General features: G+C 49.3%; 2 protein-coding genes, 1 long non-coding RNA gene and 1 pseudogene across 4 annotated transcripts; 2 read left to right on the top strand and 2 right to left on the bottom strand.

The window, feature by feature from the left end:
• Window positions 1-18,426: 18,426 nt before the first annotated feature.
• Window positions 18,427-20,700, top strand: LOC136521794 (uncharacterized). Of its 2 annotated transcripts, XR_010775678.1 has the most exons (5): window positions 18,427-18,817; window positions 18,930-19,021; window positions 19,548-19,642; window positions 19,945-20,070; window positions 20,200-20,700. It is a non-coding gene; the product is annotated as an uncharacterized lncRNA (long non-coding RNA). The 2 variants fall into 2 exon arrangements; XR_010775677.1 differs by lacking the exon at window positions 20,200-20,700 and having other exon boundaries at window positions 19,945-20,193.
• Window positions 20,701-35,328: 14,628 nt separating this feature from the next.
• Window positions 35,329-36,771, bottom strand: LOC136524340 (uncharacterized). The gene is made up of 4 exons (XM_066517747.1): window positions 36,701-36,771; window positions 35,985-36,618; window positions 35,751-35,897; window positions 35,329-35,595 (listed from the first exon to the last, which is right to left on the bottom strand). Exons 1-4 carry the CDS (start codon window positions 36,769-36,771, stop codon window positions 35,329-35,331), a joined length of 1,119 nt encoding a protein of 372 aa, XP_066373844.1.
• Window positions 36,772-47,466: 10,695 nt separating this feature from the next.
• LOC136522577 (uncharacterized) lies at window positions 47,467-49,424 on the bottom strand. The gene is made up of 2 exons (XM_066516385.1): window positions 49,050-49,424; window positions 47,467-47,832 (listed from the first exon to the last, which is right to left on the bottom strand). Exons 1-2 carry the CDS (start codon window positions 49,237-49,239, stop codon window positions 47,711-47,713), a joined length of 312 nt encoding a protein of 103 aa, XP_066372482.1. The 5' UTR covers window positions 49,240-49,424; the 3' UTR covers window positions 47,467-47,710.
• Window positions 49,425-53,256: 3,832 nt separating this feature from the next.
• On the top strand, window positions 53,257-60,767 carry LOC136519729 (protein STRICTOSIDINE SYNTHASE-LIKE 10-like; annotated as a pseudogene).
• Window positions 60,768-71,425: the final 10,658 nt, after the last annotated feature.

Raw genomic sequence — 71,425 nt, 5'->3', positions numbered from 1 at the left:
GTCGACACTGTAGCTTGCCTGAAACTTCGATTCAGTGATCAAGGAGCCGACTGATAGGCACTTTTCAACGCTACACAGTTCCTAAACCGTGAAGAATTAGTGGAAGCAATGTACATGAAAGTTGTAGAGCTATGCTAGGGCTACAACAATGCTTCAGAAACCACCAGCTAAATCTCAATGGATCACGAGTTATATCAAGCCAAAGTCATCTCGATCAAACAGACATTGCATTTAGGACTTAGAAATTTTTCTAAGTGTTGAATCAGCCCTCAACACTGACTTGTGGGCCCTTTTTGAGCATGTTGTGCACATTTTCATGACTTGGCTTCTAAACAAAGTTTGTTCCTTATAAAATTTACTACAACTTTGCTTTAGGTTGCTCAGACATGGAAACACTCTAAGCTACACTTTTTAAACAGTCAAACAAAAGAGTTCAGGGGTCAAAACAAGTCAAACCACTATTTGAAATCATAATTAGGCAACATGATCAATATGAACAATGTTCCAAATGACATTCTAGGTGTCACTAAGTTGTTCAAGAGAATTATTAGCCACACCACACCTTGGTCACACAAGAATCAAGCATTGTATGTACTGAAACAATGAAAAACACATGAAATGTTACATTTGTTTCATAGTCATGTTTCACATGTTTCATGATCTTGTTGCATGGTACTAACTAACCATGTTTCACTAAAGTGAGTTGCACATGTTGCACTTAAGTGTTGCACACTATTCATTTCATAAAAGAAACAACACACATGAAATATGCAACATGTTGCAATGTTTTGAAATCATGTTTCATGTGATATAAGCTTATGAATGGATGAATGATGCTCATGTTCATGAAATGCAAGTACAAATGTGGAAGCCAAACACCTAGGGTGTTACATTGGTGACCTCCTCGCATATGGCCCTACGCCTCTTGTCGTCAAAGCGATGCAGGTGTTGCTTGGTGGGCTTTGAGCCTGGGACGATGCGTAATGCATGCTCGACGACTTCCTGTGGTATGCTTGGCATGTTAGAAGGTTTCCATGCAAAGACATCATGATTGGCGCAAAGAAAGTCGGCGAGCTCGCATTCCTATTTGGCTGGGAGCTCAGCCTCGATCCACACCATCTTGGTTGGGTCGGTGGGGTCGATCCCCACCGCCTTAGTTTCCTTGAGTAGGCAGAAGGCAGTCGAGGAGGTTGGCTTGTTGTAGTCCGAGACTTCTGGAGTTGACAAATTTCTGAGCTGAGGGAGCTCAGATGAGTTGATGATGGCAGTGGTGAGCTCGTAATGCTTGCGGTCGCACGTGTAGGCGTGCAAAAAGGTGCTACCCATAGTGATGATGTCGTTCGGTCCCAGCATCTTCAACATGAGGTAGGTGTAGTTGGGGACCGTCATGAACTTGGTGTAGCATGGCCACCCCAAGATGGCGTGGTAGGATCCTGGGAAGTCCACCACCTTGAAGGTGAGGACGTCCGAGTGAAAGTTGGCCCAATCACCAAACATGATGGGCAGGTCGATCTGCCCAAGCGGGTATGTCTAGGTTCTTGGGATCACGCCATGGAAGGGAGAGCTCACTGGGTGGTGCTCCGACTAGGGGATGCACATGGCGTCGAGGGTGTCGACATAGAGAATGTTGAGGCCATTGCCTCCATCCATCAGCACCTTGGTGATGTGCTTCTTGTGGACAATAGGGTCGATGACAAGCGGGTAGCGACCTAGTCTGGTGACATGGGAAGGATGGTCCCTCTGATCAAAAGTGATCAGAGATTCTAACTAGCTAAGGAAAGAGGGGATGGCCGTTTTGGCGATGCATGCCTCTCTATAGCGCACTTTATGCTGGCGCTTAGAGTAGATGGCATCAGATCCCCTGAAGATCATGAGGCATTCCTCGAGATTGGGAAAGCCATCCCCATCCTTGCCCGCCATGCCTCCTTTCTTGGCCACTGCCTCCTTTCCCCTTCCTTCTTTCGGTCTGCCGGCCTATCATAGAAAGTGCTTGAGGAGCTCATAGTCCTTGTAGAGGTGCTTGATGGGGTAGGCATGGTTGGTGCATGGGCTCTCCATGAGCTTGTTGAAGTGGTCGGGCTAGCCCTGCTAGGGCTGCTTGCCCGCACAATCGGCCATGGTGACCAAAGCAGAGTTGGCCGGTCGGCGCATATCCTTCTTGTTCTTTTTGCCCCTTTGCGTGGAGGGGACCTCGTCTTGGTCCTCATGCTTGGCCTTGCCCTTGTCCCAGCCTCCACTAAAGACCACTCTAACTACCTCCTCACCGGAGGCATGGTTCATGCCGACGTCGAGCAGGTCACAGGTGGTACAGGGCTTCAAACAGCCAAGCTTGTGGATTAAAAACTCATAGGTTGTCCTAGAGAGGAACACGATAATGACGTCCACGTCAACGACATTAGGAAGGGAGTTGCATCATTTTGAGAACCTATGGATGTAATCCCATAGGGACTCTGAAAGTGCATCTAGCCCTTTAGTGGGTTTTGGATGATTGAATGACAACATGATTAAAGGACTAACCCGTTTGCTAAGTGTGGATAGGTAATAGGTTATCTCATAGGTACTTAATGAAAGCCAAAATGATGTGTTGTTGTATAAACAATCCAGTTCAAGCACAAGACAACAATGCAAATGGAATTCATGTAAAGGCTTATTTATTGTGGGATTTTCATGTTTTATGTGAAAGCAAGCTTGTAATAATTAATTAATGAGACATAAGGGATTGCATATTGAATGGTCTCATATTTAAAGCTTGCTAAATTCAAATGAAAAGGATAACAATACATGAATGGATGATTCAACACAAGATGTGACTTGATGGCTTGAGATGGTGAAGATAGCAAGGAAAGGCTTCAAGGTACTAAGCAAGGGTGAAGGGCAAGCGATGGCTTGGCGGCCGAAGAACCTAGCTAGGGTAAACAAGAAAGTACTTGCATTTAGTTGAGGTACTAATTAAGCTATGATGGCCACGTTTCCTATGGAGGATCAAATCACTATTGGAGTGTTTGATGGAAGTGACTTGATACATTTGGGATTATTCAAATTTGATGATGGGAATCAAGTCACATGCTCAAGATGGCTATGCTCAAGTGAAAAGATCAATATCAACATGTTTGCACCCTTACTTGGTGAAGATTGAAAGAGACGGCATCAATTCAAAATAGATCAACTCAAGTGGTATAAATTAATTTATCCTTTTATCTTGAGTTTAATAGGTATGCCATACTATTAAGAGGAATGCATCATGTTGATAGATAATGTTTCATAAGTGCTCAAGCCAACCCATGTGAGTTTTGAGTATTTGAGCGACAAATGAGCTAACTGATTTCTTGCTGGTCTGGCAATACCGGACGTGTCCGGTATTTGCCCAGCAGCTGTAAAATTGTTGTTCTCAGGTTGGTTCATTGGGACTTCCAACGTAGGTCGGGAGTTTCAACGGTCGGGAGTCCCGGTATGGGTCAGGAGTTCTGACGTCTCACACTTCAACTGACTTGGAGGGTTCACTGTCCTGGTCATACCGGACGTGTCCGGTATGGATGACCAGAAGCCAATGGCTAGTTTTCAACTACCTTGAGGGTCGAGAGTTCCGACGGTCGGGAGTTCCGACACCTCACTAACTTTAACTCAGTTACATGTTTTTCAAATTTGCTGAGGGTCGGGAGTTCCGACGTGAGTCGGGAGTTCCAACGGTCGGGAGTCCCGGCATTCATCAGGAGTTCCGACGCCTCACAACTTCACTGTAACTTAGTTACCGTTGGCACAGTGTAAGTCATACCGGACGTGTCTGGTATGCATACGGCTATAAAACGGCTAGTTTTTCAAGGGGGCTATAAATACCCCCAAGCCTCCACCTTTGGAGGCTACTGATTCTGCTGATACACACACACGTTTTTGAGCCTTGCCAACTCTCCCAACCCTCTCTTAGTGAGTGATTGATCAAATTTGCCAAATCAAATTGTGGGTTGAGTGAAATTCAAAAAGAGAGCAATCCAACCACTTGAGCACTTGTGCATATTATCAATCTCGTGATTCGCATTTATTACTCTTGGACTCTTCGGTCCTAGATGGTTAGGCATCGCCGGAGAGCACCCAAGAGATTGTGGTGTGCCTCGGAAAGTTTGTAACGGTCGATTTCGTCGCCTCGGAATCATCCAGTGGAAGGAGGAAAAGGAGTTGGAAAAGACTCCGACTAGAGTGACCTTCGTGGTACCCTCTAGGGCTGACCTTCGCTAGGTCGCCCGCAGCCCCCTCAACGGAGAGTAGGACTCGAACGCGTCCGAACTTCGGTAAAACAAATATCGTGTCTCAATTTGCATTTCATCCGATATTTGTGTTGCTCTAGCTCTTGCACAGGTTCTCTGTGTTTATTGATATCTCTAGTAGGTATATATAGTTTGGTTTGAAGATAGAAATTGAAAGGAGCAAGTCCGGGGCTGTTCTGCTGAAACCGTGCATACCGGACACGTCCGGTATTAGAGCTCTGTGCTAAAAATATTTATTCGCGGTTCTAACTTTGTGTTGTAGGGTTGTAGCTTCTAGATATATTCTTCATACCTTGTATACTCTATGGCTAACTTGTGAGGGGTGGTACTACTCTTTATTTGGAGTTTTTGTTTTGGAAACTCCCTTTACTAATCATTTCCTCATTCAAAGGTGTTAATTTTCAGAAACGCCTATTCATCCCCCCCCCCTCTAGGTGGCATCCTAGGTCCTTTCAATTGGTATCAGAGAAAGGTTCTCACCTAAAGCTTCACTGCCATGAGAAAAGGATGTCGACGTCTATCGAGTTGGAGCCGGTGCTTCTCCAAAATGATGGTTCAAACTTTCTAACTTGGTCAATACATATACTCAATGCTTTTAGAGATATTAGTCCTCTTGTTGAGCATATTGTGGATGCAAGCATCTCTTCCTATAGTTGATTGGAGCAACTACAAAAATTTGTCAAAAGAGGAAGAGATATGCGTGCAACTCAATGCTCAAGCTATTAATATTATTTTGAGAACATTGAGTATAGAGGTTCAAGATGAGGCAATCTTCAATGGACAACCACCTCCGGAGAGTGCTCATCTCATTTGGACTAGACTTTTTGATTTATATGGAAAATCCAAATGTGATGATGCATTTGAGATCGAGTCAATGGAAAGTATGTCCATTGTGTCTTCATGCAGCGAAGAAGCCTCACAAGACCTCAAGAGTGCTGAGCCGGAGCAAGAAGTGCAAGCAGCGCATGACTTGCTGTCTGCTTGCACATGCTGGACGTGTCCGGTATGCCTACCGGACATGTCAGGTATGGTCGAGGCAGCAGACCAGCGAGCCGCTGTTTGCAACGATGCTCAAGCCCGGTGGCGACCAAGTGATGAGTCAACCTCAGTATCTCATGATACTCATCACTTGTGTCTCATGGCCAAGAAAAGCAAGAAAAAGAGTAACAAGAAAGATCAAGAAAAGGAGAAAGCACAAGTGGATGATCAAGATGAGAGTGATGTTGAAGTTGAAGACAACTACAACCTTGATCATCTCAACCTCAAAGACAAGTTCATCATCATGAAGATAGTTGAAAAGAATGATGAGCTTGAAGAAGAGATTGAGAAGCAAGAGCAATCACTTCAAAAGCAAGAATTGTTTCTCATCTCCAAGATGGAAGAACTAAAGGCTCTAAGTGAAAGGTATGAAAAAATATCAATTGAGCATGCTTTAGTTACTAACTCCTCTTCTAGTGTTTCACAACTAGAGAAGGAAAACTTTGAGCTCAAGGCAAGGCTAGATGAACTATCAAGCAAGTATAATGTGCTACAAGCAAATTATGTTCATCTAAAGTGCTCTCATGAGGAAGTAGTAGAATCAAGCTTCATGCTTGAGGTAGCTCATGAGGTTATGATAACCTCGGTAAAATTTTCTCAACCTCTTACACATTCACTCACTAGTACACCATCTCAATTAAATATTTATTGTACTAATGAGTGTGCTCCTCAAGCAAGCCAATCTTCGATTGAGCTAAATCTTATAGAAAACATAGAGCTCAAAGAAGAAGTGCAAAGATTAAAGAAAGATGTGATTCGGTTGAAGGGTAAGGAGAAAGCACAACCTTCTCAAGATAACCATGATAACATGGTGAAGAAGCTTGAGAAGGGTTCAAACCTTGCTTCCTCCAAAGCCCAATAAAAGAATCACATCTCAAGCAAGGCCAACCCAACCAAGAGCAAGAAACATGGAAAAAGGATGTGCTATGGTTGTGGATTGTATGGACATGAGTGGGCTATGTGTCCACACAAGAGTTGGGCCGACAAGGTTGAAGCCGCCAATCAAAAGGCTTCTACCAAGGAGGCCAAGCAAATGAAGAGTGATGGACAAAGTGCTTGTCCCATGAGCAAGAAATTGAGGCATCCTACCAAGAAATGCCCAATGTACAAAGAGGCAAGAAAGGAAGCCCAAGTTACAACAAGAAGATGCTATGGATGCAATGAGATGGGCCATAAGGTTGATAGATGTCCATACAAGCAAAACAAGCATAGAGCAAACAAAGGCCGCATATGCTATGCTTGTAAAAGAAAGGGGCATCTAAGCTATGAATGCCCAAATGGTAACTCACCTAAGCCGAACACATTTGTTTATAATGATATGCTTAGGAAGACCACAAATGGAGTTAGCATTAGCAAAGTGATGTGTTCACCACAAACTAGTGCTAAAGCCATTTGGGTGCCTAAGCACTTGTTGACTAACTCAAAAGGACCCAACAAGAGTTGGGTACCAAAGTGTGCTTAGGTTAATGATGTAGGTACTTGGTGATGAGATGAAGGCTTCAGGGTGGTTGAGCAAGCAATTTGATAATATTCACTCAATCTATCAACCAATTCTTATCATAATCCCTTATATGGTTGACCCGAAGATAATTCAATGAACATATCATATATTTCATCCTCACCATTGGTAACAAGTATCTAAACCTTTTAGGATAGCCACTTTGTTCATTTCGTGTTCTATAGCTCACAAATAGGTACATTTGTGAAATAATGAAAGTGGCTAATTAGATTCAATTAAAAAGAATTTTACTTTGCCATATGATGCTTTTAACGGCTCTCTAGTAAACCAATTCATTTGTTAAGGTGCAAGTTTACAATAAATAATAGAGCTAAACGAAGAATCACAAGCAGCAAATTAATTGGTCCTGTCCTGCACCTATCGGACGTGTCCGGTATTACTATCGGACGTGTCCGGTATGGCCAGGGACAGAAATTGAGTGTTTCTGTTCTTTGTATTCCGGACGTGTCCGGTATACATACCGAACATGTCTGGTATTGTAGAAACCAGAACACCAATTGGATAAGCAACTAAGTTTCTGATCCATATATTTTCATATATCCTCAATTTACTTAGAAGCTTGTGGTTTACCAAATCTAAGTGGATTGTGAGCATCTCTTATACTCAAATTTACTCATGGCAAATTATTTGGTTGTGGTTCAAAATAGAAAATTGACTACCAAATTCTTAATAGAATAAAAGTGCTTGTGGAAAGTCATTTAAATTACTTGAAGCACTTACTTAGGGGGAGCTAAGTTTCTATTTTTCACCCTTGTGGACTAACAAATTTATATAGCATTCTTTGTAAGTTCTTTGGATGAAAATGTATCTAGCATGATTATTTGGCAATTAAGGTCAACATAAAGATCATCATGCTATTTATCTTCTTAGTGGTATTATTGTGGGCTCAAGGCAAAGGTATGTGTTTACATACATACATTGTAAGTGCATCTAAGGCCCTTTATATGTTAGAATGTGCATTTGTGTGACATAGGAGAGATGTTTTTCAAAACCCATAACTAGCATGTGTAGGTGGTGTGAATTTGAAAAACTATTTAAATCTTGGTCTTGGAGACCTAGCCTTGTCATGTGATGATTATAACTCTCCTTGATTGTTTGATTGACTAATCACACATGACATGGCTTTCTTAAGTCCACAATCTACTATGTCTCACTCTTTCTCTCTCAAGTAAGCGAAATCTTGTTTATGCCAAATATTTGGATAAGAGAAAATCATTTCATGGGATTGGATAAAGAAAGTGATGATACTCGGTTTGGATCAAGATTATATACCTTTTTGGACTGAGAAATAACAGAAAAGGGGATTGGAAGAAAGAAAACACATTTTGGAATAATTTGGGCCAGCTCGCGTATACCTGACGTGTCCGGTATGAGGAAGACTATAAAACCGAGCATACCTCTTCGGCCTAGTCTTTCTTTTCATCCCTTTGCCTAGCAGCGCCGCCGCTCTCCCCGCACTTGCCCTCACCATCAGCCGTGCCTCCTCCCCCTCGCTCTTCCTTGCCTCCTCGCCGCGAGCCCTCTGTCCTTCGGCTCCCTCATCCACTTCTGCAGCAACGGGGTGTTGGCTCTCTGCTGGACCCATTGCCGCTCCATTGTCATCTTTGTTCGCGCCAAGTAAGGAGAAGGAAGAAGGATTGGAGCACACCTGCAGCAAGGATCAAGGATCTTCACCGCGGATTTGAAATCAATTTCATGTTCTTCTTTCTAGGTATTTCAAATCCTAGAACCCGTTCGATCTACTCTTTAGTGCCTCAATTATAAATTCATTTGGTCAAGATGATGCATTGGATGTCCAGAAGGCATGGTTAAAATTTGGATTGAACTAAAGATGAGATTGAAGAGGAGCCCCTGTCAGGGTTGCTAGGCAATCAAACCGGATGTGTCCGGTATTCATACCGAACGTGTCCAGTATGTGACAGCAGTGCAGGTTCAGCTGCAGCCTCAACTCAATACTCATTGATTATTGGTTATATATATATATGATTGTTTGTCTATATTAATTTTGCAAACCTTGACCACGGATGGGATAGGTGATTGCGAGATTTTGGATAAATAATTATATAAATATAGACAATGATTTAAGAAGTGTTGCTTGGACATGTATCTAAGATTCTTTGCAAATCTTGTTGGATACAGGGCAGCTGACATGAGTGGAAGACAAGAGCCCAGATCCAAGCACAGGCATAATCCAGCACTAGAGAAGTATAAGAAGGCAAGACAGGAAATGCATCTAGGATTCAAGCCGACCAGTAGGAGGTCTACCAGGGCTGCCTCTAGTGCAGCACCTCAGTATGCAGAGGGGTCGGGGAGCTCTTCTTCTAACACTGACACTGATGAGTTTAGAGTGGAGTCTAGAGAAGAAAGAAAGAGGAAGAGCACCGACAGAGGATCAGATGGTGATAGCTCAGATGAGGAGCAGGAGATTGAGGAGGAGGAGCTAGTTCCTCCAGTTCAGCACCAGCCTAGTCAGGGTATGCATTATGGTCTCCTTGAGACACGTTTGCCCAATGTGCCCTCTTATGTTCCCAGAGTTGACTACAGGGGAAAGGGTATGACCAGGAGAGCTAGAGATGAGCGAAGGGTTGATCCAAGGGGCTTACCTAAGGTTCAGTATGATCACCGCTTCCAGACAGCCTTTCACCTAGACTTCTACTCCAGTGTGATTCTCACTAGGAACCCAGTGATTGCCAGCTCTCAGTGGATTGACTGGCAATATATTAGAGAGTTGCAGAAGGCCTCAGTTGATCATGCCATTGCCATCTGCCAGAGCATAGGAGTTTATGAGATCATGGAGTTCCAGCATGACTGGAACATAGAGGTAGTAGCTCAGTTTTATGCTACTCTGTTCATTGAGGAGGATGAGAGGCGGATGCACTCGATGCTTGAGGGCCAGTGGTATAGTGTTGACTATGATGTATTTGCCACCCAGCTTGGCTTCTCAGAGGATGATCTCTAGAGGGACAGGATCCACACCGAGCAGGTGTTACCTCCTGAGCAGCTCGCCTACATGTACCCTCTAGGTGGTGAGAGAGGAGCAGTTGGGAAGGTTCTAGGTCTTCACCCTACCTACAGATACCTGGATAGGATGTTCAGGAAGACTATTGACTGCAAGGGTGGAGATAAGGGCAACATTGCTGATTATTCTAGGAACCTACTCCACAGGATGGCACCTGATGCTCGGCCCTTCAACGTGTTTGATTTTATTTGGTCCGAGATTAGGAGTGTGGGAGAGAGGCCCCTCAAGGGCTATGGTTTTGCTCCTTATATCATGCATATGATTGAGCAGGTGACAGGGCACACATTCGAGTATGACAAGATTCACAAGGCCCTAAAGATTGTTGCAGATCTGCCTGAGATAGGGTTACCTCCAGCAGGACCAGGAGGAGCAGCAGCACCACCAGAGGCAGATGCACCTAAGAGTGGTGCACCAGCAGGAGCTTCACCTTCACCATGTGCTCCTTCATGTTCTACTTCACACCGTGGCAGTCCTCCCTCGCCTATCCGTAGGCTTTTTAGCTCCATTTTTTGGGATGTGCCAGGACATCCAGACCCGGTAGCAGAAGGAGAGGGAGGCTAGGAGGAAGGATACTCAGACTTTGAAGCAAATTGCTTCTAGGCTTGAGCTTGAGCCTCCTAGGTCTCTAGTATCAGATGAGGCAGCTAGTGAGCTTGAGACTAAGGAGCAGCAGCAGGCTAGATATGATAGAGAGTATGTTGAGTTCATTCAGCGACAGCAGCAGCAGGTACCTGAGCACCCTGACACTCTACCACTTTAGGCTTGTATGCCTACTCACTCTCAGCCACGTCCCAGCACTGTAGACGACCTTGCTTCAGATTGGTGGAGTGACCTAACAGGTGGTGGCAGCTACTATGGGTCTGGTGGCTATGACCCATCTGGTGCGGGTGGTTCTCGTCCAGCTGGTGTTGCACGCTCAGATGACGAGGATGCTGGTGGTGATGATGATGATGATGAGTGATCTTAGCTTTCAGTGACAGCTTGTAGCCCCTTTGTCCTTAGTATGTCATTGTTGGATCTTTGTGGTGATAGATGACAAAGGGGGAGAGAGACTGATTAAAGCTTCAGGATAGTTTCATTTGCTTATCTTTGTACCTGAAGATATGTACTGCAGGCTATAGTTTCTTATTTTTGAGCTTCATTGATGTATCTTGGATTTGAGATAGATTGTATCATGTGAGAGATGAGACTTACGTATGCTTTATCTATGTATCTCTTGAGACATGATCTTTATTTAAATATCAGTGGTTTCTGGACTTGAGAAAATGCGTAATGAGTGCTATGTGTGAATTACATGTGTTATATTTATTTTCATATGGACTATGCATGCTAGAATGAAAATATTTGATGCGATGCATTTATATTTATTCTTGTGTGATATATCTTGTCATATGCATCACGGTTTCACTTTGTCACACACACATGCACCCCACGGATGCAATGATTTAGGGGGAGTCTCCTATATGTTTTAGTATGTGCAATTGACATTTGAGGTCATTTTGTGAATTCTAATCATAAGCACATATTAAGGGGGAGCCTCTCATAAATCATTGAACCCAAAAGTATAAATGTTTATATCATTTTGTAAGCTTTAATCAAGTTATCATCAATCACCAAAAAGGGGGAGATTGAAAGTGCATCTAGACCTTTAGTGGGTTTTGGATGATTGAATGACAACGTGATTAAAGGACTAACCCGTTTGCTAAGTGTGGACAGGTAATAGGTTATCTCATAGGTACTTAATGAAAGCCAAAATGATATGTTGTTGTATAAACAATCCAGTTCAAGCACAAGACAACAATGCAAATGGAATTCATGTAAAGGCTTATTTATTGTGGGATTTCCGTGTTCTATGTGAAAGCAAGCTTGTAATAATTAATTAATGAGACATAAGGGATTGCATATGGAATGGTCTCATATTTAAAGCTTGCTAAATTCAAATGAAAAGGATAACAATACATGAATGGATGATTCAACACAAGATGTGACTTGATGGCTTGAGATGGTGAAGATAGCAAGGAAAGGCTTCGAGGTACTAAGCAAGGGTGAAGGGCAAGCGATGACTTGGCGGCCGAAGAACCTAGCTAGGGTAAAGAAGGAAGTACTTGCATTTAGTTGAGGTACTAATCAAGCTATGATGGCCACGTTTCCTGTGGAGGATCAAATCACTATTGGAGTGTTTGATGGAAGTGACTTGATACATTTGGGATTATTCAAATTTGATGAATGGAATCACATCACATGCTCAAGATGGCTATGCTCAAGTGAAAAGATCAATATCAACATTTTTGCACCCTTACTTGGTGAAGATTGAAAGAGACGGCATCAATTCAAAATAGATCAACTCAAGTGGTATAAATTCATTTATCCTTTTATCTTGAGTTTAATAGGTATGCTGTACTATTAAGAGGGATGCATCATGTTGATAGATAATGTTTCATAAGTGCTCAAGCCAACCCATGTGAGTTTTGAGTATTTGAGCGACAAATGAGCTAACTGATTTCTTGCTGGTCTGGCAATACCGGACGTGTCCGGTATTTGCCCAGCAGCTGTAAAATTGTTGTTCTCGGGTTGGTTCATCGGAGTTCCGATGTAAGTCGGGAGTTCCGACGGTCGGGAGTCTTGGCATGGGTTGGGAGTTCTGACGTCTTGCACTTCAACTGACTTGGGGGTTCACTGTCCTGGTCATACCAGACGTGTCCGGTATGGATGACCAGAAGCCAACGGCTAGTTTTCAACTACCTTGAGGGTCGGGAGTTCCGACGTAAGTCGGGAGTTTCGATGATCGGGAGTTCTAGCATTCGTTGGGAGTTCCGACACCTCACTAACTTTAACTCAGTTACATGTTTTTCAAATTTGCTGAGGGTCAGGAGTTCCGACGTGAGTCGGGAGTTCCGACGGTCGGGAGTCCTGACATTCATCGGGAGTTCCGACGCCTCACAATTTCACTATAACTTAGTTACCGTTGGCGCAGTATAAGTCATACCGGACGTGTCCGGTATGCATACCGGACATGTCCGGCATGGCAACGGCTATAAAACGGCTAGTTTTTCAAGGGGGCTATAAATACCCCCAAGCCTCCACCTTTGGAGGCTGCTAATTCTGCTGATACACACACACGTTTTTGAGCCTTGCCAACTCTCCCAACCCTCTCTTAGTCAGTGATTGATCAAATTTGCCAAATCAAATTGTGGGTTGAGTGAAATTCAAAAAGAGAGCAATCCAACCACTTGAGCACTTGTGCATATAGTCAATCTCATGATTCGCATTTGTTACTCCTGGACTCTTCGGTCCTAGACGGTTAGGCGTCGCCGGAGAGCACCCGAGAGATTGTGGTGTGCCTCGAAAAGTTTGTAATGGTCGATTCCGTCACCTCGGAATCATCTAGTGAAAGGAGGAAAAGGAGTTGGAAAAGACTCCAGCTAGAGTGACCTTCATGGTACCCTCTAGGGCTAACCTTCGCTGGGTCGCCCGCAGCCCCCTCAACGGAGAGTAGGACTCGAACGACTCCGAACTTCGGTAAAACAAATATCATGTCTCAATTTGCATTTCATCCGATATTTGTGTTGCTCTAGCTCTTGTACAAGTTCTCTGTGTTTATTGATATCTCTAGTAGGTACCTGTAGTTTGGTTTGAAGATAGAAATCGAAAGGAGCAAGTCCGGGGCTGTTCTGCTGAAACCGTGCATACCGGACACGTCCGGTATTAGAGCTCTGTGCTGAAAATATTTATTCGTAGTTCTAACTTTGTGTTGCAGGGTTGTAGCTTCTAGATATATTCTTCATACCTTGTATACTCTGTGGCTAACTTGTGAGGGGTGGTACTACTCTTTATTTGGAGTTTCCATTTTGGAAACTCCCTTTACTAATCATTTCTGCATTCAAAGGTGTTAATTTTCAGAAACGCCTATTCACCCCCCTTCTAGGCGGCATCCTCGGTCCTTTCAGACTCGTTGGACTCTGGCTGGCAGCTCTTGAGCTCCCAGGAATTCCCAGGACAGACATACATGCCCTAGAAATTCCCGATGAAGAACCTCTTGTGATCCACCCAGTCGCCAATGCTGTCAGGCGGGAGGAATTTGAGCCATGCTTGAACATGCTCCCCCACACAGATGGGGAGGTATTGAATGATGAAGTGGTCATCATCCACTCCTCCGGCTCTACAGGTGAGCCGAAAGTCTTTGAGCCATATACCGGGATTTGTTTCTCCAGTGTATTTGGCGATGTTGGTAGGTGGTCAAAAGCGTTGTGGGAATGGCGCTTTCTGGATGTGATGGCCAAAGGCCCGTGGTCCCGGACCATCTAGGCTGGGACTCTAGTTGTCTAGTCAGCGACCATGCTTGGGGCACGTTTCCCCGCTCCCCTCGATGGTCCGGCTAGGCCCGTGCCACCTACTCTCACCGCCCCTTGATGGACGTCATCATCACGCCGGGCTTGACGTCGATTGTTGATGACACTGCGAGCTTCTCGGTTCGGCCTGAGCCATTCGTGCACAGGTGGTCGGTGTGGAGCGGGCGCTGGGTTCGGCCGTGGTGCGGCTACGGGCTCCTGTTCCGCGTGTGGCGACTATAGTGGTGAGTGGATGGAGCGATTCGACTGGTGCTCCCCCATTCCCCTGATAGGGAAAGAGGCCGTAAGCCGGTGTCGCAACACGAAGCCTCTGCCTATTGGATGGGGGGCGGTTTCCACCAGCGCCCGAAGGTTCCGGTGTTGTTAGGCTCGAGAAGGCCACGCTGAAGCATTGCCGCAGCGGTGATGCTCTCGCCAGCCCGAGCAAACTATGGGGGATCGTTTCCTCCATCCATGATGTTGCGCTGGACCTGGCAGGTGCGACCCCTGGGCGCCGCTCGCTGGGTTACACGTGCGTGGCGCAATGTGCTACGCCGAGTACGCCGGCGTAGGTGGTGGCTGGCTCTGCCGCATTTGTTGTAACTCCTCGCCGTGTTCTTGCGCACGCGTGAGGGCCTTCGCATGAGGGTCCAGAGGGGTGTGACTCTATAGGGACTCCGCTACCATCGGCAGCTGTCCTAGAGCATCCACCATAGCGCACTCCTAAGACAGAGGGTGCCTAGGTGCCACGATGTCACCGATGCTGGAGCTGTTGCTTTCAACCTCGTCATCTACAAGGTCGTGGAAAGAGGCGGGAGCATAGCCAGGCATCCCCATGAATTCGGATGTGAGAGGGAACGGTGTCAGCATCTTTCGGAGCCCCCGCGCGTATGCGTCCACGGGGGACGCGAGGCCGTAGGGGAACCGGTCACATGGCGGTTGCGGTGGGGACAACGGGGTCCCTTAGGAGAGTCGGCGGAAGATATAAAATAGCGAGTAAAGAACAATATGTATGTTACTCACGGTGGGATTTGAGCCCAGTGTGGGCTCAGAGCGAAGCGTAGGCGTCTCGTCATTGAGGTCACCGGGTGGCCTAGAGCCGACGGAGGGTGCTCTGCCTCCGATGGGCACCAGGATAAGTGCCTCCTCGTGAAGGCGAAGCATGCCGAGCTGGTCGGCGATGAAGTCTAGGCTTCCAAAGAGGAAGGTCTGGGAGGGCTCGAAGACTGGAGGAACCCACATCCCAACAGGTGGGAGCGTGGGAAACTTCAGCGAGCCGAAGTGAATCATATCGCTTGAGCCTGTCATGACGAAGATGGTAGAAAGGTGGGCCATCTGATGACCAAAAACGTGAATGTACGGCGTCCTCCCCACGGACGGCGTCAACTGTCGGTGCGAAAAGTGACCAACAAGTAAATATTTATAGTTTTGCCATAAGTTGTGATTGGATGTGGCCTAGCACTCAATGACATAGGGTTTAAACTGGTTTAGGCAACGTGCCCTACGTCCAGTTTCAGTCGGTCGGTGACTTTATTCCTAAGTCTAGGTGCTCAAAGTTTGCTGTGGGGTTACAAACGAGTGGGAATATGAAGGAGGGTGTTGAAGGTCCAGTCGAACTCTGAACCGAAGGGCCAAGAGTGACAGGAGATCCAACGTGCGCTAAGTATTGGAACGTATGCTCTGTGTAGCTTTAGAGTTCTAGAGCTGTGGAGCTGTTCGAGTGCTCAGAATGACTAAAGCTAAGCAGAGAGAGAGTCGGAATGACCGTCCTCTATTGGGAGAGAGCGCAACCCCTTTTATAGGTGAAGGGGATGGCCTTACAAGAGAGAGAGAAAGAGAGTGTGTGTGCTACCTAGTCCTGTTGCCCACGCCGTCGGGTACAAGATGGTTTGTCGGCACCCACAATACTATTGACGCCCAGATGCATGTAGTAGGCTCCATTGTGTTCTTCTGGTATGGAAAATGTCGGTGCCTACCATATTGTAGGACAAATGTCGGCGCCTACAACATTGTTCGTGTTCTGATATGTCTGAAAGGTTGCAAAGCACCCTTCTGCCAGGACTTGTCAGTATTGTCCTGTAGGTGTGCAGGGTACGGTCCTCGGTATTGCGGTTTGACTTGAGCACCTTGCCTTATCTGCCCTGCCTGATTCTTGGGTCCTTACTGAGCTGGCGTCCCCGATCGGTTGTTCCCAGTTAGCTCCGACCGCGCCGGTTAGAGAAGAGTTGTAAGCAAAGGTTCGATGTATTCCCGGTCGGAAAAGCGGGTCGGAATCGGAAGCGAGCGTTGTCCCCTCTTTGGCGAGGCCTTCTGGTCGAAAAAGCGGGTTGGAGTCGGAAGCGAGCGCCGTCCCCTCCTTGGCCAGGCCTTCTGGTCGGAGACTGGATCGCTCTTTCGGCCTGTCGTTAGGTATCTGGGCCGGCCCAGGAGTAGCGCGTCGTTGTAATGTCGTCTGTTGGGCCGAGTTTTTGCTGGAAAGCAGGCCCATTAGGGACCCTAGGTTTATGAACCCGACACTAATCTTAGTCAAATTCGGTAACTAGTGACCTTGCAATTAATATAAGATCGATAACTTTGATCAATATCAGTATCTACAAGAGATCAATCGGATGATGCAGCCTCGCAAACAATGATACGAATCGATAACTAACTTATATTATAATTCGTAAAAGATCAAATGGTTGATGCAGCCTTACAAACGATAATACAAGTCATGATGGTACTCACAGACAAGCCGAAGGTCGATCAGCCGATGCAGCCCTGTTTGTTGAAGAACTCGTCGAGATCTATATTACTCCTACTCCTAAGGGTTGGCGTGAATCCGAAAAAGTAAAGACTGATTTTGATTGATGTGTGGATGTCTATTACAATGACCGGGGGTTATATTTATACCCTGGGCTAAAGACTGTACAAACTTGCCTAACAATAAATATCTAAACAAATATTGAGATACATAGACTCTAATCTCCTTCACGTGGAGTCCTTGCTGATGTGCGTGTCCTTGGTTGTTAAGCAAATAGAATATAATATTCCTAATCTTCCACAACTATGTCCACGAAATCCTTGTACTTGCCTTCCGTCTGCTTCTATATTCCTTTAATATTTGATCCTGTATGCACGTGATTTATTTTACCGTATACATATACGAACATGCCATCTAGTCGGCCTCGTAAATGCACATACATGATACGTGTCCTTTTTCCTTCACCGTTGATGTGCATCTGTGCTTATCCCAAATAAAATAATATTCCTTTTCCTTCGTGTACGGACTCCATCGCTAGCAGCATATATCCATATATCAAATGAACCAAATAAAACATGACTAAATATGTTAATTGGTCGTACGTGAATGAGCACTTCCAATAGTTGATCATGCAAGCCTAGTGTTACGTGTGCATGCATGTCTCGTAAAATATATCATGCTCCTCTAGCTTCTTTGCCTTTTTACTTATCTTCAAGTGAGCAAATTTTGAATACCATGCTTCTCCTAAAATATATTAAATAATATTTCCTGGCCGATCCGCAAATATCTCCTAATTAGGATATTTTTCTGTCTTTGACACTATCGGCCGATTTCTTCCTTTCCAAGCAAGGCTTACCAAATTTTAGTGTCAACACCTTCTTTCAACTTCTGTCTAATCTACCTCCTTATAAATTGCTTCACGGGCATAGAAGCCACGCCAACGGCATTAACACCAGTACCACAACCACTTGCTATCATTTTACAGTGGTCATCTAGCTCGCCAGCCTGCTTGCATCTTCATCTCTGCTGGTGCTGCTGGCCTCCACTCTGGTAGCTAGCTGCTCCTAATTTTAAGCTTCCTCTTTTCTCTGATCACCAAGCTTATTGTTTTGAATTTTGTCAAGCTGTGGTTCAGCTCGAAAAGTGCTGGACGTTTTACCAGCCATATATATTACTATATGTCAGGTCTCTTAGTCTGCTGCTCGATATACACAAGCTCTCATCTCTTAATATTCTTATTTACATTTGATAAGCGCATGCATCTTCTTTTTTTTTACTCTTGCTACTCGCATGTGCGTCTCTCTGAATTTAATTACTACATTGGATGAGCATACGCACCTTCTTCCATCTGTCTGATTGGAAAGAATGGATAATAATGTTGTTTTTTCCACTACAAGAAATATGGTGATACACGACGAACTCAAGGTGACATTATATGAAATTGTCACAGTCCAACCCAAAGCCCACTAAAAGCCCGCTATGGGTGGAACGCTACTTTGTCCTTCCAGCACGGTGCATAACCAGCAGCCGCCTCCATCTTTACTTTTCCACGATACTCCTCACCTCTCGCTCGGTTAGGAGCATCGCCGCCCCAGCCCTGCCCTCTTTGGCCGCCACCCTCTCTCTGTCTCCCCATGCCTTCGTCGACCTGATCCGCGATGGGGTGGCCGCCCTTCTTCCCCCTTGCTGGATTCACGCCATAGGGGCCAGATCGACGACATCGTGGTGGTGGCGGCATCGAGCCGGCACGCCGCACGGGTAGGTTCGCGCGCGGCACTCGTCGGATCGGGCGCTCCAACTCTAGGCAACCGGTCCTCCCTCAATCCCTCTCCTCCACCCCTGAGCCCCGGCGCCTGGCCTCAGATCTGGCAGCAGCGATGATGGGGGAGGCCTGTGCTGGGTCTGAATAAGGTTCGTTGTTTCCCCTCTCCCTTCAGTTAGATTGGTGCATGATTTCTGGTATATTAAGTTTGGTGCCACTATTCTGTGTGATCTATCATGTTTGGTTTCTCCAACGATGCAGATTTCCCTCAAATTACAGAGTATAAGATTCTCAAACTGTTGGGCATGGTGATGTCGCTTCCCCTCATCTAAAGTAGAACACTGAATCAGGAGGTAATAAAAGGCCAATAACCTAATTTGATTCCATTCTGTGCTTGACTCTCTGATTTGCCCTTTATTTAATTTAATTCTATTTCATATTTGACACATCCAAATATTTGGTTTGTAATTACTACAACATCTGTGAATTGACCATATGTATTTCAGTAGTAGTTTATCGTAATATTTGTAAAAGAGGGCAGTGAAGGATGGTGCATCTGATCTTGTGTTGTAGCTGATGTGTAATTATTAAGTTGAACAAAAAGCAAGGTTACAGAAGAAGAGGGGTTAACCTTGTCCATGACAAATTGGCAGCGTGAGGATACCCCTTCAACTAGTATTTTTTTATGTTGACCATCTGTCTATCTAGTTTTGTTTAGCACTAGGCTGAGTTCTATTCAGTTGTATGTTGAATATGTCTGAAATATTTGTTATCATTGAACTTAAAACTAGGATATGTCCATGGCATACGGAACTATATAGGTCATTCTTTTCTCTTGTATATTATATAATTGCAGCTCACTAGCTTTTTATTATGCAGGTATTGCCAAGGACAGCTTGTTCAAGCTTGAACCTAAAGGTGTTTCAAACTTCAGTTTGTGGTAGCTTGCTTGTACAGACTGATCTAAATAGAAGGTACATCATTAGATGTTTAATTTTCAGCATTGGCATGCATTGCTGAAATTGCTGATTCAACCCAGTTGCTTTTATGTCAGCATTGCCTTCTAACTTGTCAGTTTGTGGTATCTTGCTTGTACGGTGTTTTAGTTTGTGGTATCTTGCTTGTACGGTGTTTCAGTTTGTGGAATCTTGCTTGTACGGTTGAACATAGAGTTGTTCCTTCTCTATCCTTATTGTACATGACTTGACGCCTTGTTCCTTGCCTATGGTTTACTTTGGCTACATTTGAGTTAATACTGCACATGTGTCATTTCCAGAGAGACAAGTACAAAGACTAGGAACCTGATGCAATGGATGTTTTTGAAGGAGTGCCACTATACAGTAAAAGAAAATTTCAAGCTTGTGCACTGTCTGTCCAGAATGCTATTGTAATATATGTGAAGGTTGACAATGACCTATTTTTGTGTTTCCTTAAGTTTTAGATGATCATAACATGTTATGTTAATGTACTGGAAATTGAGTTAACCAAATGATTGGGCTTTATATGATTTTCATTATATAATCTATGACAGTCAATTTTGGTGAACACATGGTGCTTACATGGCAACTCAAATCAATGACGGAGAAACATCCTACATGGCATCCTATGTGGCAGATGTCTATGACAGTCAATTTTGTCACACACTATCGGGCCTAGCCTGGGCTGAACAGGCTTCCAGGGATTCCATGACGAACACAAATGTCAATCTGTGATGGCTTATCTCGGTCCAGCAAATGTATGACGCGGGATACATGATCTTTTTCTCAATCGTCATGGTAAGTTAACTATGACACGTTTTTGACTGTCCATGACGAAAGTAAAACGTCATGTACCAGCAGAATTCTTGTAGTGTTCTACCGTATGCAGAATATTGTCATGCACGCATACAAGCTTCTCACTACACTGTCTGCCTATTGCCTAAAGGTTGTGATCAATAGATTGACCATGTTCGATTGTAATTGAGAAGAACTATCATTAGTAATCCTTCATGATGATCATATGCGTGTATCATCTCTTCTGGGCATATCTATTTGCTTTTGTATCATGCATTATCAGTAAAGGCAGACCACTTATCTTATAAGGACACTTTAATCTGCATTCATTACACTAATACAAATCGTTACACTCCTGACCATATTTTCTTTCATTTCTCTATATATTGTGCACATACCTATATAGTGGTTATCTATGCAAATCCCGTGGCAACGCGCGGGGTATTCATGACCAATCCCAAATAATATAGGTGTTAATGAAGGAGAGTAAACAAGAAAGCACTGATTATATTTAACTAGCTAATCCGGAACAAAAGAGATGAGGAAAAATAATAGAAAGACTACTTTTTTATTATATAAGATGCTATATGAGATTAATATGGAAGAAGACAAGAAACCAAAGTACAAATAACATCATTAAATAGTTAATTACAGTATCACATAGCTAATAAATACAAATGGTACGAATTTTTATTATAAATATTGAGTAAAAAATATGTTGTGTTTATAGGGGGTGTCGGGTACCATAAAATGGGGTACCCCGAGCGCATACCAAAAGAATCACTTAAATGTCATAAAAAACAAAGCCAAAGGACAAGCCATTTGTTAAACCCCGGCCTCGTCCGAACCCACCGGCTCTCCGCCTCGCTCCTGGCCTCGTACGCGAGGCCTCGGTGGCCTGCCAAATCTCCGCCTCGCGCAAGGCCTCGCGCTTGGGGCCTCGACAGGGAACCGAGTCTCCGTCTCGCCCGAGGCCCCGCGCGTAAAGCCTCGAACGAGATGTCGATTCTCCGTCTCGCTCGAAGCCGGCTCGGCAACGACCCGTCGCTTCCGCCTCGGCCAGTATCCCCGACAGCGCGTCGTGTTCCATTAATGCGCCAACCACTCCCGCAATATCAGCCGGACGACGGCTCGACACTGCGGAGCGGTCGACAAGACGGGAAGTCACGTCTACGCCATACCGTCCTAGACCAGGCACGGCGGGGATTACTGGCCACTGTGCTCTGGTGCTGTGCCCACGATCAGCACCTGCACTACACTGTGCCACCTAACCCCCGCCCCAGAGACAACGCGGCATGGGGGGTCAAGTCCGGGACACCATAGCCTCGGAATCAGCGTATGTCACCAACTACTCCCTCCAAGCCTCGGCAATCCACTTCAGGGTCTCGGCAACTCCGGGATTCACGTCTGCCGAGCCTCCCACGATGGCCCGGTCTCGGCACCAACTGAGCCTCGGCTTCCCGCGCAGTCAACACACGATGACCAACACGCCGACTTCCGTGCCCGCTTCGAGATAGCACTGGAGCTTCCATGACGCACAGGATCGGATGTGACCGGCGCGTCGCCCCAGTACTTCAAGGACGGACCACACCATCGGCCACGCCGCCATAGGAACAGGCTACAGGGCTCGAACACGCCGCCTCCGTCCGCACGACGCCGTGTAACTAGCGAATGTATTACCCTTGTCCCCCCTCCAACTATAAAAGGGAGGGACCAGGGCCGTTTTGGGGGGGGACACGGGCGATTAGACCTAGACTCGCGCAAACACACTCACTCAATTCACGCACACTCTCCCGCGACCTGAGAGAAACGTCTCAAGCAGCCTACACCGCTCCACGCCGAGACCTGGGACTAGCTCACTCTCTCACCCAGCTTGTAACCCCCTACTACAAGCACTTCGGTGCAAGGAATACAAGATCGATCTCTCAGACTAGACGTAGGGCACTGATTGCCCGAACCAGTATAAACCTTGTGTCTCTTTGCATCACCATCCGGGATTGGGTACACGCAGTACAAATTTACTAGTTGGTTGAGGACCCCCTGGCCCGAAACACCAACAGTTGGCGCGCCAGGTAGGGGCCTCTACGTGTCAGCTTTGTCATCCCAACAAGTTCCGGATGGTAGACCCCGTACGACCACTACGTCTCGGCACGGTGGTCTGGTTTGGGAGCCTAGAGTTCATGTCTCTAGGGCACGAGTACGACATAGTACTCCTCACACCCCGAGCCCCGCCTACCGACGACGACGTCACACACCCACAACCTAGGCGCAGGCGGTGCCCGAGCGGCCGCTCTCGTCGCGCTCGCCAGGCGCGACGCGAGTGGGTCCATGTCGACACCACGTGAACCCAGGACGACACGCCGCGCTCCGCCGGTATCCCGTGCCCAGCTGTTGGCACAAGGTCCCTGGTTGGGGACCTGTCTGGCCTGAGCCTGGACAAGGGAGAGACGCCGGTGGCGTACGGCAACACCCCGTCATCGAGCTCTACTCCGCCACCTCCTGAGGCGCCGGCTCCGGCAAAGCGGAATCCGACGATGGCACCATCTTCGTGCCCCTTCGGGTTGAGAAATGCCACCACCTCCTATGCTTATGCCTACGCTTCCATTCACGCGGAGCCCTCAGGACACCACCAACGCTTCGCCCTTGACTTCGGTACCGTGACTTCGACTCACTCCCACGCCGACTCCTCAGAGGAGGACGAGGCGTGGGCCAGAGCAGATTTCTCTGGACTTCGCGACCCTAAAGCCATGCGCCGCTTCCTGGCCGCGAGTGACTATTGCTTTGGCTACTCCGACTCTGATGACGAAGGTACTTACGATCCCACTTGTGAGTGCTTCCACGTCGGACTTGGGATGCCAAGCACGGGCGATGAGGACGAGGGGGCAGGCAACCGTACTCCGCTTCATCAGGGAATGGGCGATGCCACGCCCTCACGCATTGTCCCACCGGCAGCACGGAACAAGAACCTTGCCCTTGGACAACTTCAACACCTGGACCTGGAGCAGCTCCGTGAGCTTCAGGCCAAGGTCGAGCAAGATTGACTCCTTCTGCAATAGCTCCGAAACACTCTTGAGCAGGAGCAGCAGGGCCACGGTGACGGCGGAGGAGCCCGACGGCGGGCTCACGACGTGCACCACCGCATCAACGACGATGAAGGGGACGATCGTCCCCCAATCTTCAATCGCGCTAGCCAGAATGTCGCGGCTGCGGCAATGCTAGTGCGCACGATGCCCGAGCCCTCTACCACGAAAGGGCGACGGGTTTGCGGCGAGCTCCGGGATCTCCTCAAGACCGCCGTGGTGCAGCAGGCCAAGAGTTCCGCCTTCTAGCGGTGTAGAGCCGCCTTGGACCTCCCCTCAGCACCGCATCGGTAGGATAGGGAGGCCTTGGTTCGTCCTGAGCCCGCTCAGGCATCGACAATCAACAGGGTCCCCTCGGTCCACAACCGCCTCGACAACCGACGTGAGGCACAGGGCGACCACGAGGTGGTCGGCCGACGACGGCACCACGATAGTGAGGGGCCCGCCCGAGGCTACCATCCGCATTGGGGCGGCCACTACGACAGTGAGGAGGACCGCAGTCCCTCTCCCGAACCACCCGGCCCCCGAGTCTTTAGCAGGGCCATCCACAGCGCTCAGTTTCTAGCCCAGTTTCGCCAACCGGCCAACCTCACAAAGTATAGCGGCGAGACCAACCCCGAGCTCTGGCTTGCCGATTACCACCTGGCTTGTCAGCTAGGTGGCGCGGACAATGACCTACTCATCATCCACAACCTCCCCTTGCTCTTGTCAGACTCAGGCGAGCCTGGCTCGAACACCTTCCTCCCTCATAGATCCACGACTGGCGCGACTTGGTTAGGGTCTTCGTCGGGAACTTCCAGGGTACATACGTGTGCCCTGGAAACTCCTGGGACCTTAAGAGCTATCACCAGAAACTAAACGAGTCTCTCCGAGACTTCATCCGGCGCTTCTCCAAACAGTGCACCGAGTTGCCCAGCGTCGGTGACTCGGAAATCATCCAGGCTTTCCTCTCCGGCACCACCTGCCGAGACTTGGTCCGAGAGTTAGGCCAGAACGTGTCGCGATCAGCTACCGTGCTCCTTGATATCGCCACCAACTTTGCCTCGGGCGAAGAGGCTGTTGGAGCCATCTTCCTCGACAACGATGCCAAGGGGAAGCGGAGGGATGAGGCCACCGAGGCCTTGGCTCCCCGCCTCCCTAGGAAAAAGAAAAAGGGTCGCTAGGGGAAGCAGGAGATGCTCGAGGCTGATCTAGTCGTGGCCGCGGAGCGCAAGAATCCCCAAGGCCCCAGGGGCCCCGGGCTCTTTGACGACATGCTAAAGAAGCCCTGCCCTTATCACCAGGGCCCAGTGAGGCACGCCCTCGAGGATTGCACCATGCTCCGATGTTATTATGCCAAGCTCGGGCTCCCCGACGATGATACCAAGAAGAAGGGCGCCGGCGACTGGGACGACGACAAGGACGAAGGGTTCCCCAAGGTGCACAACGCCTTCATGATCTTTGGTGGACCCTCGGCGTGCCTTATGGTACGCCAGCGAAAGAGGGAATGCCGAGAGGCCTTCTCGGTTAAGGTAGCCACTCCTCGATACCTCGACTGGTCTCAGAAAGCAATCACCTTTGATCGAGATGACCACCCCGACCATGTCCCGAATCCCAGGTAGTACCCACTTGTTGTCGACCCGATCATCGACAACACCCGACTCACCAAGGTGTTGATGGATGGAGGCAGCGGCCTCAACATCCTCTACGCCAACACCCTGGAGCTCTTGGAGATCGACCAGTCATGACTCCAAGGTGACACCGCACCTTTCCACGGCATCATGCCGGGGAAGCGCATGTGACCCCTCAGGCACATCGACCTTCCTGTTTGCTTCGGCACCCCTCCAACTACCGCAAGGAGGTCCTTACCTTCAAGGTGGTTGGGTTCAAAGGAACCTACCATGCCGTCCTAGGGCGACCATGCTACGCCAAGTTCATGGCGGTCCCCAACTACACCTACCTCAAGCTCAAGATGCTGGGTCCCAACGGCATCATCACGATTGAGTCGACGTACGAACATGCATACGACTGCAACATCGAGTGCATCGAGTACGCCGAGGCTCTCGTGGAGGCTGAGACCCTCATCATCAACCTTGACTGACTCGGTAGCCACCTGCCTGAGCCCAAGCGTCGAGCTAGGACTTTCGAGCCCACGGAGGCCGTCAAACTCATCCCAGTCAACCCTGCGTGCCCCGATGACCGGGCGCTGAGGATCAGCGCCACTCTCGACATCAAATAGGAAGCCGTGCTCGTTGACTTTCTCCGCGCTAATGCTGATATGTTCGCGTGGAGTCCCTCAGACATGCCGGGCATACCGAGGGAGGTCGCCAAGCATGCCTTGGACATTCGGGTCAGCTCCAGGCCGGTGAAGCAGCGCCTATGCTGATTCGATGAGGAAAAATGCAGGACCATTGGCGAGGAGTTGCAGAAGCTCTTGGTGGCCGGATTCATCAAGGAGGTATCCCATCTAGAGTGGTTAGCTAACCCTGTGTTGGTCAAGAAGAAAAATGGGAAGTGGAGGATGTGTGTAGATTACACCAGTTTGAATAAAGCCTGTCCAAAAGTCCCCTTCCCATTACCCCAAATCAATCAAATCGTTGACTCCACTGTGGGATGCGAGACTCTGTCTTTCCTTGATGCGTACTCCGGTTACCATCAAATCAAGATGAAAGAGTCCGACCAGCTCGCGACTTCTTTTATCACACCGTTCGGCATGTACTGCTACGTGACTATGCCTTTCGGCCTCAGAAACGCAGGAGCCACATACCAGCGGTGCATGACCTAGGTTTTTGGCGAGCACATTGGGCGAACCATCGAGGCCTATGTGGACGACATCGTGGTCAAGTCCAGAAAGGCCGAGGATCTCGTCGATGACCTGGAGATAGCCTTCAAATGCCTCAGAGAAAAGGGCATCAAGCTCAACCCCGAGAAGTGTGTGTTCGGCGTTCCCTGAGGCATGCTCTTAGGGTTCATAGTCTTAGAACATGGCATCGAGGCCAACCCGGAGAAGGTATCGGCCGTAACCAGCATGGGACCAATCCGAGACCTCAAGGGAGTGCAGAGGGTCATGGGATGCCTTGCGGCCCAGAGCCGCTTCATCTTGTGCCTCGGCGAAAAAGGCTTGCCTCTGTACCGCCTCTTGAGAAAATCCGAACGCTTTTCTTGGACCCTCGAGGCCGAAGAAGCCCTCGACAGGCTCAAAGCACTACTCACCAATCCACCCGTCCTGGTACCGTCGGCCAGGGACGAGGCCCTCTTACTCTACGTCGCCGCAACGACCCAAGTGGTCAGCGCTGCCATAGTGGTAGAGAGGCAGGAAGAAAGGCATGCTCTACCCATCCAATGACCTATTTACTTCATCAGCGAAGTGCTCTTCGAGACCAAAATGCGCTACCCCCACATCTAGAAGCTGGTCTACGCCGTAGTCCTAGTCTGGCGTAAGTTGCGTCACTACTTCGAATCCCACCCAGTGACCGTGGTATCGTCTTTCCCCTTGGGAGAGATAGTCCATAATCGGGAGGCCTCAGGTAGGAAAGCCAAGTGGGCCGTCGAGCTTATGGGGGAAGCCTTGACTTTTGTGCCTTGGAAAGCGATTAAGTCTCAGGTCTTGGCTGATTTTGTGGCTGAGTGGACCGACACCCAGCTGCCACCTGCTCAAATTCAGACAGAATGCTGGACCATGTACTTCGATGGGTCTCTGACGAAGACCAGGGCAGGCGCGGGTCTGCTCTTCATCTCGCCCCTCGGAGTACACATGCGCTACATGGTACGGCTCCACTTCGCTGCCTCCAACAACGCGGCCGAGTACAGGGCCCTCGTCAACGGCTTGCAAGTCACCATCGAACTTGGGGTACGGCGTCTCGATGTCTGGGGTGACTCGCAGCTCGTCGTCGATCAAGTCATGAAGGAGTCGAACTACCTCGACCCCAAAATGGAGGCATACTACAAGTTGGTACGTCGCCTAGAAGACAAGTTCGACGGTCTCGAACTCAACCACATCGCGTAGAAGTACAACGAGGCCACCGACGAACTGGCAAAGATGGCCTCGGCACGGGCTCCGATCCCCCCGAACGTCTTTGCTAGGGACCTCCACAAACCTTCCATTGACTACGCCTCGGCAGCAGAGGAGGGCCCACCAGCCGAACCCACGGCGGGGCTCGACGCCCCCTTTGCCACCGAGACTCCTTCGGCCATACCCGAGGTCATGGAAGTCGACACAGAGCCTCCCTAGACCGACCAGAACATGGACTGGTGAGTCCCGTTCCTTGATTGGCTCGCTTAGGGAGAGCTTCCTAGTGACAGGACCAAAGCCCGACGGCTTGCGCGGCAAGCCAAAACTTACATCCTCTGCAATGGCGAATTGTACAGGCGAAGTCCCTCCGGTGTCCTCCAACGATGCATCACCACCGAGGCAGGCCGGGCCCTGCTTTGGGACTTGCACGCAGGGGCCTGCGGGCACCATGCGGGGCCTCAGATGCTCGTCGAAAATGCTTTCCGCCAAGGGTTCTACTGGCCGACGGCGGTTGCTGTAACACCCCAGGTGTTTGTCACCAATTAAACAATGGGTTTAAACTCAAACATGACCTATTAAGTGGTGATGAAAGTTTCAAGATCAAATCTACAAAATGAGCGACCACTTAAACTTGGACCATGCACCATTGCTTACATGTTGCCCTTTCCAAAAAGTATGCTTGAGTAATGTTGGATCTACTTCTTTCATGCGCCCCACATCAATTTCCACCCACATGGATGATTGGAAAAGTTTTGGGAAGTTTGGAATCAAAAAGTTACATGAAATGATAAGTTATAATCTTTCTTGGATTGCTTTATTAAGTGAATGGAATTATAGATCGTCAACCAAACCTTGCTACCTTGCCCAAACGACTCAAATTGAAATCTACAACAAAAGTCATGAAGGGTTCGTGTTGAGCGGAGGACAAGAAAATACCTCCATCGGTCTAAAACTTGGATTTAAGCTTTACCGCGATGCTACTTTGACCGACGTTGACCAATTGCTTATAGTGCTTGCATGGAGTTACACCTTAAATAAAAGTTGAAGTTTAAGTCGAATAGAACCAAAATTGTTTGATGCTCAAGAACTAGTTTGGTCCATAACCTAGTCAAACAGAGCTCACAAGATTCAATGAACTGCTGTTTTTGGAACCCTGAAATTTGGCAGTGTAGATGACGAACTTCCCGTTTTCAGTTTCAATGTACCCTTATTTGGCGAATTTTAGTTTGCAAACCATTTTGAATTTGGGAAAACTCCTTTAAGGAAAGTTAGAGTACTCTTGTAGCCCTACACAACGGTGTAATCGGTGGAGCAAATAATCGATCGGTTTAGGAGATATGAGGGGAGGAAAATGGGATTTCAGCTTGTATTTTCGCGGTGGTATTAGAATTTTAAAAATGTTGAACAATGGCCGACAGATTGCTGGCGCTGCAGCTCGCGTGGCCGCCATGCGTCCCTGCTCGCGCCGCGTGGCCATCTTGCCGTGCTTAAGTGCAGAACCGAGTTCCCCTGCCCTCTCCACTCTCTCCCTCTCCTTTCCCCTCCCTTCTCCTGCTCTCTCTCCCAACCGGCACTTGCCGTTGCCATGGCCGCCGAGCTGCACTCCATGGCCGCCCTGTTCCCCTGCCCCTCTCCTCCTCCTTCCTCCAGCTGCTCTGCCCGCCGCTGCTGGCCACAGCAGGACCGCAGCCAGCCACCGCGGCCTCGCCTCGTCGAGCCTCGCCGTCCTCTGCACCGAGCCGGTCGGCCGCAGCTGGGAGTTGCCGAGCCGGCTAGCCGCGGCCTGACCACGGCGTCGTCAGGCCAGCTGCCGGCATGCCTCGTCGACCGGAGCACCTTGACCTTGGCCTGCTCCTCCCCACCGGACAGCCCGGCCACCTCCCCGGCGACCTCACCGGCCACAGCCGTCATTTTTTTTTGTTCCTGCGTCCAGCGTCCAGAGGAAGAAGAAGAGGGAGTAATTCGGAAATAGAAGCTTTTCATGTGTTCACTTTGCATAAATGCCAGACACATGTATTTTCATATATGGGCTTTGTTGGTTTCTAAGATTTCCAGGGTTCCTAATGCAAAAGTATTTTCCTTTTTTTGGATTAATCTTTTCTTTTGCAGATTTCTGTGCTTAACTTTGGAAAATCGTAATAATTAGTAGAAAATTCGTAAAATAACAAATGTGGACTTTTTGGAATCCTTGTGAAATTCTCTATGCACTAGCTCTATAATATGGCATGTTTTAGTTTAAATATTGTGCTGTAAAAATAGATCTATGCAGCTAGGTTCTTGATACTTGCCATGTCTTGTCTTTTTCATAACTGCAGTTTTTATGCTCAAATAAATGTGAACTTTTTGTGGAGTGCTACTAAGGTGATTGTTGTTGTCTGGTAAAAATTTCAAGAGTTTAGGATTTATATTTTAAGAGTTATAAAAATAACAAATGCCCTGTATTGCTTTGCTTCTACTCTGAACAGTTCTGCATGTTTGAATTAATTGGCTCAGTTAAGTTATTAATCATGATTTGATGACAATACATGAGTTTTAGTACTTTTCTTAAGCTTTTCAAAAAGATAAATATCATAAATTTTGGTTAAGTAGATCTTGAGTTATAATTGCTTGAATCTCAGTGGCCGTTTCTGCCCAAACCCAGACAGGGTTTCCTTGTTCTTACTGTGGAGCCTTCTTACTAGTAGAATTAGCTTTAGGTGTTTACAACAAAGTTGTTTACAATTTGCTAAGCTTTCTAAAAAGTCTAGAACCATATTTATTGGACATACATAACTCCATTTATAGCTGTTTAAAGTGGCATGTCAGTTTCTGTCTATGTTTTTGACAGAGATGCAATTATTGGATTGATTGACCCTTCTAACTGTAGAATCATCTTAATATGAGAATAAGAAAGTTGTAGGTAACTTCCTAAGCTTTTCAAAAAGTTATGGTTCATGTTTGTTGGAGGTCTAGAACTCCAGTTATGCTTCTCTGAAGTTTCTATCCGTTTTCTATACCACTGCTGTTGGGCTGGATTTGCAGTTTTGCTTGTGCAATTATTTTCGTGGTGTAAATGATGTTTGCTATGGTTGTAGTGAATACAAAAGTTGTAGCAAATTTCATAATCTTGCTTGTGTTCAAATTGTAAGACCATAGGCCTGATAGTTTAGGAGTTACATGACTTTTAAGTCTTTTATCAAGTTTTGATTTTATTCTGAGCAGATCTGAAAGATGCTAGTGTTTGATCTAGTTAGGATTTGAATGAGTTTTTGGTGATAATAACAAAGTTGTAGATAATTCATGTATCTAGATTCTGTTAAAATTTGGTGGTATTTGGCCAAGTAGTTTGTGAGTTATGCCTGTTTAAAGTTGGGTTACCGAATTGATTATTCTCTGTCTTGTTTAGACCAGTGTCTGTAAATGGGTGTATTTGACTTAGTTAACTTGAGAATCATGCTAAGATGATTAAATATGAATTGTAGATAATTTCATAAGCTTTCCATAATGTCTTCTTTCAAGTCATTTGGATTTGTGTAACTCCAGTTATAGCTAAATCTTGTAGCTGTTGTTTGCATGTCCAGAAATTGACAGATTCCAATTATAGTTGTTTGCTTGTATATTGCTAAGTGTGGCTCATACCTTTGATGATGGTTGAGTTAGAGTACCTGAGATCTTGGGAAACTTGTGTCATGCTTGGTGTTGTCGTCTTCTTTGCTATCGTGGCATGATAAATTGTGCGATATTTATAGTAAGCAATGCGAAGTGCTTGTGCGTGTTAATGTAACCTTGTGCTTGTCTTACTTACTGCATGCGATGCATTGCCTATTGCACTTCCATGTATTCATACACTTGCATCTTGCACCTCATCTAGGTACGCTAGATGCATCACGGAAAGGATGAGATGTTGGAGCCAAACCGAAGACGGTGTTTGATGGATCTGTCCCGAAGATGGAAGGACTAAGCGAGTGCTAGGATCTGAGATGTCACCAAGTCGGTGCAAGCTAACTGAACTGACTTGTGTCGGATCCCAGGCAAGCCCTGGAGCATTTTAAGTCTCCCAGTATTTTACAAATGATTACTTAAGTACTTATGATTGATGCATTAGGTTATAAGAGTTGAATGGAACCACTTGATGCATATAAATTCCTTGTCCAGATATTACACCTTTAACCGGTATAGGTCCAGGATCGCATATATGCTTAGCCATGCTTAGACCGGTAGAAGTCGGTGATATCCTGTCACCTGCGAGATATAGGTGGATACCGGAGCACGGTTGGCTATATTTGCTATCGTGGAAAAGAACCATGGGGTAAAAGTAAATCGAGGCCGGGCGGAGTCTATGTGTAGGTTGACTCATGTGATTCCGTCTGTGTCGATTAAGGACCGTACCATTGTTGGCGCTTCTAACAAGATTGAATGCATGCCTATCACTTAGCTGGCCGGATAACTCGTTCCGACCATAAAGCCGAGTAGCTCAACTCAGGCTGGGACCCGTTCTGTTGTGTGCTACTTCCAGGGGACGATCAGACTGAGCCCAAGGGCAGGCTAGGCCTGAACGTCCTGGCATCTGGTGTCCCAGATTGTGCGGCGCAGTACGGACCCGCAAAATGTGTACCTGAGTTGTACCAAAGGTGACCTAAGGTGACCGTTGATCTGGTCTGCCTGGGTTTGTGTTAGGAATAAATTCCCAGCTGGTTGAAATCGATTCGAATCGCCGTCTCTCCCGGATAGTGAGAAACTTGGCTAGTCCCAACATCGTAGTAATTGGATTATGGAATGTGATGGTTCGGATGAACATGGAATTACTATACCTGCTATGGTTACTATTGTATGCTCTAAAAAGATATACCACATGTTTGGCACAGGATAGTTGCTAATCTAGAGATGGATAGTTCTAATTAACTTGATGACAGAATTATAATTGTATAATTGAGTTAATCGCTTTTTATGCAAAATGTTGTCAAGCTACCTCCACTTATAAAGCCTTGCATACTCCTTGGAGTCAATTTTATTTCTGGTTATGACGGGTAAGTCTAGCTGAGTACATTCGAGTACTCAGGGTTTATCCCACCATGTTGCAGGTGAGGTTTCGGCCTGTTGAAGATGGTGGCTAACCACCGGTGGGCTCGGTGACTCTATATTTATTCTCATCTATATGCTTTTATCTGAGGATGTCACTTATGCTAGCAATGTATTTGGAACTCATATTAATAAAATCCTTCAAAAGCAATGTTGTTTTCACTAATCGGTTTTGAAATCCAAACTTGTATTATTATTTACGAACCTATTTGTAATATTATTTCCGCTGCAACTCTGTGTATGTGATGTGTATTTGCTTAATCACGCGATCTTGGTTGTGATGTTGATTTACCGAGGTCCTGCGTGACACTCGGCGGACTACCGGGTTTATATAAGTGAGAGTATACGCGTGTCAACGTGTTAAGCGGGGACAGCCATACTTGATCTTGTATAAATTGGGCGGTTCTATCACAGTTGCCGATGCCACCAAACTAGTACGCTCCTGCGAGGGATGCTAGTACTATGCTCGGCAGACGCACCTCCCGGCCCCCAAACCATCCCCATTACGTGGCCGTTTGCCGTGTGGGGGCTCGACATGGTCGGGCCTCTGCAGAGGGCCCCCGGGGGCTACACCCATCTACTGGTAGCAATCGATAAGTTCTCCAAATGGATCGAGGCTCGTCCAATCAACCAAATCAAATCTGAGCAAGCAGTGCTATTCTTCACTGACATTATCTACAGGTTCGAGGTCCCTAACACCATCATCACTGACAACGGGACATAGTTCACCGGCAAAAAATTCTTGATGTTCTGCGACAACCACCACATCTGTGTGGCCTGGTCAGCCGTAGGACACCCAAGGACCAACGGCCAAGTGGAACATGCCAATGGCATGATCCGACAAGGCCTCAAGCCAAGAATTTACAACCGGTTGAAGAAGTTTGGCAGGAAATGGCTCGCCGAACTCCCATCGGTCATCTGGAGCCTGAGGAACACTCCAAGCCGAGCCACAGGGTTCACACCTTTCTTCCTGGTCTATGGAGCCGAAGCCATCCTCCCCACCGACTTGGAATATGGTTCCCCGACGCTACAGGCCTACAACGAGCAAAGCAACCGCACCACCCACGAGGATGCCCTCGACCAACTAGAGGAAGCCCGAGACGTCGCGCTGCTGCACTCGGCCAAATACCAGCAAGCCCTACGGCGCTATTAGGCCTGGCGCATTCGAAGCCGAGACTTAAAGGTAGGCGACCTGGTGTTGAGGCTAACATAGAGCAACAAGGGCCGCCACAAGTTGACCCCACCATGGGAAGGACCGTACATCGTCGCCCAAGTGCTAAAGCCTAGGACCTACAAGCTAGCCAACGAGAGGGGCGAAATCTTCACCAATGCTTGGAACATAGAACAGCTACATCGCTTTTACCCTTAAATTTCCAAGCACTGTATATATTGTTTCTCAGAATACAATTGAGAAGCGTTCTTTAGTTGTTCTGATTTTTCGAGAACCCCCCCCAGCCCATCGTGGGTCTCGGCAATACGATAACACTATAAGGAAGACTCGGCTCTACCTCTGTAGAACCAAGCCTCCCTCAAGGGCTAGATGGGGGACTCCCCCCTAAGTCCCATGCACCATTCCTACGCCAAACTCTCTAGCACGCTCTGACGAATCGGTTGTAAAAAACCCAAGGACCAAAAAAGTCTGTTCCAAGGACGGAAGGCCGGTAGAGTCGCAAGATAGCCTACACCCCCAGGCTACAGCACTCCCTCACCACCTTTCGCCCAAGGGGCGGCTTAGGCTCCAAGGAGGTTTTTTGCAAAAGAAATCTGATCAGACACAACAGAGGGCAGAGGCTCAGAAATACAAGAAAAACGATTAAGAAACATGAGTACGTTAAAAAGAGGCCTCGATAGCCACAAGCGTTACGATACAAAGTTAATCCCTATTCTATTTACATGGCCTCTTAGGCCTAGGTCAAGGCTCAGGGCCTCCAGCATCAGTAGACGGCGGGGGAGGGACCACCTCCTCTTCGAACAGCTTAGCTAGCGCCGTGCCGGGGCCCTCCGCCGCTTCTATCAGCTTTGTGACTGCCTCGTCGGCCTCCTCATCATCATCGGGTAGGACGTAGCCATCGCTGATGGCCTGGAGGTCAACGCCAATGTAGTGCGAAGCGATAACGGCCAGCGCGTGCTTGATGCCCGTATGTAGCGCCCCTCAGAGTCGCTCGCCCACTTGACCGCTCAACGCAATCAGGCGACTCCCGAGGGAGCTTCCTGACTGGACCCCCTCAACTTCCAGGGCCTTGTAGGCAGTACGGGCGGTGCTCTTCAGCGTATCGTGCTCCTCGATCTCGGTTTCAAGCACCACCTGCACTGCGGCAGAGGCCTCGACTGCCTGGGTAACCTCCTTCTCTAGCTCTGCGCCAAACGCAATGGAATGAGGATGAGCGTAAAGGAATACAAGCCAGAACAGGGGTGGAAGTCTATGGGACTCACCCTCGGCCTTCTGCCCCTAGCGCCGGGCCTTAACCTGAGAAGCCTTAGCTTTCTCCTTCCAACGCTGGGCCTCGACTCGAGACGCCTCGGCCTTCTCCTTCAGGCGCTAGGCCTCGACCCGAGAAGCCTCGGCCGCCCTGGAAGCTTCTCTCCCTAGCTCTGCGTTACACCAGGGAGTTAGGGAGTGAACATAAGAAAAAGCGAATAAAACGAGGGGAATAGGACTCACCCTCAGCCTTTCCCCTCCAGACCACAGCCTTGGTTCGCGAGGCCTCGACCACCGTAAGGGCCTCATCCAAGGTGCCTTTCGTCAGCTGGTGTGCACTCTACTCCGCCCCTAGCTGCCCAACAAGGACCTTGCCCGAGGCCGTGGCCTCTCCAGCCTGGGACCTAAAGGCGTCCCGCTCATCGGCCACGCGGGTCAGCTCCTCCTCCAACTCCTTGACCCACGCCGCCAGAGGGGCGACCTTCTCCTGGGCCATGGCCGCCTTGACCTTTGCATTGGCACAACGAAGGCGGAGGTCCTCTACCTCCGCGCTCCGCGCCACCAGAAGTTTGTTGACGCCAGCAAGCAGGCCCTTCTGCCGCTGGAGCTGGTCCCAGACGTCCCTCTCCCGCCAGAGAAAGACCGACTTCCCGAGGGACCGGGTCTCGAGCTCCTGGGTAAGCAGAACAGGGGTCATTCACTACAAGAAAACTCGGAAAAAGACAACACCGCATGAGAAAAGAAAGCGCGAACCTAGGCAACCTCGGGCAGATCATCGGCCACCACGGACAGCGCCGTCCGTAGTGACTGCTCTGCCAGCTGGCAGTATTGCTCAAAGGTGTCCCAGCGCTCGCCCTCGGCCGTGTCCTCAAGGGCGAACAGAGGCTCCCCCTTAGGGTCATCGTAGCTCTGCCACAGGACACGTTGGTGATCCCACCCGTGGGACTCGGGTCATACCCGCACGAGGGCCGAGCTTCCCTCACCTAGGGTCGGAACCGGCTGCGCCACGGCGCCGGCCACCTCGGCGTCAACCACCTCCTGCGCCCGGGAGGTATCGTCGGAGGAGATCAGATGGACCTCCACCTTCTGGGCACCTTCTCGCGACGACGATGGGCCTTGGCCCAAGGGTGCCACCGAAGCCTCCGCTGCCTTCATCTCCACTTCTTGGGCCAACAGCCTCGCCGCGATCACATTGGCCTCGGTGGTCCCAGGGGCTCCGGCCTCCGTCATCATGGCCTCAGAGGTTGCGAGGGCTCCAGCGCCCGCTGCTGCGGCCTCGGCGATCCAGGGCGCCTCGGCCTCCATCGCCTTGGCCTCGGAGACCCTAGGGGCCTCGACCTCTGTGGCCTCGGCAACTGAGAGCACCTCGCCCTCATCTGGCTCACGGGCCTCACCCTCATGGGGTGGAAGCGCCCCCTCCCCCGTCTGCATCAGGGCTGCCTTGGCAGCCCCTCCTTGGGTGGCCGGCTCCTTCGGGTCAGCCCTCGCCGACACCGGGTCAGCCCTCGCCGACACCGCACCACGTTGTAGGGCGGCTTGCGCCTCCGCCACCAAGTGGGTGATGGAGCCGGGGTTCACCTTGAGCGCTTTGAGGGGCGCCAAGGTAGGCACCTCCATAGGTCGCTTCTGGCTAAGGACAAAACACTTACAGGGTCAGCATGAGACAAAAGAACGAACGGAAAACGCTGCGGCTCCACCAAAAATACGCTTACCTCAAGCGGGGCTGCAACCGCTTCGGCACAGCGACCCTCGTCTGCAAAGGTGGTGGCGGCGGTAGAGGCATGACCTCTGTATCCGTTGGTGCTAGCTGGTCCTCGACGGACCCCGGCGCCCCCTCGGTCCTCTACGGGGGCAGTTGCATCGCCCCCACCGCCACCCGCTCCACCGCTGCCGCCGAGCCCACCGGGCTAACGGCATGCTAGCTCAACGCCCGCTCCTCGGGCATGTCAGCCTCGACCCTGAGGTGGGCAATCGCCGACCCCGGGGTGGCTCCTCCTCCTCCTAGGAGCGTCAGGCTGCTTGCCGACGCCCCGGGCACCGTCTCCTCAATGTTAGGGAGATGGTCCAAGGGACCCCGCCCTATCTCGCCCTCGCCATCTCCATCTGAGGCATCCGTCGATAGCGACGGCGATGGGGACTCCTCCAACGAGAGACCGTCCTTCCTTTGCTGCCGATGGCACTTATCTAGTTCCTCGAGCGCAAGGATCTTCTTCGTGCGCTTCGCCACCTTGGCGTCCTTTCACCTTTTCTACGCCTCGGCGTGTGCCCGGTTAGCCGCCCGCCGCCTTGCTTCCTCAGGAATGGGTGGCGGAGAGGCTCACACGTCCCTCATCCCCTACAGGAACGGCGAACACAGATAAGGGAACAAGAAACAATGAGAAATGGGGATGCCCCGGGGGTTGTAGTGGTACATGACTTACCAGCGAGAGGAACCCCCGCGACGGGCGCATCGCGAAGGGGGTCAGGTTACTGCCCCTCAGCTTCGCCTCCACCGTCTCCCCCACCCGGCGAAGAATTTCCTCGTCGGAAAGGGCAGAGGAGGACATCCAGATGCCCTAGTTTGGCTCATCCGGCCTCATCTCGAATAGGCGCCGCTGCTGAGCCATCAGCGGCAGCACCCTCCGGCGGTGGAAGGCGGCCACGACCACGACCGCAGTAAGGCCACGGCCCCATAGCCTCTCTAGCCCCTCTAGGAGCGACTGCAGCTTGGGCTGATCCTCCCTCCGGACACCATACTTCCACCTCTCCAGGCAGCTCCCCATGATCCGCTCGGTGTAGGGGGGAAGTCCACCATTGTCGTTGTGAAGATAGAACCAGCTCGTGTACCATCGGTGATTGGATGACGAAAGTTGGGCCAGGATGTAGAGGTGCTGACGGTCCTAGCGCACTTGAAGAGTGCAGCCACCAGCCCTCACTACCTTCCTCGTGCCCAACGTACTTGTCAGCTTGGTGGTATGCCCCGCCCGGAAGAGGTGGAGCCACAACTCCCAATGGGGAGCAACCCCCATATACCCCTCGCAGACAGCGACGAAGATACGCGATGGAATTGGGGTTAAAGTTGTGGAGCTCCACGCCGTAGTAGTGCGGGAGCGCCCGCATGAACCGGTCCACCGGAAGGCCAAGGCCACGCTCGTGAAAAGACATGAAGCTCACGACGTAACCGTCGCGGGGCCTCGGCTCTGGCTCACCCGACGGAGCGACCCACTCCGGCCTGTTGGGGTCGATAACAGGACGAAGGAGCCTACCGTCGATAAGCGACTGAAGCATCTCCACGATGACGTCGGATGGACCCCAAGGGTCTGCCTCAATGACAACAATGTCGCCGGCCATGAGTGTGGTGGAGGGTTTGACTACGGCGGTGAGTCTCTCTCTCTCTCTCCCCCCCGCCTCGCCTCTCTCACTTCTTCCTCCTAGGGCTCTCTGCTCTAGCGATGGCTCAAAGATGGCAAAGCTATTACAGGCAAGGTAAGGAGGGGAGGGGCGAGGCTCATTGTGTATTTATGCAGGATGAAGGCAAAACAGACGGGCGACGAAATCAGGGAAGTTTCCCTCAGATCGGGCGCGGTTAATCCCGATCCGATTTTACCGCCCATGTGCCCACCTTTTCCTCATTAATCGCGGGAACAGTTACGTCCCATCCGCTGACACCATGTCGTGCCCGACTGCTGCAGCAGCACGCGTTGTTCTGCCTCCCTGAGAAAATCGCCTCAAAAGGCATGCCAACCATTGTCGAGCCGATGGGGGAGACATTCCCCCCACCCTATTCCTTTCAGATGAAGGAACTAGGCGCCGAGCCCATTACGGTCTAGGGGTTCGAAGGCTGGGCTCCTAAGGGTTTCAACAGTCGCCCTAGGGCAACAGAGTTAGGGACGACCGCGGGCGAGCCCACACGAGGCCAAGGCCCAAGCAAGCGAAACGCTTGGGACGCCCTAAGTCGTGTCCGAGACTAGCGGGGAGGACTCCGAATGGGATCCCACCGTAGGGAGGCACCGAGCCATCGGGGCCCAGCGAACGGCCTCGGCACCCACTAGAGAAACCCTCTGGTACTCTTGGAGTGCGTCTCTAGACCACTAGCTGACCCCCAGCGAATGGGGCTCAGGCCTCCACTCGGACTCACCCGATAATAGATCACTAGAAATGCCACCGCTCGCGCCCATCGAGGGTAGCTTGGCATATTCCACCCCTCCTTCCGAATGAAAAGGAAGCGCGAGGGTCATACGAAAAGCCAGAGGAACCCCTGACGGCCCTCTTGCTCCATGCAGAGGCTAGGGGCTCCTCCTGCAACCTTGCCGAGACCCAGCGACCCAGGCTTGCACTCGAGGGGGCTTGGCAAAACAACCCCTCCTTCCAAATGAAAAGGATGCACGAGGGTCAATTCAAAAAGTCAGGGGAACTCCTAATGGCCCTCTCGCTCCATGTAGAGGCTAGGGAGCTCTTCCTACAGGTATGCCGAGACCCCGCGACCCAGGCTCACACGCGAGGGGGGCTCGGCAAACAAACCCTCACGCGCGAGGGGCGTACAAAAAGCCAGTGGAACTCCTGATCGCCCTCTCGCTCCGTGTAGAGGCTCGGGGGCTCTCCCTGCAATTTTGCCAAGACCAAGCGACCTAGGCTCGCACACGAGTGGGCTCGGCAAAAAACCCCTCCGTCCGAACAAAAAGGATGTGCGAGGGTCAAACAAAAAAGTCAGGGGGACCCCTGACCGCCCTCTCGCTCCGTGCGGAGGCTCAGGGGTTCCTCCTGCACCCATGACAAAGACAAGCGACCCAAGCCCGCACTTGAAAATTCAAGAAAACACGACAAAGGGCATCGAGCCCGTTACGGTCCAGACGTTCGAAGGCTGGGCCCCTAAGGGTTTCGACAGCCGCCCCAGGGCAACAGAGTCAGGGACGACTATGGGCAAGCCCGTATGGGGCCAAGGCCCGAGCGAGCAAAACGCTTGGGATGCCCTAAGTCATGTTCGAGACCGGCAGGGAGGTCTCCGAATGGGATCCCACCGTAGGGAGGCACCGAGCCATCGAGGCCCAGCGAATGGCCTCGGCACCCACTAGAGAAACCCTCTTGTGCTCTTGGAGTGCGTCTCTAGACCACTAGCCGACCCCTAGCGAACGGGGCTCGGGCCTCCACTCGGACTCACCCGATAACAGCTCACCGGAAATGCCACCGCTCGCGCCCATCAAGGGTAGCTTGGCATATTTCACCCCTCCTTCTGAGCGAAAAGGACGTGCGAGGGTTGCACAGAAAGTCAGGAGGACTCCTGATCGCCCTCTCGCCCCGTGAAGAGGCACGGGGGTTCTTCCTGCAATCTTGCCGAGACCCCACGACCCGAACTCACGCTTGTGGGCTCGGTAAATACGACAGCATCCCTCGGTCAACATGAGAAAAAGACCCTGGAGGAATGAATCCATTCCCCCAGGGCCTTGGGGGCTACACCCGGTGGGTGCACTCGCACGCACCCACTAAGGCCTCGAAATACAAAATACCATCCCGCCAAGAGCCACCGTAAGTCAAGCCTCGATAAAACCACAAGAAGAGCGCTCACGCTCTCCCTGAGGCTCGGGGGCTACTGTCGGGTACCATAAAACGGGGTACCCCGAGCGCATACCAAAAGAATCACTTAAACACCATAAAAAACAAAGCCAAAGGACAAGCCATTTGTTAAACCCCGGCCTCGTTCGAACCCACTAGCTCTCCGCCTCGCTCCTGGCCTCGTACACGAGGCCTCGGCGGCCTGCCAAATCTCCGCCTCGCGCGAGGCCTCGCGCTGGGGGCCTCGATAGGGAACCGATTCTCCATCTTGCCCGAGGCCCCACGCGTAAAGCCTCGGACGAGGTGTCGATTCTCCGTCTCGCTCGAAGCTGGCTCGGCAACGACCCGTCGCTTCCGCCTCGGCCAGTATCCCTGACAGCGTGTCGTGTTCCATTAATGCGCCAACCACTCCCGCAATATCAGCCGGACGACGGCTCCACACTGCGGAGCGGTCAACAAGACAGGAAGTCACGTCTACGCCATACCGTCCTGGACCCGGCACGGCGGGGATTACCGGCCACTGTGCTCTGGTGCTGTGCCCACGATCAGCGCCTGCACTACACTGTGCCACCTAACCCCTACCCTAGAGACAACGCGGCATGGGGGGTCAAGTCCGGGACACCATAGCCTCGGAATCAGCGTATGTCACGAACTACTTCCTCCAAGCCTCGGCAATCCACTTCAGGGTCTCAGCAACTCCGAGATTCACGTCTGTCGAGCCTCCCATGATGGCCCGATCTTGGCACCAACTGAGCCTTGGCTTCCCGCGCAGTCAAAACACGATGACCAACACGCCGACTTCCGCGCCCGCTTCGAGATAGCACTGGAGCTTCCATGACGCACAGAATCGGATGTGACCGGCGCGTCGCCCTAGTACTTCAAGGACGGACCACACCGTCGGCCACGCCGCCACAGGAACATGCTACAGGGCTCGGACACGCCGCCTCCGTCCGCACGACGCTGTGTAACTAGCAAATGTATTACCCTTGTCCCCCCTCCAACTATAAAAGGGAGGGACCAGGGCCGTTTCGGGGGGGACACGGGCGATTAGACCTAGACTCGCGCAAACACACTCACTCAATTCACGCACACTCTCCCGTGGCCTGAGAGAAACGTCTCAAGCAGCCTACACCGCTCCACGCCGAGACCTGGGACTAGCTCACTCTCTCACCCAGCTTGTAACCCCCTACTACAAGCACTTCGGTGCAAGGAATACAAGATCGATCTCTCAGACTGGACGTAGGGCACCGATTGCCCGAACCAGTATAAACCTTGTGTCTCTTTGCATCACCATCCGAGATTGGGTACACGCAGTACAAATTTACTAGTTGGTTGAGGACCCCCGGCCCGAAACACCAACAGGGGGCAATGGCCCCTCCATTGGAAACCTTTTCCAAGCCCAGGGCGCCTCTAAAACCCGAACGGAGGCAGTAGCTAGGTAGCATAACACAGAGCTGATCATTGATGATTCGTGTACAGGACGAGGTATAGATGGGCAACGGGTCGGCCCAGCACGACACGGCATGAGCCTGTGCCAGACACGGCACGGCAGGGCCCATCGTGCCACCGGGCCGTGCCGCCCTGGGCTTCGTGCCTGGCCGACGGCCCAAGCACGGCCTGTTGGGCTGATTTTCGTACTGGGCTGGCTCGAAAAGCACGCCGCGGCCAATGGGTCGGGCCAGCCCATGGCCCACAAATGCCGAGAGAGAGGGAGCAAGAGGGAGGGAAGGGGAGGCTGCGCTGGGGCATGGAGGTGGCGGTCGCTGCCGCTTGAGACTGCTGGCGAGCTCGAAGGTCGAAGTCGGTCGTCTCGCGATGGGGAGTGGAGGATGAGACCAGCCGCCGGCTCAGGGGGCATGGAGGCGGCCACACTACTTGAGGCCGGCCGCTGGCTTGCTCGAAGCCAGGCACTGCGCTGGGGGCGTAGAGGAGGAGGGCGACTGCCGACGGCAGGCCTGTGCGGTGCGACGAGAGTGGGGAGGAGTGCGGTGCGACCAGGAGTGGGCAGGAGCCGAGTGCGGCGGCGTCGAGTGAGAGGGGCCCGGAGCGCATCGCTTAGACGCTCGGGTCGCAAGTGCGGGCGTGCAGCGCTAGGAGAGACACGGTGGATTTGGGAAAGGAATTAGGGTTAGGGGAAGGAGCTGGTGGCTTGGTGGGCTTTTTTTAGCAAAAGGATGGTGGGCTCTTAGCAGGCCAGATTGGTCACCAGGCCACCATCGGGCCTCTCACCAAATTGCGGACCGTGACGGATCAGCCCGCGTGCCTAAGGGGCGGCCAGGCATGGCCCTGTGTACTGGACCGTGCCAGCCTAGGCCAGCTCGCTACCGGTCTAGGCTGTGCTCGTGGGTCAAAAAAAAAAATGCTGACTTCGTGTCAAGCCGTTCTGCCATGGGCATACATAGGACGAGGTGCTGGGGGTGGGGCTGCGCCCGTTATGCTCCCATGTGTTGTGCTAGTGCCGTTTCCTTTATTGTAGTTGCTGGCTAGTTGGTCTGTGGCTGCGTGAGTTGTACTTGTAGGACGCTGTTCCGCATTCATTCGTGTGCGTACGCATTCATTCGTGTGCGTCCGTGGTGGGTGGTGACCGAGGTGGGCTCCGCCCCCTGGAGTACCTTTTATCTGAAGCACATTATTGTCCTTTTCGCTGAGCTGGTAAGTCACGTTTGAAAATATTGTTGACTGATTTATTGTGAGAGAAAAATATTATTCGTTAGCTGAAAAAATATGGTTTATAAATCAAACGAACATAGCGATATATATCTATTGTGTGTGTTGGGGCTGGCCTAAGTTGTGTGAATGACTAAAAGTCTAGAAGCATTACACACACCCTGCCCCTAGTACCTCCTCATTACAGCCTATACCTGAATTGTTACAGAGAAAGAAGCTTTACATTCGAATATTACAGTGTTTATTCACCGCAGGATCATATCACCCTATCACACAGCCTACACCTGAATTGTTTTTTTTAACGTATACCTGAATTGCTATAGAGAAAGAAACTTTCCATTCCAATATTTATATATGGGCATGTAGCTCAAGCCTGTCAGCCCGGCACGAGACCTGTTTTTCAGGCCTGGCCCAAGCTTGGCCCGGTCCGGTGGCTAGCGGGCCTGGACTGGCATGGCCCGTAGGAGCAGGTAGTGCCGGCACGGCACGGCCCGATCCACAGCGCATGGCCCGGTGGCGGGCCGGCCTGCTAAGAGTAAAGAGGCCCAAGTCCCACGACCCACCCCTCAACCCTAACTCCTTTCTCCTCCCCCTGCGCACCCGCAGCCCCTCCTCACGCCGCACTCGCTCGGGCGCCGCGGACACCCCTTCCCTTCCCTCGCTCAGTCGTTCCTCTCGCTCCTCACTCGTCCCCCGCTCTTTCTCCGCGACGACGCGTCCCCCAACACCGCCGGGCGCCGGAGGCCACCTCCTCTGCGCCTCCCGTACCACCGGGCGCCTCCTCCACGCCCCCAGCATTGGCCTCGAGCATGCCAGCGGCAGCCCAACTCCACCATGTCCTCATGTCGTCCCCTCCTCCGCCAGCTACTTCGCCAGATCTGCGACATCAAGCGCCCGGGGGCGAGCTTACCGGCGCCGCCGCCTCCTCCTCCACGTCCCCAATACAGGCGCACCATAGGCACCGGGCACCGGCCTTGCGGCGTCGAGCACGCGGCCTCAAGCGGCGGCGGCGTCCTCCCGGCCTCCCTTTCCCTCTTTGCTCTCTCTCTCTCTCTCCATCGATAGTGGGCCACGGGCCGGCCCTGCCTGCTAGCCTGGTCGTGCTTTTCGGGCCGGCACGGCACGAAAAAGCGGCCCAGAGGGCCGTGCTTGGGCCGTCGGCCAGGCACGAAGCCCAGGGAGGCCCGGCCCGGTGGCACGCTGGGCCTGGCACGGGCCCGTGCCGGGCTGGGCCGGGCCGGCCCGTTGCCCATATATACCAATATTACACTCTTCCATTCCAATATATTGGCGACAGAAGCAAAGTCAGGGCAATTCAGGAAGGGGACGAAAACACGGCTTTCCATCATGCCCGTGCCACTGTCTGTTTCAGAAGCAACACTATAAGAATCATTGACGTTCAGAATACCCAGATTAGCAGTCATGAGGGGAAAGTGCAAGCTCTGTCTACATTCTTTACTTCCATCATTGGAACACCAGGCTCTTCCACTTGGGGGTTTGAAATTTCGCCACTGTTCAGCAACAGCAGACAACCAACGCAAGCTCTCACTCGACCTTTCTCAGAGCAGGAAACAAAGTCAGCGATGCTTTCTATGGACAGACAAAGTGCGCCAGGTCCTGATGGTTTTGGTCCTTCATTCTACAGAGCTGCTTGGTCTACTGTCAAACCGGAGGCAATGGCTTTCATGAACAGCTTTCATAGAGGAGATGCACAGCTCGAAAGAATTAACCGCTCCTACATGGTCCTCATACCAAAGACCCCGGGGGCAACTAAGGTGGACGCTTTCAGGCCCATCTGTTTGCAGAACAGCTCAGTTAAAATCCTGGCCAAGACACTCACAACAAGGTTACAAAAAGAAATTGGTGACCTCATTGATTTGAACCAAACGGGGTTCCTGAAGGGAAGGTCAATTGCTGACACATTTGTGTATGCGGCCGAAGTTGTTCAGGCTTGCCACAAGAGAAAACTATCGGCCTTGGTCATAAAACTGGATTTTGCCAAAGCGTTTGACACTGTCAGCTGGGTTGGTCTTGACTGCATTCTTCAGGCTAGAGGTTTCTCAAATGTTTGGAGAGATTGGATTCAATCCTTACTATCATCCTCTAAGTCTGCTGTGCTAGTAAATGGGTGTCCGGGACCTTGGATTACATGCAGAAGGGGGCTGCCACAGGGGGACCCGATGTCCCCTTATCTTTTCCTCATCGTGGCAGATACCCTTCAAGCGATGATCAGGGACAATGCAGATGAAATCAAGAATCCAATTGACCAATCAGCAAGCTGTGCAATATTTCAGTACGCGGATGACACATTGATAGTACTAAAAGGGGATCTCAGAGCTGTTCAGAAACTGAAAATCATACTAGACCTCTTTGCTGCAGCAACTGGCTTAACAAGAGCTGTGCAGTCCCAATTCACATGAATGATGGCCTGATCCAGCAATGCATTGACACTTTGGGTTGCAAACGCGAGTCCTTTCACAAAATTACTTGGGTCTGCCACTGTCAGCACACAAACTACCTAACTTGGTCTTCAGCACTTACATTGAAAGGATTGAAAAATCCCTCTCATCTTGGCAAGCTAGTCTCCTTAACACCATGGGAAGGGTTGTGCTCATCAATTCAGTCTTGGACAGTAAGCTTATCTATGTCATGTCATCCATGCAATTGCCTCCCGGGGTGCTGCAACAGGTGGACAAACTCCGAAGGGCGTTCTTGTGGGCCGGAGATCAGAACACCTCATCCTCCAAGTGTCTTGTTGCATGGCAAAATGTCTGCACAACGAAAGAATTAGGTGGACTGGGGATCAAAGACCTTGGGACTCACAACATCTGCCTTCTGCTCAAGTTGATTCATCGCCTGCGCTGCGCTAACTATTCTGCTTGGGCGACATGGATCAGACAACGTGCAAACCTGGCAAGCTTAAAGGGGAACCTGCGAGGTCACCATTGGGAAATGCTGAGGACACCACTACCACTCTATCAGGCCATCACAACTGTATCGTTAGGAAATGGAAAATCAACTTCTTTCTGGAATGACGTTTGGGTTGGTGATGATGCTTTAGCAGATCGTTTCCCAGCTCTCTTTTCTCACTGCACCCAAAAAGAAGCTTCAGTTAGCATGGCTATCTCCTCAAACCTTCAGAATGCCTTTGTCAGCCGAATGACGGCGCAGGCTGCTGCTGAGCTTGGTCAGGTGCACATGCTCATCCAACAGACAACGCTTCAGGAAGCAAGTTAGGACACAAGGAATTCTCCTTTCAGCTCTGGCTCGGGGAAAATTGACACCGCAGCAATTTATGAGCTACTCAAAGTTAGAGGGCAGAACACTGACCCGACGTCAGAGTTTGTTTGGAAGAATGCAGCGCCACCTAGGGTGCAAATGTTCATGTGGTTGGTCGTCAAAGGGAAAATTCAGTGCAGAGCAAATCTTTTCAGGAAACATGCTGTAGACAGCCCAGGATGCACAATTTGTGGTTCACCAGAGGAAACAACGGAACATCTGTTGTTTCAGTGCACGAAGGCTGCAGAATTTTGGGAGGTCTTAGGAGTTCCTGTTCCACAGAATGGATTTGCTGCATATGACATCCACTCTAGCATCAAGGTCAGCGCGGTTCCTCAGCAGCAGCATAACATGTTCATTGCACTATGCTGCTGGCAATTATTGAAAAGAAGAAATGGGGCTGTTTTCCAAGACGAGATGACTTCCCTAAGACAGTTACTCATTGCCTGTTCAACTGAAGCAAAGCTGTGGAAAGCAAGGCTGCCGAGGAGGAAAAAATGTATCGCTGATATCTGGTGTGCTCGCTTTCAGGAAGCGATACAAAGAACTGTGTAAACCCCTATGTAAATTATTTTCCATTCTTCCCCTGTGCTCTAAACATTCAACTGATGTAGGCTGCCAAAGTCAATTGCAGTGATATGCAAATAAAATCAGGTGGGGATCCCCCCTCCCCCCCACCCCCACCCCCGCGCGTTGAATTTTCAAAAAAATACTATATAGTGTTTATTCACCGTGGGATCATATCACCCTATAGGTCATGTAGTTGTTGGTTATGTACAGCCCAATGTAGGTCTATAATTTCTTATTTATCAAAATATAATAGATAGCTCTCCTGCTTGTTCGTTTAAAAAAATCACCGCCAGAAACATTTGAAACTGTTAGGTAGCAAAAAAAATTACATTCGTACTCATCCACACCACTTCACTCGTGCATTTTATGCTTATGATTATGAAGAGCAATCACAAAATGCTTCAGCAGCAACTGGTAGTTCAGAAATCAGACAAACAGGATCACATTCATAGGCTGATAGGTCAACGTTATCTCATAATGAACAACTTCACGTGGTAACACAATGTTGTGATGACACATTACGGTGGTGTTTATATGTACAGATTACTTGCCACGCTGTCGACTTTAGACAAAGGTTAAAAGGAACAAAGAATGAGACAGGTAAAAACATGTTTGCCCACATTATGTCCTTGGATAGTTGGATGAGCCAATCGAACCACGTGGGCATCATTGCTTCTTCAAATAGGAGGTATGTTGGAAAAGGAGAAACCCTTGTACCCTTTGTAAGCATAATATGCTATTCTTGTATAGTAGAACCCTGGGATGAACATTACCACACCCAAAACTGCAAAGAAAATGCCTGTATCCAAAAAAAAAACAGAGCTAGAGATCAGGTCAAGAATACTAAAAGTATATTGATAATTTGTATATTTATTGTAATTCTTTTTACATAAATACTTCCTCTGTTCTTTGAATGAGGTTCGAACTGAATAGTTTGGCCTGTTTCTATTACAACAGCCCTGTCTGAAACGACAACCTTTCCAGGACGGGGGCAGTACTGACTAGTGAGCATTATATACTGGATCAGAACTTTTGAAGAGTTAAAGACTTGTGCACACTGTCAAACTATTGTATTTGGAAAAAGGCAAAATAAAAAAAAATCCAACCCTGTATATTATAAAACCATTCTTAGAAATAAATAGCATGCATCACAATGCCAAAGGATTTTGCATCCCTTGACTGAACTAAGACCCCTTTGGAATGCAGGTTGCCCTAAACAGTTTTTTTTTTCCGCAGGAACATGTGGCCTTTGGAACATTGGTAGGTTTGACGTCAGTAACCATAGCTAAAAATCATTAAATGATCCCATTTGCACATAAAGCCACATTTCGTTGCTTATAATTGTAATCAAACAAATTGTTTTTTTATGACTTCAATGAAGTAGTTATCCTTGGCTCAGAGTTATATAATAAGTCTCAAACAAACTCAAGGATCTTAGTCTCCTAAAACTCGGAAAGCAAACAGAGCACACAGGTAATGCTCCAGGATCTATTGATTTTTGGCCCTAGCATACTATTTCCCATCTTTATTAGAAGACCACTCACCAGATGTTTACTCAATCCCCATGGTTGTTTGAATCCTACTTATATGATCTGCAAGAATTGTTTGGCATGGTCTAAAAATATGATCCAAAGAGCATAACAAAAAACTAAACTTTCAGATAGGTCATCCAAAAAGAATACTTTTTTCCCATCTTTATTAGGAGAAAACCTACCAGAGGTTTACAGTTTGTATACATTCGACATGATTGTTTAAACTTTTATGATCTAATACAAGGAAGCATTTGGATTGTGTTCAGAAACCATGAACGTAAAACCTTCTTTCTAGTAAAAGGATCTAACCTACATATTACAGATGGGTGGATCGACTCATCTAGGGCCCTAGAGAAAACTTAAATAATTATTGCTGCTCCCCTTCGTAATAAGTGCTAAGCCTAGCCAACCCCAAGTTCCCAACTCAGCACCCAGATCGTACGACAATGAATTGAAATCCAATCAGGTACTGGTTTTGCCTCACCGTGGGCGCGGTCGCCGCCGACTTGGTGCGCGGCCATGAAGGATCCGGCGACGACGCCGAGGACGCCGAACGCGAGGAGCGCGGCGGCAAAGGCAATTTCCTTGACTGGCGCGCCACGCGGGCCTCCCACCGCGCCGCCGACCAGGTCGTCGTCGTCGGTGATGGAGAAGGCGTGGTCCACGTACGCCATTCCGATGAATCCCGTGGCGCGGGTAAGGTGGGGACTCGCCTCGCCTGACTGCGGGTACGGTGGTTTCGCGATCTGGAAGCTCGTGGAAGAATCGGGGAAAGCGCGGGAGGGGAGGAGGCGGAAGCTTGGGAGGCGGGCAAAGGCGACGATGAAGAGTCAGATGGCGCTGTCGATTCTCGCGGCCGCTGCGGGGTCTTAGCTCTGGAATCTGACAGTTTTTTTTCCCATCAATTTCCCCCCTTTTCTTTATTGATCATAGGATGTGCCAATTTAGAGTTACAATATTATTTTAGGTGATGTTTAAATCCATAGGCTAAAGTTTAAGGGTGTCATATCGATGCCATATGAGGATGTCATATGATAGTGTTTGGATAGTAATAATAAAATAAATTACACAAGTCCTCAGTAATCCGCGAGACCAATTTATTAAGCCTAATTAGCCCGTCATTAGTACATGTTACTGTAGCACCCCCTTTTTCAAATCATGGACTAATTAGGTTTAAAAATTTATCTCGCAAAGTAGTCGCAATCTGTAATTAGTTATTTTTTTAGTCTATATTTAATACTTTATTCATGTGTCCAAACATATAATGTGATAGGGACTAAACTTTAGGGAATGAACTAAACAAGGTCTACAATTGATTATAGTGTAAGACAAGTTCATCTCAAGCCCTGGTTAGCAAATAATGTTTTACGTTTACGTTAAAGGGTCTATTTGGTTGAAGGCTCGCGAATTTACTTAGAAAGTTGATGCTTTTTTACCGCAAGTTTATAGTAGACGATTTGAGGTTTGTGCCTAAGAATGCTAACAAGTAAAGAGGATTATAACTAACCTATACTTCTATAAGTTGACTAAAAAATAAATGATTTTGGTTCGTACTATTATTTTCAGTTAATAAAAATTGAAATAAAATATTTATCCATGTTAAATGATATAGTTATATTTTGCACACTAATCTTTCATAAGAAATATGTATGGTGCCAATACATCTTTTTAATTCATACCTATGACTAGTATAGATGGTGTAGATTTGCTTATCTTTTTAGTTATAATATAGAATAGAAAATTTCTCTCATACATATATTTGAAAAATATCAATATTTTCATAACTACCCTTTTTCATTGTTTCTTAAGTGGCCAACAACAATTAATAGATAACTAAAAAGAAAATCGTACTAGGCAATTATACCAATATGGCATGATTTACTTGTGAGGATTTTTTTCGCGTAGAGCTTGTGTATATAGTGTGCCATTATTAAATAGCTACAGTAGGCAATGTAAAGAAATATGTTGACTAGTTTGGTGATTAAGGTATAGGCAAGCAAACATCATAGACAATAGAGCTAGTGAATAATTTCCTCTCCTCTGAGATTGAAGCCATTTCTGTGATGCCTTTGTTTACTACTGCTTCTGTATAATTTTATGGACTTAAACGCTTTTGGCTTGAATAAATTTTGTTATAAGATCTACTTATTCTTGGACTTTTATTGGAGGGGGAGAAAATTTTCACCTTTACTCCCTCCTTTCCCGAATAGAAGACATGCACGTATTTCAATATTCAAGCCTTATTATCATTGACTAATAATTAGTCTAATTAGATCAAAAGTTTGTATTATAAAAATAGTTACATTAGATTTGTATTTAGAAATACTTTCTAATGATCAAACTTGTATTCCTATAAAGTAGTATAACAGAATTATAGGTCAAAATATATTTTTTAGATCGCACCAAGTCAAATCACGCCATATATTCGGGGAGTAAACAGGCACCATCCACCGGCCCAGGCTCACTGTGCCCCTTCCCCAGCACCCGGGCCATGCCCCATGACTCTCTGAACAAACCTCTAAAATACAAAACACTTGCAACATAAAACACTTAAATACAGCGTAAGTCTGAAAGCAGATGGAACATTTAGAACATACACTTACAACATATGTGTGAAACATATGCAACATCTAGATAAAACGTTTGCAACTTGCAACATGAAAATACTTATTGCAACATAAGACTAAAACAGCTGAAACATTTTGAACAGTCTTGCAACACATGTGTGAAACATGTGCAACATCCAGATAAAAACGCTTGCAACATACTACCTCTGTCCCTAAAAGAATGTAACTATGGTATGCGTGCTAGTTAAAGTGTTTCGCGTTTGACCAAGTTTTTAGTAAATAGTATTTATATTTATGGCTCCAAATCAATTTATTATGAAAAATATATTTCATAATTAATCTAATGGTATTTATTTGATATTATAAATATTTATATTTTTTATTTATAATTAGTCAAACTTGTATACTAAAACATGACACTGTTCCAGAATTGCATTCTTTTGGAATGAAGGGAATATGTCTGAAACAGATTAAACATTTTGAATAAACACTTGCAATATGCTTCTGAAACACTTGCAACATATGCAACATCCTGACCTACTTTTACAACATCCATATGAAACACTTGCAACATACATCTGATAACATCGAAACACTTGAAATATATATTTACAACATAGGGGAGGGAGAGGCCAGGGCCGGTTGATTTTGGCCTCGGAGTGGGAGCCGGCGCCGAGCGTCAGCGCGCGAGCACCACCAGCACGGGCCACGCTTCGTGGGTGCCCTTAGCTCGGTGTCGACCGACCTGAGGCGCGCGATGGCACCACCAACGCCAGTAGAGGCAGGCGACGCTGCCCTTCCCGATCTCGTCCGCATCGCTAGATGCTGTCACCGAGGAAGGATGCGGACCGAGCTATGTGGAGAGGAAGAGAGGCGGAGGCCGATTAGTCGCCGCTCTTGGCCCGAGGTGCCGTCGAAAAGGGACGGAAGCGGTTGGGCAGGAGTGACGAACTGAAGCCGCGCGATGGTTGGTGAACTACGTTGAAGAGAGAGGAAGGTGGCCATCGGCGCTCAAGTGAGGTGGATATGGAGGAGGATGGCTGACCAGCCGCGGTCGAGAGCGCCACGGGAGCGCGGTCATGGTGGAGCGTAGAATTGGAATTCGGTGGCGAGCGGGGATTAGGGAATGACGTTTCTAGAGACCCGTGAGTGAAGAAGACAGACGGAGTTTTTTTATCAAACGGCCGATCGGATGAGGCATCCGGGATAGTGAGTCGTTCGTACTGTCATGGCCCACGGCAACGGGGCGTCCGGATGATCGGACGCCCAGACACTAGCATTCCCGTTGATCATGATACGTGGTGTTGGAGATCAAGACCAAGACAGTGTATTGGAACTGCAATGTTTTTTAGTTTAACCGGGGTTGCTCCGTCGTCGTCTGAATTTTGGATTGAAGCCACAAAGCTAAAAGTGTAATTTTCCAAACATCGTCCGGGACGGATAATGATGATGATTTTCGTCCCCTTCGTCCGTTGAAGACTTGGAGTTGTGATGATCATTTTGATATAACATTTTTTTTAAAAAAAAATCAGTTTTTCTGTGTGAGGAAGCACGGATAATGGCTGCTTTCGACTACAAGGTGTACGGTGGGTGCGTATGTAAGACTTGTCGCTCGGGCAACAGCCGAATTGTCGTTCTGTTTGTCTGCGTTCTCGTAGATCAATCTGAAGTCCCACGAGGCCACAACCCAACTTGTGCGCGACGAGGCCCTGGTCCCTTCCCTGTCACGCACCGGCGAACTGACGCACAAATTTTGTGGAGGCCCATACGCCCACGAGCCAGCCTCCCATCCGAAGAGAGAAACACGCGCCTCGTTTGGGTCCGAATCCGAATTGTCATCGGTACAAAACCGCGTGCGCGAGCCAGCTTCCGAAATCCCAACACCAACAGGGCCGTCTCGTGATCGGCGGTCCGGCTCGTAAACGAAATCTCCCTCCAACAGCGGCCGAGTCCGAATGCGCGACGGCCAGGTTTCAGCACCATAAAACGCGAGCCCACGGCGCGGCCAGAGCAACAAAAGAATGCACGACAAATCCAGCACACGCTGCACGAGATTGCGAGAGCGCTGCACGCGTCGGAGATCATCGCGAGGAAGCTAGCTAGTTGGGTGACGCACTGCACGGCATGGGGGCGCGGCGGCTCAATCTGGTGACGTGGCTCCTCGTCGTTGGGCTTGGCCTATATAATATTTAATAATTAAATAAAACTCTATGATGCGTAACATTAAGTGTTGTATAGTTTAATACCATACTGGATTTTGACCTGAACGCTGACTCAGCTTATATGGTTGGAAATTATTCATCTAAATTGAGAAGCTGACAAAAGGATAAAGGCGTGCTACACGCGCGCGCCGTCGCCGCCGGCCGGGCCGGGCCGTGGGCCGGGCCGAGGCGGGCGGGCGTGGCCAGTCTTTTGCCACTTAAATCCATATTAACACAGGAGTTTCGCTCCTTGATGGTGGATGCGAACTACTTCTGTTTCCCGTCTCATGGGATTCTTCGCTGCCTTCGTCTTCTCTTCCTCATCAGCAGCCATATATCCTGTCTTTCGTCAGTCCAGACCCCATCTCCCATAACCACTCCGGAGGAGCAGAAGAGCAGGTGCCTCCAGAACACTCGTCCGCCTGAGAATCCTGCACGGGGTAAGCCGCGACTGCTCGTTCATCTTCTTCCTGGAGATCGCTCTTGGATCCGTCCTCTCCCTGTAACGTCAAGGCGTCTTCTTCCTGGTGATCCGTTCATGGGACTGCACTGCGAACATCTTCCTGCATCGACTATGGTCCGCGACTTCGAGCAACGCACTATGTCTAGTGCGAATGGAGCCTCCGATGCCCTCGGCATGGGACCCTCCGCTGGGTGCATTCTAATCTCTGTGATTACTGTATTTTGTATTCTTACTGTATCAATCAGTATGTCATCTATGCATGCTGTAGCGTTCATAAGAAATATACACATACACATATATACTGTCACAAACCTGCTGATGTTATATTTCTGAATTAAACTGATAATGAAAATGGCTAAATTTCTAACAATCCAAAAACCTAATAATAGACAATTTTCTGTCAGTGGATTTGCTGTCGCTTTGAAGCCGAATAATTTTGATGGCAAGAATTTTATAATATGGCGTGCAAAGATGGTATTGTGGTTGACTGCGATGAACTGCTATCACGCTGCACAGGGGAAGCCTGAACAGTTTACTCCTGAGGAGGAGCAAAAGTTCTTGGCTACCGATAACCTGTTTCGAGGCGCCGTGATTAGTGCACTTCATCCCAAGTATGAGAAAAACTACATATCTTGCACATCAGGCAAAGAGTTATGGGATACTCTTGAGGCAAAGTTTGGGGTTTCTGATGTTGGCAGTGAGTTGTACCTTATGAAGCAGCTGTATGACTACAAAATGGTTGAAAACTGTTTTGTGGTCGAACAGGCTCATGAGATACAGGCGCTAGCGAAGGAACTAGAATATTTCCCGTGTCTGTTACCCGACAAGTTTGTGGCCGGCGGTATAATCGCTAAGCTGCAACCTTCTTGGAGAGATTTTGCTACTTCTCTAAAACATAAGAGACAAGAGTTTAGCGTGGCTGAGCTTATTGGATCTCTTAATGTTGAGGAGAGGGTGAGAGCAAAAGACAACCGTGGAAAAGGAGTCGAGTCTTCCGCTGCCAATATGGTGCAGAAGAAAAACTCATTTGCATCTCGTAATAAAAGAAGAAGAATATGCAAGAGAACAACAATGCAAAGCCTAAGCAGATCGCACAGTTTAAGAAGAAAAACAACAAGAAAGGTGGAGGATGCTTTGTTTGTGGGAGTGATGAGTATTGGGTAAGTGCGTGCCCAGACCACAAATACAAGCAAGAAAAGAAATCAGCAAATATGGTCATTAGCGAGACTGGAGGAGGAACATCTAGGTATGGTAATTCTTTACCCTTTGTTCTTTTAGTTTGTCTTTCACCTGAGTGGTGAATGGACAGTGGTGCTAATATTCATGTGTGTGCTGATGTTTCTTTGTTTATTTCCTATCAGGCCGGCAGGAGTGGAGCCTTGCTGATGGGAAACGGTTCACATGCGCGTATTCTTGGTGCTGGTACGGTCGTTCTGAAGTTTACTTCGGGAAAGACGGTGCTATTAAAGAACGTGCAGCATGTCTCCTCCGTCAAGAAGAATTTTGTTAGCGCTTCTCAGATGTGTCGCGATGGCTTTAAAATTGTGCTTGAGTCCAATAAATGTGTTGTGTCAAGACATGAAACATTTGTCGGAAAAGGTTATGATTGTGGAGGCTTGTTTCGCTTATCTTGGTTTGATGATGTGTGTAATAAAGTAGTGAACAATGTTATTGTTTCGGATGAGTCGAATATATGGCGTTCACGACTTTGTCACATTAATTTTGGCTGTCTCACGCGGCTTGCAAATCTGAATTTAATCCCAAAATTTAACTTAGTCAAAGATTCTAAGTGCCAGGTGTGTGTGCAATCAAAGCAACCGCGTAAGCCTCACAAGGCTGCTGAGGCAAGGAACTTGCACCATTAGAACTCGTTCATTCTGATTTATGCGAAATGAATGATGAATTGACTAAAGGCGATAGACGATACTTCATGACATTTATAGATAATTGCACTAGATTTTGCTACGTGTATTTGCTGAAAACAAAAGATGAAGCGTTGCATTATTTTAAGGTCTATAAAGCTGAGGTACAAAATCAACTTGAGAAGAAAATCAAGCGTTTGCGGTCAGATCGCGGGGGAGAATATTTCTCAAATGAATTTTCTAAGTTTTGCGCGGTGCATGGAATTATTCATAAGAGGACGCCACCATACTCACCACAGTCCAATGGGATTGCAGAGAGAAAGAACCGCACTCTAACTGATTTGGTTAATACCATGTTGGAGACTGCGGAACTATCTAAGAAATGGTTGGGTGAATCTATATTGACAGCATGTCATGTCCTAAATAGAGTGCCCACAAAGAACAAAAAAAATCACACCATTCGAGGAATGGGAGAAGAAGAGATTAAATCTCTCTTATCTACGAACTTGGGGTTGTTTGACAAAGGTGAATGTGCCAATAAACAAAAAGCGAAAGCTTGGACCAAAGACTGTTGATGGTGTTTTTCTTGGTTATGCTATTCACAGTGTGGGTTATAGATTTTTAATTATAAACTCTAGTGTTTCTGAGATGGCTGTTGATACAATCATGGAATCTAGAGACGCTACATTTTTTGAGAATGAGTTTCCCATGAAAAATGCACCTAGCACAACTAGTCATGAATTTATAATTCTCCATGAGAATAAAAATTTTACTCCGATAGAACAAATAAAGGAACCCTATGTGCAAAATCCTGAGGAGGGTGACACTATAGTCACTAGAAAAAGCAAGAGACAGAGGATTGCAAAGTCTTTTGGTGATAACTATATTGTGTACCTTGTGGATGACACACCAACGACCATTGAAGATGCATATTCCTCTCCTGATGCTGACTTATGGAAGGAAGCAGTATTGAGTGAGATGGATTCTGTTATGTCTAATGGAACTTGGGAAATAGTTGATCGTCCCTATAGGTGCAAGCCTATAGGTTGCAAATAGGTGTTCAAGAAAAAGCTTAGGCCTAATGGTACTATTGAGAAGTACAAGGCAAGGCTTGTGGCCAAGGGTTATACTCAAAAGGAAGGTGAGGATTTCTTTGATACTTATTCACCAGTTGCCCGATTGACCACAATTTGAGTTTTGCTTTCCCTGGCAGCCTCTTATGGTCTTATCGTTCATCAAATGGATGTTAAGACAGCTTTTCTAAATGAAGAGTTGGAGGAGGAGATCTATATGGATCAGCTGGATGGGTTTGTGGCAAATGGTCAAGAAGGCAAAGTGTGTAAATTATTAAAGTCATTATACGGCCTAAAATAAGCTCCTAAGCAATGGCACGAGAAGTTTAACAGAACTTTAACATCTATTGGCTTTGTTGTGAATGAAGCTGATAAATGTGTGTACTATCGGTATGGTGGGGGTGAAGGAGTCATTTTGTGTTTATATGTTGATGACATACTGATCTTTGGATCTAGCCTCAAAGTGATCGAAGAGGTGAAGAAATTTTTAACTAATAATTTTGAGATGAAAGATTTGGGAGAGGCTAATGTTATTCTTAATATCAAGCTTCTAAGAGAAGGTGATGGTGGGGTAACTCTGTTATAAACCCACTATGTGGAAAAGGTGCTAAGTCGCTTTGGGTTCAGTGACTGTGCACCTACTCCTACACCTTATGACCCTAGCGTGCTATTGAGGAAAAATCGAAGAATAGCAAGGGATCAGTTGAGATATGAGATATTCCCATATCATTGGTTCGCTCATGTATCTTGCTAGTGCAACAAGGCCTGACATCTCATTTGCTGTGTCCAAGCTGAGCCGGTTTGTGTCAAACCCGGGAGATGATCACTGACGTGCTCTTGAGAGAGTGATGCGCTACCTAAAAGGGACCATGAGCTATGGTATTTGTTATACCGGACATCCAAAAGTGCTAGAAGGCTACTGTGATGCTAACTAGATTTCTGATGCTGATGAGCTTTATGCCACAAGTGAATATGTGTTTTCGCTTGGAGGTGGTACTGTTTCCTGGAAGTCTTGCAAGCAGACTATTTTAACGAAGTCTACAATGGAAGCAGAACTCACAGCATTAGACACTACTGGATCTGAGGCTGAGTGGCTTCGTGATCTCCTTATGGATTTACCGGTTGTTGAAAAACTCATACCAGCTATTTCTATGAACTGTGATAATCAAACTGTGATTACGAAGATTAACAGTTCTAAGGATAACATGAAGTCCACAAGGCATGTTAAGTGACGACTAAAATCTGTCAGAAAATTGAAAAACTCCAGAATAATAGCGTTGGACTATGTCCACATGACTAACAATCTAGCAGATCAGTTCACTAAGGGTCTGTCATGCAATGTGATAGAAAGTGCATCGAGAGAGATGGGTTTGAGACCCACTTGAAATTTACTATAGTGGTAACCTGTTCTATGTGATCGAAGATCCCGTGAAGTAGGACGGTGAAACAAGCTAGTAGTAAATTCTGAGGAAAGATCCTTAGTAAGACTCATTTCTGATGCATATCTTTCCTTTCTGTAAGGCAGGCTGGCTTTTGCCTTAATGTGTTCCAAGTGGCTTGACAAAGTAAAGATGTTGTCCTACAGAACATCTTTTGAGGAACACACCTATATGAGTCAGACTGCTGGTCACAGTCTATGAGATTTGGGTGATCTCTAAATACTCATAAAAGGCACTGAAGTATGACTTATATGCTTCAAATAGAGGGGATGTTTTTTGTTGCCCAGTATCAACTAAGGACTTTAGTGACATTTATTTCACACAAAACTGTCAATTCAAGGCTTAGTCCATTGTTCAGTTGTGACTAAGTGAAACTATTGTTCTAGATGGATGTTCAACTTAACAATCTCCATCAAAACACTTGTATATAAAAGAAATGTGGTTCTAAGACTATTTTGTTATAAACCCTAGAGTTTGGTGGGGATTATTGGATATAATATGGGCTTGGCCCATATAATATTTAATAATTAAATAAAACTCCATGGTGCGTAACATTAAGTGTTGTGTGGTTTAATACCATACGAGATTTTGACTGAATGTTGACTCAGCTTATATGGTTGGAAATTATTCATCTAAATTGAGAAGCTGAGAAAAGAATAAAGGCGTGCCACACGCGCGCGAGCCGTCGCCGCCGACGGTTGGGTCGGGCCGTGGCCGTGGGCCGGGCCGAGGCAGGAAGGCGGGCGTGGCCAGTCTTTTGCCACTTAAATCCATATTATCACAGGAGTTTCGCTCCTTGATGGTGGAGGCGAACTGACTGCGTCAGTTACCGTCCCTTCCGCTTCCGCTTCCCGTCTCCTGGGATTCTCCGATGCCTTCGTCTTCTCTTCCCCGTCAGCAGCCATATATCCTGTCTTCCGTCAGTTCAGACCCCATCTTCCGTAACCACTCCCGAGAGAACCACAGATCAGCAGCCTTCTGACTTCCCCGTCCCGTACCTCTGCGCGCACGGAGGAGCGGGGGAGCAGGTGCCTCCGGAACCCTCGTCCGCCTAAGAATCCTGCACGGGGTAAGCGGCGATTAGGTTTTTGGGGAACGATCCGCGACTGCTCGTCCATCTTCTTCCTGAAGATCGCTTTTGGATCCGTCCTCTCCCTAGAACGTCAAGGCGTCTTCTTCCTGGTGATCCGTTCGTGGGACTGCACTACGAACATCTTTCTGCATCAACTGTGGTCCGTGACTTTGAGCAACGCACTATGTCTAGTGCGAATGGAGCCTCCGATGCCCTTGGCATAGAACCCTCCGCTGGGTACAGTCTAATCTCTGTGATTACTGTATTTTGTATTCTTACTGTATCAATCAGTATGTCATCTATGCATGTTGTAGCGTTCATACGAAATATACACATACATATATATGCTGTCACAAACTTGCTGATGTTATATTTCTGGATTAAACTGATAATGAAAATGCCTAAATTTCTAACCGTCCTAGCCCTTTTCGCCCCGTCGTGTGCCGCCGCGCAGGTCAAGACAACCGACACGTGCTGGAGCTTCCACCTCCCTTTACCCAGCGGCATCAGCGTCGCCGAGAGCCTTGCCTTCGACGGCAAGGGCAAACGGCCCTACGACGGCGTCTCGGACGGCCACGTCCTTCACCCTGTTCGCTCGTTGGTTTCAGCCAGCCCAAACAAGTTGACCAACAGTATTTTTCTCTCACAACAAACCAGCACCAGTCAGCCCAAACCAGCCCAAAAACCGACTAGCGAACATGCAAGTGGGACGGCAGCGCCGTCGGCTGGACCACGTTCGCGCACAGCGCCAACTACAGGAGGATACCCCAGTGCACGGTGGGCGCGGTGCCGTCGGTGGAGACCGAGAGCATGTGCGGCCGGCCCTGGGCCTCCAGTTCCACTTCAAGACCGGCAACCTCTATATTGACGACGCCTACTTGGGGCCCATGAGGGTCGGGCCGGGCGGCGGCGAGGCCGAGGTGCTGGCGACCGATGCGGACGGCGTCCCGTTCAACTTCGTCAACGGCCTCGACGTCAACCAGGCCACCGGCGACGTATACTTTACTGACTCGAGCAGCACGTACCCGAGGAGGTTTAACACGGAGATCATGATGAACGCGGACGCAACGAGGCGGCTGCTCAAGTACGACGCGCAGACGAAGAGCGTCACCGTGCTCAAGGCCGGCCTGCCGTACCCGAACGGCGTGGCGGTCAGCCGCGACGGCGCGCAGGTCGTGGTCGTGCACACCGTGCCATGCCAGGCGTTCAGGTACTTCCTCCGCGGCGCCAGAGCGGGACAGTACGAGCTGACGGCGGACCTGCCGGGCTACCCGGACAACGTGAGGCGGGACGGCAAGGGTGGCTACTGGCATGGGTGGCGTTGAACCAGGAGAAGCAGCGGCTGGACGCGGCTCCGGCGACGGCTCCCGCGAAGCACCTGGTCGGGGTCCTCCTGGACGCCCACGGGGTGGAGGTCGAGGAGCTTACGGCGGCCAAGGGTGTCACACTGAGCGACGTGGCGGAGAGGAGGGGGAAGCTGTGGCTGGGCTCCGTGGAGCTCGAGTACATCGGCCTCGTTGCTTGAGCGGCTGTGTGTCAAACTGTGCCAACGTTAGCTATGGTCATGTTAGCAAGATTAGGAATTAGGAATTGGACGCCGCGCCATTACTGAGATGGTTATTGGTGATTTTTACTGGGATCCTAGAGCTTTGAGACTTTGATGGAGAAATAGACAAAACTAATTAGATTTTGTCCTGCAATGACTGGGTTGCCCGATTGGAAACAAGTAGTAATGGCCCCGTTCGTCTGGCAGAATTTTAACTGAAACTAGTTGAAAACACTGTTCTGACTGAATTGTTACGAGAGAAAAATACTATTTCGGCTGAAAAAAAAGTCGAACAAGCCGGATATGGGGTAAGCCGAACGGGGCCATTTCTATGAATAGTTAAGGAACTCTCTACCCAATAACCGACTGTTTTGAAAGTTTCTGGCACCTGATTTTTTCTATGCATTTACACTATCTTTTAACTATATTTACATTGTCTTATTACTATATTTACAATGATTTCTTCACTGTAATTTATTGGATAGAGTGATATAATTTAAAAATATAAGACAACTTATATTTCTATGGATTGCAGATCTCAGAGAAATATACGCCAAATTTTTCAAAATTTACAAATAATTTTTATGAATTACATATATCAGAGAAATATATGTCAAATTATTCCCAAAATTTTCACAAATGTCAGACGTAAATGTCAGGTGTCAGAGAAAACCGAACCACAAGCCCAACCACAGCCATAGCCCGATGTCGAGCGCAGCAACAGCGACTGCTGGACCTGGCCGCGGAGCTCGAGGAAGAGCGTCGCCTCCGCCGGCACTGCCCATCCTCGCGCAGCAGCAGGTCGCCGTCGTCTCCTCCCCGGCCGGCTGCGCACCACCGCCGTCGCCCCTGCAGCCGCTCGCCGCCACGCAGCAGACGCGAGGGCCGCCTCCACCGCACGGCGACCCAGTAGCCACAAACTTGAGATATACATCATCCTCACTTTAGCTCCGGGTTGAAAGGACATTTGCACAAACTTGAGAACTGAGCATTTTATCTGTTATCATTTCAGCAGCAGCTTCACCTATTGGTGATGAACGCAGTATTACAAATATAAAATGGAATGAAACTGCCACATGCACATTTCATCAAACACCATAGCTTCACTACAAGATGCAGTAAGCCAGTAAGGGTCTGTTTGGTTCCCAGCTCCTAAATCTAGGCAGCTAAACTACCTCCTAAATTTTAGTAAGGTCATGTTTGGTTAGGTGACTAAACCTAACATGTACATATTTATAAAGACCAAAACACCCATCATTAATGCTAATTTGGTGCCCCTGGCATTTGGCGCCAACAGTGCCGTGCTGCTGGCTCCTGCTAGCGCCGCTGCCTCCCACGTGCGGCCTTGGCGTCAAATGCATGCCTGGCTTGCTACTTTGCTTGGCTGCTCTGCTAGATGCTTGGCTACTCTGCTTGACTGCACGCTAGCGCCATTCCTTGCAGCTCTGCTTGACTGTTATGGTAGTTGTTTGCCGCAATGTACATTCTCACAAATAATGTTCAAATGGTTTACAAAAAACTTCATTATTACAAACCATGGCGCTGCTATGACCTTACAAACAAACCATTCGCTATCCAATCACGAAATTGATTCATGTTTTCATCTCCGTCTCCAAAACGTGTGGTGCCTCTAGTTGCTTGAGTTGAAGTTCCTTCCTCTATTGGTATATAGTTTTCATCTTGATCACAAAGTCAAAGAGGTCGTCCATCATACCACTCTGTCTAATGAAATTGTGCAGTGCCATGCATGCCATTATTATTTTGCTTTGCTTTGCCATGGGAAAACTAGACCAATCCAACAAAATTCTCCACTTCATCTTTAGGACTCCAAAAGACCTCTCTATAACATTTCTAAGTGAAGAATGTGTGTAATTGAAGAGCTCTTTTGTACCTTTAGGTGCAGGCCCTTCTCTCCATTCGGGCACATGGTATTTTGTACCTCTGTACGGTGCAAGAAAACCCAGTCGATTTAGGTACCCCGAGTCAACAAGATAAAATTTGCCTACACAACACAATACTTGTGTAAGTAACATGACAAATACTATGACAAAGACAATGAAGAAATGTAAAAGCCCATACATATCTACAGGTGGATGTGGAAACTTACCACCAAATTTCTCAAGTGCATCATTGAACACCCTCATATCATGAACTGATCCTGGCGATCCAGTGGTGATTCCTGTAAGGAAAATGGACCCTAGGCCCATTTACTTTGAATTTTGGTGTTTGATGACCAACACAACCAAGTTGGACTAATGAATTTGCAAGTGATTGTTTTGTAGTTCAATAGGGTGCAAGACGTGACTTGGACGAAGGCGATGTGATGATATGATGATCAACGCCATAAGCAAGACCCTAGGAGCACAAGAGAAGATCCAAGATATCAAGCAAAGTCCAAGCACGAAGATAGGAACCTAGCCGAACGCAAGATCACGAAGAAACGAGCTCACAAAGGTGACCGGACACTGGACCGAACGCTGGTGTATAGCGACCAGACGCTCCGATCAAGAGGCTCGACAATAGAAGGCGTCAGCAGTGATCGGATGCTGGTGGCAAATCGCCTGGACGTAGAACAACAGCGTCTAATCGAGTACAGAAAGGTTCTAGAGCGGCGAAATTGCGACCGGACGCGTCCAGTGGCAAGTGATCGGACGCTGGCAGCGTTCGATCAGTTGATCGCGCCTCTAACGGTCGGGAAGACCGGACGCATCCGGTCAGGACATGATCAGCATCCGGTCAGTAGCAGAAAAGCGGGATTTTGTCCTCAACGACTATTTTCTCGGTGGGGCTTATAAATACACCCCCCAACTAGGCAAATGAAGTGTGTGGAGCTGAGGAAGCATACCAAGGGTGTTGATACACCATTTTAGTGATCTCCACTTGCATAGTGCTTAGTGATTCATTAGGTAATTAGTATAGGTACTTTGCGAAGTGCTTAGGTTGATTAGACCACCGCTTATGCGCTTGCCCTAGGTTGAGACCGAGTGTTTAGTGAGGTTTGCATACCTCTTACCACTCGGTGCTTGCACGCACCATCGTTGTACATCGGAGGGGTTGTAGTCTTGCGAGATCACACCAACCGTGGTTGTGGTGTGGCCACCACCATGTATCAGAGGGAACAAGGCCCACGGCGTTTTGGCCAGAAGCTTGATAGTGAAGATGACAGGGAGCATCCAGGAGAGGCTTGCCGGAAGGCACGTCGGAGACCCACTTGAGCGTGGGGAAGGCCTAAGGCTATCCATGGAGTTACCCGACTAGGAGCTTGGCCCTTGCAAGGGATTCCTTGCGAGGGGCTCCAACGAGGACTAGGGGAAAGCTTGCGCGCTTCTCGATATCTCGGTAAAAATACCAAAGTCGTCGACGGGAGTTTGCATATCTATACCTTGCTCTTTAGCTTCCGCATTTACATTGTTTACATTACTCCTTTTTATGGTAGAGATAGCAACACACTAGCAAAACCGTAGTTGCACATTTAGATAGTTTATCTTTTATATAGGTTTCGCTAAGGGTAGAAAAAGAGGCCATAGTTTTAAGTAGAATTTTAAGTTGCCTAATTCACCCCCCTCTTAGGCATCACGATCTCCTACAATTCCTTTCCTTCCTGTGTACTGGACTACCTTCTCAGTTGGCACAGTGACGAATACATGTGTCCCATCTATAGCTCCAATGCATTTATCCAAGTACGGAGCAAACCGAGGAGATTGTAACCTTCTATGAATAGTTGAAAATTGTGGATCCTTTAACCTAATGATATCAATTGCTAGCTTCATCACACTAGACATTAGCTTATCAAACTTGTTGCTACATGTCCCTAGTGACCTCTCAAATCTATTATCAGCTTGTCTCATGGACTAAGGGGCACCACACATCCACAAAAACATTGCTAGAGCCTCTATAGAAGTCATTTTTGTAGTGGACTGTAGACCATATCTCTCAACTAGCAAAGTGTGAAGGCTATAAAAGATATCGTTGTGCATCCTAAACATGTTATAGCATTGTGTCCTATGTCCTAGGATTCTCATAGTCCACTGATATCTTGTTTCATGTGGGACTCTATAACCAGCCTTGTTCATGAACTTGTCACAGTGGTACGTACCTAGCAGCATGACAGTAGTAGCAATCCTTCTCCTCTTCTGCTAACACCTAGCAGCATGCATCATCAAACCTACTTCCTCATCATCAGTGCAATCCCCTTCATCATCAACATCAGACCAATCATCATCAGTAGTCCACTTGTCATCTGAGTCTTTAGTAGGGGCAACATCATCAGTAGTACTCCACCAATCATCGTCAGATCCTACACCAGCATCAGTCACTCCAGCAGTAGCCCCTACACCAGCATCAGAAAGTCCAGCATGATCCACTCCAGCAGCAAATCTCATTTCATATGCTCCCTGGTCATCATAAGAAATAGATGTTAAAAGAGCATTGAATGTTGACATGAACAAAAATACTTGGGCAGCATCACAACAACATCAACAATAATGGCAGCAACACCCATTACATTATTCAACAAGCATTACAAGGCCACTTCCGACTAAGGAAAAATAACCTACAGGGTCAGCGCGAGGCCAAAAGGTGAACGGAAGGCACTATGACCCTACCAAAAATACACCTACCTTGAACGGGGCAGCAACCGCTTCGCCACGGCAAACCTCGTCCGCAAAGGCGGAGGTGGCGGCAGAGGCGTCGCCTCCGTGTCCATCGACGCCGGCCGGTCCTCAAAGGACCCCGGTGCCCCATCGGTCCTCTGCGGGGGCGGTTGCGTCGCCTCCGCCGCCACTTGTTCCACCATCACCGTCGAGCCCACCGGGCCGACGACGCGTTTGCCCAACGCCCGCGCCCCTGGCGTGTCGGCCTCGGCCCCGGGGCGGGTAACCGCCGACCCCGGGCCCGCTTCTCCTCCTCCTCCCGGGAGTGCCGGACTGCTTGCCAATGCCCCGGGCACCACCTCCACCACGTCAAGGAGATGGTCCAGGGGACCTCGCCCCACCTCACCCTCATCATCCCCGTCCGAGGCCTCCGTCGACAGCGACGGCGACGGGGACTCCTCCAATGGGAGACCATCCTTCCTTTGTTGACGACGGCGCTTATCCAGCTCCTCACGCACGAGGATTTGCTTTGTGCGCTTCGCCGCCTTGGCGTCTTTCCGCTTCTTCTGTGCGTCGGCATGCGCCCGGTTGATCGCCCGCCGCCTCGCGTCCTCGGGAACGGGCGGCGGAGAGGAGCGCACGTCCCTCATCCCCTGTAGGAACGACGAACGTGCATAAGGGAACAAGGGGTAAGGGGAGACTGAGGAGGCTCGGGGGCTCAGTGGCACACGACTTACCAGCGAAAGGAACCCCCGCGATGGTCGCATCGCGATAGGGGTCAAGTTGCCGCCCCTCAGCTTTGCCTCTACCGTCTCGCCCACCCGACGAAGAATTTCCTCGTCGGAAAGGGCGGAGGAGGACATCCGGATGCCCTCAATAGGCTCACCCGACTTCATCTCGAATAGCCGCCACCGACGAGCCATCAGCGGCAGCACCCTCCAGCGGTGGAAGGCAGCCACGACCACACCCACGGTGAGACCATGGCCCCACAGCCACGGTGAGACCATGGCCCCATAGCCTCGCCAGCCCCTCCAGAAGCGGCTGTAGCTTGGGCTGGTCGTCCTTCGAGATGCCGTACTTCCATCTCTCCGGGCAGCTCCCCACAATCCACCCAGTGTAAGGGGGAAGTCCTCCGTCATCGTTACGAAGGTAGAACCAGCTCGTGTACCACCGGCGGTTGGAGGACGCGAGCTGGGCCAGGATGTAGAGGTGCTGGCGGTCCTGGCGCACTTGGAGAGTGCAGCCACCGGCCCTCGTCGCCTTCCTCGTACCCGACGTGCCCGTCGGCTTGGTGGTGTGCCCCACTCGGAATAGCTGGAGCCACAACTCCCAATGGGGAGCAATCCCCAAGTACCCCTCGCAGACGACAACAAAGATAGCCGCCTGAGCGATGGAGTTGGGATTGAAGTTGTGGAGCTCCACGCCGTAGTAGTGCGGGAGCGCCCGCATGAACCGATCCACCGGGACACCGAGGCCGCGCTCGTGAAAGGAGACGAAGCTTACGACATAGCCGCCGTGAGGCCTCAGCTCTGGCTCGCCGTACGGAGTGATCCACTCCGTCCTGGTGGGGTCCATCACCGGGCGAAGGAGTCCACCGTCGACAAGCGACTAAAGCATCTCCTCGGTGACGTCCGATGGATCCCAGGGGTCCCCCTCGACAACGACGATGTCACCGGCCATGAGTGCGATGGAGGGATCGGATGCGGCGGTGAGTTTTTCTCTCTCTCCCATGCCCTCGCTTTCTCCCTAGACTCGTTCTTCTCCCCTCTTCTTCCCGGCACCCGCTGCTCTAGCGATGGCTCGACGGAGGCAGAGCTAATGCAGGCAAGGTAAGGTGAGGAGGGGCGAGACTCTTCAAGTATTTATGCAGAGGGAAGGCGAAACGAACGGGCAACAAAATCGGGGAAGTTTCCCCCCCCCCCCGATCCGGCGCAGTTAACCACGAGCCGATTTCGCCGGCCCACGCGCCCACGTCTTTCACATTAAATGCGGGAAAAGTTACGTCCCGTCCACCACGTCACGCTCGGCCACTACGGCAGCAGGTGTCATTTCGCCTCCCTAGGAAACCGCCTCAAAAGGCGCGCCACCCATTGCCGAGCCAATAGGGAAGTTATTCCCCCCGGCCTCTTCCTTTCAGATGAAGGAACCAGGCTCTGAGCCTATTATGGTCCAGGGGTTCGAAGGCTGGGCCCCAAGGGGTTTCGACAGCCGCCCTAGGACAATAGAGCCAGGGACGACCGCGGGCGAGCCTATACGGGGCTGAGGCCCAAGCAAGCGAAATGCTTGGGACGCCCTAAGTCGTGTTCGAGACTAGCAGGGGGTCTCCGAATGGGATCCCACTGTAGGGAGGCACCGAGCCACCGAGGCCCAGCGAACGGCCTCGGCACCCACTAGAGAAACCCTCCGGTACTCTTGGAGTGCGTCTCCGGACCGCTAGCCGACCCTTAGCGAACGGGGTTCGGGCCTCCACTCGGACTACCCGATAACAGCTCACCGGAAGTGCCACCGCTCGTGCCCACCGAGGGTAGCGAGGCACATTCCACCCCTCCTTCCGAGCAAAAAGGAAGCGTGAGGATCATACAAAAAGACAGGGGAGCTCCTGACGGCCCTCTCGCCCTGTGCAGAGGCTAGGGGGCTCTTCCTGTAGATATGCCGAGACCCCATGACCCGGGTTCACACCCAAAGGGGCCTCGGCAAACAAACCCTCACGCGCGAGGGGCGTATAAAAAGCTAGGGGAACTCCCGACGGCCCTCTCGCTCCGCATAGAGGCTAGGGGCTCTCCCTACAACCTTGCCGAGACCAGTGGCTCCGGCTCGCACCAGAATAGGCTCGGCAAACAAACCCTCCGTCCGAACAAAAAGGACATGTGAGAGTCGGATGAAAGAACCAGGGGACCCCTGACCGCCCTCTTGCTCCAGGTGAAGGCTCGGGGGCTCCTCCTACACCCAAGACAAAGACAAATGGTCTAAATCCACGCTAGAAGTTTCATTACAGATACGATAAAGGGCACCGAGCCCGTTACGGTCCAGGGGTTCGAAGGCTGGGCCTCCAGAGGTTTCGACAGCCGCCCCAGGGCAACAGAGTCAGGGACGACCTTGGGGCAAGCCTACGAATGGCCGAGGCCCGAGTGAACAATCGCTCGGGGCGCCCTAAGTCTTGTCCGAGACCGGTAGGGAAGTCTCTGAATGGGATCCCACCGTAGGGAGGCACCGAGCCACCGAGGCCCAGCGAACGGCCTCAGCACCCACTAGAGAAACCCTCTGGTACTCTTGGAGTGTGTCTCTGGACCACTAGCCGTCCCCTAGCGAACGGGGTACGGGCCTCCACTCGGACTCACCCGATAACAGCTCACCGAAAGTGCCCACGCTCGTGCCCATCGAGGGTAGCCTGGCACTTTCCACCCCTCCTTCCGAGCGAAAAGGAAGCGTGAGGGTCGTACCCAAAGTTAGGGGGACCCCTGATGAACCTCTCGCTCCGCGCGGAGGCTAGAGGGCTTTCCCTGCAACCTCGCCAAGACCCCCTGAAAGGTCCTAATATGGCTAGAGGGGGGGTGAATAGCCTATTTAAAAATCTACAAATCAACTAGAGCAATTTGATTAGTATGACAAATAGCGTAATGCAAACTTGCTCTAGCTCTACAAGGGTTGCAAGCCACCTATCCAACAATTCTAGTTGCAATGAATACTTAGGCACACAAACTAGCTATGTAAATACTCACTAAGAGCTCTCAACCTTGCTACTCTAAAGAGCTCAACTAGATGAATGTAAATAATAAAGCAAGCTCTCAATTCTAATTACACTAAAGAGCTTGTATCAACTAGTTTGCAAGAATGTAAATAAGTAAGTAGGGTGATTATACCGCCGTGTAGGGGATGAACCAATCACAAGATGAAGATCAAGCCAATCACCGGGAGAATGCAAATGACAAGAGACAACCGATTTTTCTCCCGAGGTTCACGTGCTTGCCAACACGCTAGTCCCCGTTGTGTCGACCAACACTTGGTGGTTCGGCGGCTAAGAGGTGTTTCACAAACCTCGTCCACACGATAGGACACCGCAAGAACTGACCCACAAGTGAGGTAACTCAATGACACGAGCAATTTACTAGAGTTACCTTTCGGCACTCCGCCGGGGAAGGTACAACTCCCCTTACAATCACCGAAGGCGGCCACGAACAATCACCAACTCGTGCCGATCCTTCACCGCTGCTTCAACCGTCTAGGTGGTGGCAACCACCAAGAGTAACAAGCGAAATCCGCAGCGCAACACGAATACCAAGTGCCTCTAGATGCAATCACTCAAGCAATGCACTTGGATTCTCTCCCAATCTCACAATGATGATGGATCAATGATGGAGATGAGTGGGAGGGCTTTGGCTAAGCTCACAAGGTTGCTATGTCAATGAAAATGTGCAAGAGTTGTCCCTTGAGCCAGCCATGGGGCTATAAATAGAGCCCCCATCAAATAGAGCCGTTATACCCCTTCACTGGGCAAAACGCGCTCTGACCGGACGCTCCGGTCATACCGACCGGACGCTGGCCCCCAGCGTCCGGTCGTCCGATGGACGCCACGTGTCACCAGCTTCAAACGCTGTTCGTCAGATTTCAACGGCTACGAAGCTGACCGGACGCTCCGATCAAAACTGACCGGACGCTGAAGCCCCAGCGTCCGATCGTTTCCAGTAAGCTCCCCGAGGCATGTTTTTTCGACCGGACGCAGCCAGCGTCCGGTGCTCAACCCTTAGCCACTGTGCAGACCCGTCAGTTTGACCGGACGTAGAAACCAGCGTCTGGTGCAACACCGAAACTGGCGACCTCTCTGCCAGCTCGACCGGGCGCAGCCTTTCAGCGTCCGGTCGCTGAGTGACCCAGCATCCGGTCAGTAGACCAACGCCAGCATCATTTCGACCAACTCCATTTCAACTCTAACTTCTTCACCCTTGCTCCAATGTGCCAACCACCAAGAATTTTGCATCCGGCGCAATAGAAAATAGACATTTCATTTTTCCAAAAGCGCTGAATCCATCTCAACCCTGCAAACACCTTGTGCACATGTGTTAGCATATTTTCACAAATATTATCAAGGGTGTTAGCACTCCACTAGATCCTAAATGCATATGCAATGAGTTAGAGCATCTAGTGGCACTTTGATAACCGCATTCCGATACGAGTTTCACTCCTCTTAATAGTACGGCTATCTATCCTAAATGTGTTCACACTCACTAAGTGTCTTGATCACTAAAACAAAATGGCTCCTACATTTTATACCTTTGCCTTGAGCCTTTTGTTTTTCTCTTTCTTCTTTTCCAAGTTTAAGCATTTGACCATCACCATGCCATCACCATTGTCATGATCTTCACCATTGCTTCATCACTTGGAGTAGTGCTACCTATCTCATAATCATCTTGATAAACTAGGTTAGCACTTAGGATTTCATCAATTAACCAAAACCAAACTAGAGCTTTCACCCCCGCAACTCGAATTTGCACTTGTGGGCTCGGCAAATACGATAAAAACTCTTCACTCAAAACGCAAAAACAAAAAAGCCCCTAGAGGAGTAACTCCACTCCTCCAGGGCCTCGGGGGCTACACCCGGCGGGTGCGCTCGCGCGCACCCACCGAAACCTCAAGAAGCAAAACCCAATTCCTATGGGAGCGGCTATAAACCAAGCCTCGGCAAACCCCTAGGAGAGTGCACGCACTCCTCCGGGGGCTCGGGGGCTACTGTCGGGTACCATAGAACTGGGTACCCCGAGCAAATATCACAAGGGTCACTTGAATCCCATCAAAAAGCAGAGCTAGAAGCTAAGCCGTAGGCTCCTCTCAGGCTACGTCCGAGCCTACCGGGCTCGCCGCCCCGCCTCGAGGCTCAGACAGGAGGTCTCGGTGTCCTGACGCAATCTCCGCCTCGCGCGAGGCCTTATTCGGAAGGCCTCAGTAGGAAACACAATCTCCGCCTTGCGCGAGGCCTCTCGCGGAAGGCCTCGGCAAGGAGTCCGATCTCCGTCTCGCGCGAGGCCTCATTCTCGGTATCGCTCGAGGCCG

This window comes from Miscanthus floridulus, chromosome 18, assembly GCF_019320115.1.
Source record: "Miscanthus floridulus cultivar M001 chromosome 18, ASM1932011v1, whole genome shotgun sequence".
In the NCBI taxonomy this organism is placed as follows: domain Eukaryota; kingdom Viridiplantae; phylum Streptophyta; class Magnoliopsida; order Poales; family Poaceae; genus Miscanthus; species Miscanthus floridulus.
This window is presented reverse-complemented; position numbering and strand designations above follow the sequence as displayed.

Excerpts from the sequence above, each read along its gene's own strand:
- LOC136524340 (XM_066517747.1), bottom strand. The coding sequence starts at position 36,771 with ATGCCTCTACCGCCGCCACCACCTTTGCAGACGAGGGTCGCTGTGCCG. Across the intron at positions 36,619-36,700 it reads CGGTTGCAGCCCCGCTTGAG|CCAGAAGCGACCTATGGAGG; the intron begins GTAAGCGTATTT and ends TTTTGTCCTTAG. Across the intron at positions 35,596-35,750 it reads TGGCCGATGATCTGCCCGAG|CTCCAGCGGCAGAAGGGCCT; the intron begins GTTGCCTAGGTT and ends GTCTGGGACCAG.
- LOC136522577 (XM_066516385.1), bottom strand. The coding sequence starts at position 49,239 with ATGGCGTACGTGGACCACGCCTTCTCCATCACCGACGACGACGACCTG. Across the intron at positions 47,833-49,049 it reads CGGCGGCGACCGCGCCCACG|GCATTTTCTTTGCAGTTTTG; the intron begins GTGAGGCAAAAC and ends TTTTGGATACAG.